General features: G+C 42.7%; 3 protein-coding genes across 6 annotated transcripts; all 3 read left to right on the forward strand.

Annotated features, from left to right (window-relative positions):
- The first annotated feature begins 3,030 nt into the window (after positions 1–3,030).
- LOC118386748 (papilin) lies at positions 3,031–29,257 on the forward strand. 2 transcript variants are annotated; one of them, XM_035774519.2, is made up of 13 exons: positions 3,031–3,165; positions 5,653–5,714; positions 6,102–6,211; positions 6,308–6,368; positions 6,459–6,561; positions 7,670–7,800; positions 13,568–13,876; positions 17,470–17,646; positions 21,414–21,564; positions 22,961–23,032; positions 25,338–25,485; positions 25,744–25,822; positions 28,785–29,257. In XM_035774519.2, the coding sequence occupies exons 2-13, from the start codon at positions 5,658–5,660 to the stop codon at positions 29,061–29,063; spliced, it is 1,677 nt and encodes a 558-aa protein (XP_035630412.1). In that variant the 5' UTR covers positions 3,031–3,165; positions 5,653–5,657; the 3' UTR covers positions 29,064–29,257. The 2 variants fall into 2 exon arrangements, with proteins under 2 accessions (XP_035630412.1, XP_035630413.1); XM_035774520.2 differs by having other exon boundaries at positions 3,099–3,165; positions 5,628–5,714.
- A 678-nt stretch (positions 29,258–29,935) lies between these two features.
- LOC118386749 (enhancer of rudimentary homolog) lies at positions 29,936–36,148 on the forward strand. The gene is made up of 4 exons (XM_035774521.2): positions 29,936–30,094; positions 33,696–33,783; positions 34,310–34,430; positions 35,196–36,148. Exons 1-4 carry the CDS (start codon positions 30,092–30,094, stop codon positions 35,296–35,298), a joined length of 315 nt encoding a protein of 104 aa, XP_035630414.1. The 5' UTR covers positions 29,936–30,091; the 3' UTR covers positions 35,299–36,148.
- Positions 36,149–38,679: 2,531 nt separating this feature from the next.
- On the forward strand, positions 38,680–59,872 carry LOC118386751 (serine/threonine-protein phosphatase 4 regulatory subunit 3-like). 3 transcript variants are annotated; one of them, XM_035774522.2, is made up of 15 exons: positions 38,680–39,705; positions 40,505–40,560; positions 40,763–40,861; positions 41,155–41,775; positions 44,539–44,616; positions 47,771–47,887; positions 48,152–48,268; positions 51,357–51,488; positions 51,902–52,004; positions 52,411–52,569; positions 52,862–53,031; positions 53,251–53,393; positions 54,411–54,625; positions 54,872–55,068; positions 58,752–59,872. In XM_035774522.2, the coding sequence occupies exons 1-15, from the start codon at positions 39,555–39,557 to the stop codon at positions 58,860–58,862; spliced, it is 2,469 nt and encodes an 822-aa protein (XP_035630415.1). In that variant the 5' UTR covers positions 38,680–39,554; the 3' UTR covers positions 58,863–59,872. The 3 variants fall into 3 exon arrangements, with proteins under 3 accessions (XP_035630415.1, XP_035630416.1, XP_035630417.1); XM_035774523.2 differs by having other exon boundaries at positions 53,254–53,393; XM_035774524.2 differs by having other exon boundaries at positions 38,680–39,696.
- Positions 59,873–71,916: the final 12,044 nt, after the last annotated feature.

Genomic DNA, 71,916 nt, shown 5'->3' on the forward strand with positions numbered 1-71,916 from the left:
GAATAATGGGCTGTTATAGTACTGTACATGGTGTCCAGGTCAGGACAACCAGAACATGTATTTATTAAAGACTATCAGAAAGCATAATGGGCTGTTATAATACTGTACACTGTATACTAACCAGCTCAAATAGACAGGAGTGTGCTATATGGCAGATAATCTGAATTTATCTCAGCCAATCATGGCTAACGGGAAGGCTGCTGACGTTTTCTGCGGCTAAACAAACTAGGCTCGTAATTTAAAATATGTATACGTATTTACAGATGGCGTAAAAGTTCGTTATTAAGGCATATGAACGTTCACATGTTCCAGAAGGCATTTCTGCCCCCCAAAAATGCATTTTTGATTTAAAAAAAAAAGATTACGTTCAAATGGTTCTTGTGAGGTAGTTTCCTGAAATGGGTCACAAATGTTCACTCTTATTGACATTTAATAAATGAATGAGTAAAGACTGACATCTTGTGGTTTATTAGCTGTATTACACCTTTGTTTATACTTTTGTAATTGACCATTTGCTCCTCAGACTGTTTAATGCTGTTGCAGAGAATGAGAGGAGTGAGAGGATCATTCACTGCAGTGTATGTTATTTTTCATTTCCAAGAGAATAAAACATTGTTTGAGCTCCCATCAGTCTGTACCTGCTGTGCTGTCTGTTGCCTTTGGAGGGAAGAACAATGGGGTTACTCTCACCTCCCAACCACACCATTGCTGGGTATTTTCTGGTACTTGAAGATAGAAATTAACATGAATCTGATACACAGTTACCAGAAGAAGAAAAATATTCTTCAAACAATTCAACTCAAATAACTATATTCTTCATGTTAGCGGACTTGATCTTGTGTAGAGTGGTTTGAAGAAAAAACTTATAAGCCATGGCAAAAAATATAGAGAATTATAGGAATTTACCGGTAAAACTTTTACATTTTCTCTCAGCCTCATGACAATATGTGGAAATTGGCAGTAAATTAGCTTTAAAAATGCTGAATGATCTCAATCATGTGTAGAATAGCATGAGATTTGCTATAAAACTGCAAATGTTCCTCTCTGCCCAATGGCAATATGTGTAGATCTGCAGGAAGTTAGCTGTTCCCACCTCCAAAATCCTCCCAAAATAATAAACATTTTCCATTTTGATGCTGAAGAAGCTGAGGTCATTATTGAAGTAGACGCTTGCTATATCATGAATGTTTTAGTTTTCTCAATTCCTTTGTTCATGCAGTTACGGCAGCACAGGCCCCCAAAACCCTGTGTAAGAAGTGTTGGATTCGCCAAGTGGCCATCTATTTCTGCTCACTTATTCTCTTCGTGGAATCGTCATGCCGAACAGGCTAGCGGTCGGACCAGACTTTTTTCTGTACTTTTAAAATTATTTTTGCCCAACAAAAATGTCGATAACATTGACATTGATGTCAATGATTATTTTTGATAATGCATAAAGGATGGAGTCTTTAGTTTTTTTTTTGCTAATGATAAGCGAGTAGGTAGAGAGAAAAATGTCCATTGATCTGAAGAACCTCCAATTAGGTTCAAACTCACATAATTGACTTATTGGTATTCTATTTTGCAGTTTGTGATTTTGAGAGATGAATCAATCAATGAGAAATCAGTCATATTTGAGCCTATGCAAGTTTAACAGAGTCTTGTTTGAAACCTAAAGACTTGTGTTAGTTCCCTGACTAACTAATTCCCAGGCTTTAGTTCTGCAGGCTAACAGTCTTGTGACATGCGTGAGACCCTGGCCTGGGATTGAACCGAGTCGGGTCACACAAGCACCTGAAAGGCAGTCACCAATGTTCTTCAGGGCACTTCTACAAAAAGAAATACAGTACCTAGTGTGATTTGGGCTCTCTCGGGTTAACGGAGGACACTTCACGTCATCCAATGGACAATATTCTTCTTAACTGGACCCATGTCATACATTGTGTCTCAGTTGAGAGGTCCCATCCTGTCCATATACAGTATGGCCTGATTTACAGTAGCATCTGTTCCCTGTCATTACCTTTTACTCTCCGTCTTGCCCCAGTCCCTTTCTCTTGTCCTTTCTGTCTACCGGCCCCCTTTCCCTCTGTCCTTCTTTCTCTCTCCCTCCCCATTCTCTCCCCAGAATAGATAGCCTAAATTAAAGTATATGGTCCAGCATTCCGTTTGGCTGTTTGTTCAACAGCAGAGAAGCAGTAATGTCTCCTCTTTCATCTGGTGAAAACGTCTGGTGAAAACGTGGCATGGGAACCGCTACTAATGGTTCTCTTACATATAGAAACAGGATTTCTCTGTGCTCTGTGCTTTCACACTGAAATAACTCATAAGTAACCTCTTAAGACTCGGCGACTCCAACTGCTCTTCTGATGAGATTTATCAGTGTGTGTTTAGTGGGATTGTGGTTGTGGGGTGTGCGAAAGGGACATTCAGTGGTCAGAATGAACCACATACAAACCATTAAAGGACATCACTTGTAAGCTGTTTTCTCTGTACATGTTAAACATGTATTTTTCAAATGTGACACTCTATGCTTTTATTGATGTGTGTGCAGAGTACCAGTCAATTGTTTGGACACGCCTATGCATTAAGAAGGAAAGAAATTCCACAAATTCACTTTTAAGAAGGCACGCCTGTTAATTGAAATGCATTCCAGGTGATTACCTCGTGAAGCTGGTTGAGAGAATGCCAAGAGTGTGCATAGATGTCTTCAGGACAAAGGGTGGCAACATTGTAAGAATCACAAATCGAAAATATATTTTGATTTGTTTAAAACTTTTTGGGTTACTACGTTACTATGTGTTATTTCATAATTTTGATGTCTTCACTATTCTACAATGTAGAAAAAAATTAAAAATTAAAAAAGGAAAACCCTTGAATGAGTAGGTGTTCTAAAGCTTTTGACGGGTAGTGTATACATGCATCGTCATCTCCTGATAAACATAAATATGAAAGGCAAAGTGAGCGAAGGGGAAAATCCAAGTGGAAAGGATCCAGTTAACAGGATATAAAAGGTGTTAATTTCATGCAAGGAGTTAATTGTAACCTGACACCTGTAGCTAACAGCTTTGAGAGGTGGAGTGGACAGATAACTGAGTGTCAGTCGCTGTCCTGTCTTCTGGGTGAGTGCACTTCCTTCTAGGATGCTGGGCAAGAGGCTTGGATTTAAACTACAGAGATATTGATAAGGTACTATTGAATGATGATCATATATTCTATTATCATATTCTCATACTCGTTACATTTTTGGAAACATTTTAGGGAATGTGTCTTTTGTGGTGACAAGTGGTTATTTTGTCTTCTCCGTGTATGTTAAAGCTGTCTCTGTGGCCTGTATGTAAAAGATACGCACCAATAGGATGTAGTCGTTGGAACAATCAAATTTCAGCTTAGAGCGATTTCTTGGTGAATTTTCACTGTCATTTTCAGTTAGACACTTGTTATTATATATTATCATTATATATTATCATTACATTGTAGAATAACAGTGAAGACAGAAAGCTATGAAATAACAGATATGGAGTCATGTAGTAACACGTTTTTTTTTAAATGAAAATATATTTCATATTTGAGATTCTTCAAAGTAGCCACCCTTTTCCTTGATGACAGCTTTGCACACTCTTGCATTCTCTCAACCAGCTTCACCTGGAATGATTTTCCAACAGTCTTGAAGGAGTTCCCACTTATGCTGAGAACTTGTTGGCTGCTTTTTCTTCACTCTGCGGTCCAATTGGGTTGAGGTCGGGGGGATTGTGGAGGCCAGGTCATCTGATGCAGCACTCCTTCACTCTCCTTCTTAGTCAAATAACCCTTACACAGCCTGGAGGTGTGTTTTGGGTCATTGTGCTTCTACACCTTCCTTGCTTGCTGTTTGGGGTTTTAGGCTGGGTTTCTGTACAGCACTTTGTGACATCAGCTGATGTAAGAAGGGCTTTATAAATACATTTGATTGAATTTGATTGATTGTCCTGTTGAAAAACAAAGGATAGTCCCACTAAGCACAAACCAGATGAGATGGTGTATTGCTACAGAATGCTGTGGTAGCCATGCTGGTTAAGTGTGCCTTGAATTCGAAAATAAATCACAGACAGTGTCACCAGCAAAGCACCCACACCATCACACCTCCATGCTTCACTGTGGGATCTACACATGTGGAGATCATCCTTTCACCTACTCTGCGTCTCACAAAGACAAGGCGGATGGAACCAAAAATCACAAATTTGGACTCATCAGACCAAAAGACAGATTTCCACCGGTCTAATGTCCATTGTTCGTGTTTCTTGGCCCAAGCAAGTCTCTTCTTCTTATTGGTGTCCTTTAGTAGTGGTTTCTTTGCAGCAATTCGACCATGAAAGCCTGATTCACGTAGTCTCCTCTGAACAGTTGATGTTGAGATGTGTCTGTTAGTTGAACTCTGTGAAGCATTTATTTGGGCTGCAATTTCTGATGCTAAAGAACTGATTCTCTGCAGCAGAGGTAACTCTGGGTCTTCCTTTCCTGTGGCGGTCCTCATGAGAGCCAGTTTCCTCATAGCCCTTGATGGTTTTTGCGACTGCACTTGAAGAAACTTTGAAAGATTGACTGACCTTAATGTCTTAAAATAATGATGGACTGTCATTCCTCTTTGCTTATTTGAGCTGTTCTTAAATCCATAAATTGATTTATCCTTTATTTAACTAGGCAAATCAATTAAGAACAAATTCTTATTTACAATGACCTAACCCGGACGACACTAGGCCCCCTATGGGACTCCCAATCACAGCCGGATGTGATACAGCTTGGAATCGAACCAGGGTCTGTAGTGACGCCTCTAGCACTGAGATGCAGTGCCTTCGAACGCTGCGCCACTCGGACTTGGTATTTTACCAAATAGGGCTATCTTCTGTATACCAACCCTACCTTGTCACAACACAACTGATTGGCTCAAACACATTAAGAATTAAAGAAATCCCACAAATGTACTTTTAACAAGTTGGTTTAGAGAATACCAAGATTGTGCATAGCTATCATCAAGGAAAAGAGTGGCTACTTTGAAGAATCTCAAACCTAAAGTATATTTTAATTTGTTTAACAATTTTTGGGGTTACTACATGATTCCATGTGTTATTTCATAGTTTTGATTTCCACACTATTATTCTACAATGTAGAAAATAATAATTAAAAAATTAAACCTGGAATGAGTAGGTGTGTCCAAAACGTTTGACTGGTACTGTATGTAATCGTATTAATCCGAAAGTTTATCAGATGTTAAATGAAACGCGTTAAAGAGACATTTCACAAATGTTTTCCTTCATATTCATCATCTCCAGCACCACCCCGACATAAACATTTGTTGACTGTTTCTATGTTTTCCAGTAAAATAGACAGAAGAAGCTAAGTGTTTCTATTGACAACACCGGTGTACACGATGTGATTTTAACCAATTATGAGTAGGAATTGCATACTAATAGCCTACAAACGTTATTCTAATTAGTTGATGCTATCATTGGAAACACATTCTCTTCCTTTATATTTTTTTTTTACTACAAAACATACAAATTGCGTCATGTTCACATGCTGATGATGAACATGAAGTTGAACATTTTAGAAATGTCCCTTTAAAAGGACATTGCTGGTAAGGTCTTTACAATCTGTGGCTTTCTTCAATGCAGTACTATCATAACACTTACTCCCTAGTAAACATGGGCATCCTACTGGTCCTGGTTCTCCTGCAGTTACTGGCTGTACCATCATTCTCTGTAAGTGATACTTATTTGATTGTATTATTCTGTACAAAGTACAAAGTACAAACAGGAAATACAGTACATATGATAATCTAATAATACCACATACACATAAAATAGAAACAAAATAATACAACACAACTCAATAGCATACAATACAGTTCAAGTTTACACTGTGAATGTACACACACACAAATAGTATGATTCTGTTTACAAAAACAGCTGGAATGTGGGGATTTTCTATCTTTACCGTACTGGTGTATAATAAGGGTTTGTGTAATGATATGGAATGGTTTGTGGTGATAGGATGTTTTCCAGTTGCTATTCTGGTGTAGAGTACTGTGTGTACTAGTGCACAGTGGTGTCTCAGTGCTTGATGTGCTGGCTGCTGTTGTGTTCCAGCTAACATCACCCAGCAATGACTACTGGGGGGAGTATGGGGCTTATGGGGCGTGCAGTCGCCCCTGTGGCACTGGAGTAGCCATGAGGATCAGGCAATGTATCACTGCAAGGTAAAAGAAAGAGAGAGAGAGACAGCATGCAAGTGAGAGAGAGAGTGTATATGATTATTGTGTGTCTTTCTGACTCTACTTCTCTTTGACTTGCAGGACAGATGGAGGAAACAACTGCGTGGGATCTTCAAAATCTTACCGCATCTGTAATATGCAGGTGCACACAGGCACACACACACACAATCTCTCTCTCTGTTTCCGATGTAAACACTAACAGACGGACATTGTCTGTAATTGCTCCATGCAGGCATGTCCAGCGGGATCCAGGGATTTCCGTGAAGAGCAGTGTGCCCAGTTTAGTAGGATGGATTTCCAGGGCAAACGTTACACCTGGCTGCCTTACCATGGAGGTACAATACGGATTATATACTGTATTGCCATATATTATTTTTTAGTACTTTGATGCTATTTTCACAAGTATGTGGGGGGATTTTCTACACTCTTAGTACAAAACTCCAAACTGGTAACACTTGTAACGAAGCAAGTCTCATATTCAAAACCTTTTATTTTGCATTTATTTTGTTTGGATACAACTTTAACATAGGGAAAAAGTACCCAACTGTCATACTTGAGTAAAAGTAAAGATACCTTAATAGAAAATGACTCAAGTAAAAGTTTAAGTCACCCAGTAAAATTCTACTTGAGTAAAAGTCTAAAAGTATTAAAAGTTAAAGTATAAATCATTTCAAATTCCTTTTCAATCCAGAAGGCACCATTTTCTTGTTTTTCTTTATTTACGGAAAGCCACGTGCACAGGCCAACATTCAGACATAATTTACAAACAAAGCGTGTGTTTAGTGAGTCTGCCAGATTAGAGGCAGCATGGATGACCAGGGATGTTCGGTTGATAAGTGCGTGATTGGTTAATTTCCTGTCCTGCTAAGCGTTCAAAATGTAATGAGTACTTTTGGATGTCAAGGAAAATGTATGGAGTAAAAAGTACAATATCTTCTTAAGTTAGTATGTAGTGAAGTAAAAGTAGTAAATAATATAAATAGTAAAGTACAGATACCCAGAAAAACGACTTAAGTAGTACTTTAAAGTATTTTTACTTAAGTACTCTGCACCACTGCTTTTACCACGCAACCTTTGATCCAAAATATGTTTACTGTGAAATATGAGCACGTTGATTTAATCACCAAAACACAACGTAATGACATAACGATATATTCTCCATTTTGTTGTTTTAACAACCAGTCAATCCAATAGCAAAATATGCAAGATACAGTACGTGTTTAAAAATTGCCCGTTGAATGGATTATCGTTCTTGGAATTTTGAAACGACTGTGTTGTCAAAATGTACCACATACTTGTGAAAAGCTATTGAATAAAACTGTAATATTGATGCAAATAATAGTTTAACATTTCACTGTGGATTATTACCCATAACCACATTACCCGTACACAAAGAAATACTCATGTACTTTGTTGTTTACCTGTTGTTGTTTACCTGTGAAGCGTCCAACCCATGTGAGCTGAACTGCGTCCCCCGCGGAGAGAACTTCTTCTACAGACACAGGCCTTCCGTGGTGGACGGGACACCCTGCTATGTGGGGCGCAGTGACATCTGTATCAACGGCATCTGCAGGGTTAGTAGTTAGTACTTTCCCACTGGGCACACTTTGGTTGAATCAACGTTGTTTCCATGTCATTTCAATTAAATTACGTTGAACCGGCGTGGAATAGACGTTGAATCGACATCTGTGCCCACCGGGTAGGTACTTTACTTCAACTTGCTTGTTGAATTGGAAAATACATTAGAAATGTCATCTTTCTGATGACGGCAACACACCAAAATGCATGGGGCTGTTTTAGTGGGTAAAGTGCCAGCACCTTAAACACAAATGCAATACATGTCTTTGTATCTGTCTATCCCCTTTCACTGAAATGTATCATTTTAAATGTTTAGGTCTCTTTTACAGATGAGCCATGAATTACAGAAATTACAGAAAATACACACATCAACATAAAAAAACATAAATGCAAGCAGAAAGAAAAACCTGCTTGTCTCTACCCCCTCCAGGTGTCGCTTATTATCCCCGGTGTATTTATCCCTGTGTTTCCTGTCTCTCTGTGCCAGTTCGTCTTGTTTTACCAAGTCAACCAGTGTTTTCCTAGCTCCTGTTTTTCCCAGGCTCTGTTTTTTCCTAGCTCTCCTGCTTTTGACCCTTCCCTGTCCTGACGCCGAACCCGCCTGCCTGACCTCTATGCATGTTCTGACCTCGAGCCTGCCTATCCTCTTGTACTGCTTGGACTCTGATCTGGTTTTTGAACTCCCACCTGTCCCCGACCTGCCTTTTGCCTACCCCTTTTGTTATAATGAATATCGGAGCTCAACCATCTGCCTCCTGTGTCTGCATATGGGTTTCGCCTTGTGTCATGATAGTACGAACTGGCCATGACTGACCCAGCAGACTTGGACCAGCTCCGTCATGTTGTCTCCCAGCAGGGAGCCACCATTGGGAGGCATGAAGAGCTACTGCGGGACCTTTTGGAAGGGCTTCGTTCCCTGACGGAACGCCACGACCAAGGGTTCAAGGCCAATCTGTGAATTAGCTCATAGGCAGCATACTACATCTAAGACCTCCCAACCACCCAGTAATCTTTCTACTACTTGTGGTTTTGTTCAACCTACCCTGGCTCCCCGAAAACCCCACTTACCTCCTCCGGAGCGCTATGTAAGCAATCCTGATAGCTGCTGGGCATTCCATCCCCAATGCTCCCTCATTTTTAACTCCAGCCCTCTTCGTTCCTGTCGGACCGATCGGAGATAGCGGTTTTAATCACGCTAATGTCTGGAAGGGCGCTTTCCTGGGCAATGGCTGTGTGGGAGCAGCAATCCGCTGTGTGCCATAGCTTGGAGGAATTCATGGCAGAAGTGAGGAAGGTTTTTGATTCTCTGGTGCCCGGGTGGGAGGCGGCTCAAACTACTGCTGGTACATCAGAACTCCCGTAGTGTGGCAGACTACGTAGTAGATTTTTGCACATTGGCCGCCAAGAGTTCCTGGAATCGAGTGAGTTGGATACTCCTGAGCCCATGCAACTGGGAAGAGCTAGGTTATCGGTGGGGGAACGCTCACATAGGCTGAATTCTAACTGTCTCTCCGGGTGCTCATTGACTCTGGGGCTGATGTACAGTGGGGCAAAAAAGTATTTAGTCAGCCACCAATTGTGCAAGTTCTCCCACTTAAAAAGATGAGAGGCCAGTAATTTTCATCATAGGTACACTTCAACTATGACAGACAAAATTAGGGGGAAAAAATCCAGAAAAATCACATTGTGGGATTTTTAATGAATTTATTTGCAAATTATGGTGGAAAATAAGTATTTGGTCAATAACAAAAGTTTATCTCAATACTTTGTTATATACCCTTTGTTGGCAATGACAGAGGTGAAACGTTTTCTGTAAGTCTTCACAATGTTTTCACACACTGTTGCTGGTATTTTGGCCCATTCCTCCATGCAGATCACCTCTAGAGCAGTGATGTTTTGGGGCTGTTGCTGGGCAACACAGACTTATGGATGCTAGCATGGTTTCGGAATGAGGTATTCCCACTCATCTTCTCTTTGTCCCCATGGATGCAAGGGCACTGGACGGCCGCTATATTGGAAGAGTCACCCATAGCACAGTGCCCGTTCATATACGGATATCAGGAAACCACAGTGAGACCATACAGTTCCTCGTCATACATTTTTTTTAAATTATTATTACATTTTTGATATTTTTTTCCCTGTGGTTTTGGGATTCTGTTATCGACTGGACCACGAGCTCCATCCTGTGTTGGAGCCCGTTTTGTCATTCTCAGTGCCTTAAAGAGGCACAGCCGTCCTTGAGACGTCACCCTCGGGATGTTAGCAAATGTCTCTGCCGTTCCCACTGAGTACCATGACCTGGAGGTCTTCAGTAAGGCACATGCCTACTTCTCTTCTCCCACACCGTCCTTGTGCCGATTGTGCCATTGATCTCCTCCCTATCCGGCCTGGAGGAGTACATTGAGGCTTCTCTGGCTACTGTAGGCATCCGTCCATCTGCATCTCCTGCCAGTGCCGGTCCTTCTCCACAAAGAGAAGAAGGACAAGACCCTGCATCCGTGCATTGACTACCAGGGTCTGAATGACATAACAATCAAGAATCACTCCTCTCCTCGGCTTTCAAACCTCTCCAGGTGGCCACCATTTTTTCCAAGCTGGACCTTCGGAATGGCTACCACCTAGTTTGGATACGCGAAGGAGATGAGTGGAAGACAGCATTTAGCACAGCCAACGGACATTATGAGTACCAGGTCATGCCGTTTGAACTCACCAAGAATCGCTGTCTTCCAGGCCCTGGTAAACGATGTGCTCCGGGACAGGCTAAACCGTTTTGTTTATCTTGACGACATCCAGTTTTTTTCCTGCCCAAGAACATGTTCTTCATGTCAGCCAAGTCCTTCAGAGCATCCTGGTAAACAAATTGTTCGTGAAAGCCAAGAAGTGAGTTCCACTGCTCTACAATCTCCTTTCTGGGTTATGTCATCGCTGATGGAAATGTCCAAATGGATCCTGAAAAGTGAAAGCAGTGGTAGATTGGCCTCAACCTAAGTCCAGGGTGTAGTTACAACGTTTCCAGGGATTCGCTAACTTCTACTGCCGTTTCATTCGGGGCTACAGCACCCTAGCAGTCCCCCTCTCTGCACTCACATCTCCCAATGTACCGTTCACATGGTCTCCAGCTGTCGACTGAGCCTTCGTGGACCTGAAGCAGCGGTTCACCTCTACCACCGTCAATTTGTGGTAGAGGTAGAAGCTTCTGATGTTGGAGTGGTGGCCATCCTGTCCAAGCGATCTGCCCAGGACCAAAAGCTCCATCCCTGTGCTTTCTGTCCAATCGTCTCAATCCTGAAAAGAGGAACTACGAAGTAGGCAACCTGAGAACTCCTGGCGGTCAAGGCCGAACAGCCTTTTTTTGGTTTGGACCGACGTTAAGAATTTGGAATATCTACTTACAGGCACGAGCCTTAACACCAGGCAGGCCCAGTGGGCCTTATTGTTTACAAGATTCAACTTCACCATTTTCCAGTGTTCAAAAATGTGAAGCCTGATGCCCTCTAGACAGTTCCACTGCCACACCATTGTCTTCTAAACCCTTCTCTGTGCCTTGTCGCTTCAGTGGGTTGAGGTATTGTAGCCTTGGTCCGCAAGGCACAACGTTCCCAGCCTGAACCTGTAGAGGGCCAAGCTAACCGGTTGTTTGTCCCTATCTCACACTGGTCCTGGGTCCTTCAATTGGCTCATTTCTCCAGGCTGACCTGTCATCCAGGTTGCCGTCGTATCCTAGCCTTCCTCCGACAACATTTCTGGTGGCCCACAATGGATCCTGACGTCTCTGCCTTCGTCACCTTGTGCACTGTGTGTGCTCAGAACAGGATCTGCAGAGAATAATGGGAGAAACTCCCTAAATACAGGTGTGCCAAGCTCATAGTGTCATACCCAAGAAGACTTGAGGCTGCAATTGCTGCCAAAGGTGCTTCAACAAAGTACTGAGTAAAGGGTCTGAATACTTATGTAAATGTGACATTTAAGTTTTTTTATTTTTCATGAATTTGCAAAGAAAAATCTAAAAACCGGTTTTTGCTTTGTCATTATGAGGTATTGTATGTAGATTGATGAGGGGGAAAAACAATGTAATACATTTTAGAATAAGGCTGTAATGTAACAAAATGTGGAAAAAGACAACTGGTCTGAATACTTTCTGAATGCACTGCAATTCATGTCAATGGCCTAATAGTACAGTAGAGCTCTTTTGACTTGCACACAATATAGCTGGGTTACCCTGTCTTGTCCCTAAGGGTCCACGGCCCTGCGGCGCCCCAACACACCCCACTCAGCTTTAGGATCTTAGTGAAACATTATTGGTTTCGGGTGTGTTAGGCCAAGGCTAGAATGACAACAGTACAGCAGACCTCCAGGGCCAGGACTGAGCAGCCCAGCAGCTAGGGATTGCCTAAAAACACTCAAAATCATGTAATAAATGCTAGGTTATACAATTTCTTCAGATAAGTCTCCAGTATCAACATTTCCAACCAAACAAAAACAGGTTAAAGGGAGAATCTGTAGACATATTGAGATAAAAGAACAGACTCTTTGCCAGAATTCAGCCAGCCTTCCCAAGACCAAGGCCTAATAATCCCCAGTTTACAATTGGCTCATTCATCCCACTCCTCTCCCCTGTAACTATTCCCCAGGTCGTTGCTGCAAATGAGAACGTGTTCCCAGTCAACTTACCTGGTAAAATAACAGATAAATAAATAAAATAGCATATTGAAACATGTTCCCTTCTGTGTTTAACACCTCCAGCAGAGGAAGTACATTTCAGAGGGCATGATATTCAGTTTCACTGACATATAGTACGTTCTATGGATGGTCTTAAACTGCAGTAATTTATGTCTGAGATATGAACATGACTGGGCATTCTAACATCTCTGCATCTATTCATCATCATTAGCGTCTCTCAGGTCTTCCTCACATTTTTGTTTTACATGTTTTGTGTCACCGAGAAAAGCCTCTATCAACCCTTGATACAGTTTTGAAATCAACTTTAGAGGTTTGTCACACTGCCTTAAATTCATTTCAGTCTTCTTGCTTGTCCAGTGTTTACTGCACAGAGAGAATAAAGTGTTGTATCTGCAAAAGTTCCCTTCTGCGCCGTCAGAGACTGGTCTTCCCTGGTTCTCCGACCCTGCTGTGATCCCTGTCACCATCTGATCCTGTTCAGATGAGGCATGACAAAGAAATACTTGTGTACATTTATACGTTATATTATCCAAGAATAGAATCAATGGTTCAACAATTGAAATGACCATTATTCCCAGATCCCAGATTGTAGCCTACACATTAACCTGATCCTACTAAGACATTATGAGCATAGTGTTGTTTACTGACTTTTCACCATGACAGTGTAGAGCTGTTTATACTATGTCAGTGTGAAAGTAGGGAATTAGCTAGGGAAACTGTCAGATCAATAACATTACTATACTGACTAAAAACAAACATTGCGTTGAGAACTTTTGGCAGCTGGTTTCATCGTTTGATTCAGGTCTAGTGTGATTAAGCAAAAATAATAATAGCTAAAGTTAGTGTGTGAAGTGGCAGCCAAAGCTCCATTCTGGGTGTGTAGAGGAGGACTTGGCGTGGCTCCTGGTGCAGGATTGGGGCTGCCATCGGGGGCAGGACTGTCCCGGGCCTGTCCTGGGGATGGGAGTAGGGAGGATAACCAAAACTAGCATGGGAGGGAGGTTGTGGGGGGGGAATATAACTGTGTCATCTGTTCAGGGATGTTGTTTGACCATGTAATCCTCCTATATTTTCCTTCTCTAGGCTGTGAGAAATGGAGAAATCATTGGCATGGACCGCGATGTGGCGCCTGCCACTCCCGCTCCCGCTGCCAACCTCCGCTACCACGAGCCCCTCACGTATGCCTACACATACAGCGCCTGGTCCGAGTGCTCGGCCCCCTGCAACAGTGGCACCCAGCACCGCAGCGTGCAGTGCATGGTACAGGACTCGATGGCACCCCATGTGGTGGATGACTCTTACTGCGTCTCCCAGCAACTGCCCAGGCCGGAAAGCCAGCAGGCCTGCAACCAGCAGGGATGTGCAGAGTACAGCGTGTCCAGCTTCAGTGTGGTGGGTACCTGGGGGGACCAGTATGGTCGGTATAGTGAGACTGTTACCAGTATTATTACTAGTATGATTATAAGACTAAAGGGTGGCTGTGGAAGTGTGGTGGGTTACCAGTCAGACCTGGGTCAAATACATAATGTATGTCAAATACTTTGAGTTGCAATGGATTTAGTTTAGCCGGTACCAATGGAATAGTCCCAAAAGTACATACTCCAAACTAATTCAAGGACATCTAGTCTCAAATACTTTCATGTATTTGACACAGGTCTGGTCCCAGTTCAATAGAGGGGCCTGAAATGACTTATATGCTTTCTAAATATAGTATAATGAAATTATAAATCCACTAACTATAAGATTTCACCTTCCTTATAACTGAAAAACACATATTTGCATGTTTAATGTTAGAGAAGATGTACATATTTTCTTAAGGTCCCTATTGATCAAAACATCTGATCCCACCACTGTGAACACTACACTGAGGTCTAGTTTGGCTTCCTGAACTCACTAGGAACACATCTTTCATTTCATACTATACGTATCCATCAATGACAAACAGAAATATTTGGGGGGGTTTAAAATATAATCATTTTTTAAAAAATTTATGGCTATAAATCTATCTCTGAATATGCTATAATGATCAAGCCACTCTCTCCTGCTGTGTTAAGATGTAAGGATTTGTCTGTGGCTGTGACATGGGGTTCAATCAGGAGTTGATGGACAGTCTCAAGTAGTTTCAGATTTCACATCCTACATCACACAGACGAACAAAATATATTACTGTGGCTGTTGCAATCAGGACTATTGCTCAATGCAGGCTATTTCCATCTACAGTGTCCACACATCAATTTATACGCCAGAATGTCAGTCGGAACCGGTACCAGAACCACGGAAAATATTGTATGCTACAGATTGGAAAATAAATCAAATGTGACTCTGGATGACAACATAATGATGTTTGCTTCCAACATTAGGGCTGTTTTTACATTTACATTATATTTGTCTCATAACAAAACTGGAAGGGCAAAATCTGTCCTGTGAAGTCAACAAAGCAAATAAACATTGCATGTAACAAACAGTTACATGGCCTACAGCATGGTCAAGCAAGTTAATGTTTCTGCCATTTTACTAAACAACTACTAATTTAGAACCATGGAGTTAAGCAAGTCAGCACAAAGGAAACAGGAGCATTGCCTCCGCTATTCCAGCACCATTTCCTCGTAAACATTGAAACATCATCAAATCAACAAGGTTGTATGCAATGTATGCTTAGTTTAATACAGTGAAAACAAACTTAAATATACCAAAAACTATTTAGTCCAATCAACAAACTATACTGGAAACAATAAAACCAGGGAATGAAAAATCAGGGAAACTTGGCCTGGTATTCAAAGCTGACTTTGAAAAGACTTTTGATAAAGTATGACTGGAATTTATATATAAATGCCTGGAATATTTACATTTTAGAGAATCTCTTATACAATGTGTTAAAGTCATGTAATCTTAGGTGTAAAATAGTAAATAATGGCCACTTCTCCGAAAGTATTAAACTGTCAAGAGGAGTAAAACAAGGCTGTCCCCTATCAGTATATTAATTTATAATGGCCATCGAAATGTTAGCTATAATATCAACAATAATATCAAGCGGCTAGAAATCCAGAGTTTAAAAAAGTGTCATTGTATGCTGAGGATTCATGTTGTTTTCTTTTAAATCCACAATATGGATCCTTTCACAGCCTCATCGAAGATCTTGATATTTTTTCCTAACCTCTCTGGATTACAACTAAATCATGATACGTGTACTATATTATGTTTTGGATCACAAAAAAAGTAACTTTTACATTCCCATGTAGTTTACCAATAAAATGGTCTGACGGTGATGCGGACATACTCTGTATTTATATCCTACATACATTACAATACATTTTTTATAGGAAAAATCACCCTGATTAACTCTTTAGCCATATCCCAGTTTACCTACTGTATCTTTTGCTTTGATGACAGCATTGCACACTCTTGGCATTCTGTCAACCAGTTTCAACTGGAATGCTTTTCCAACAGTCTTGAAGGAGTTCCCACATATGCTGAGCTTTTCCTTCACTCTGCAATCCAACTCATCCCAAACCATCTCAACTGGGTTGAAGTTGGGTGATTTGTTTAGGCCAGGTCATCTGATGCAGCACTCCATCACTCTCCTTTTTGTTTAATTAGCCCTTATACAGCCTGGAGGTGTGTTGGGTCATTGTCCTGTTGAAAAACAAATGATAGTCACACTAAGCGCAAACCAGATGGGATGGTATATCGCTGCAGAATGATGTGGTAGCCATGCTGGTTAAGTGTGCCTTCAATTCTAAATAAATCCCTGACAGTGTTACCAGCAAAGCAACCTCACACCTCCTCCTCCATGCTTCACAGTGGGAACCACACGTGCAGAGATCATCAGTTCACCACGATGCATCTACCAAAGAAAAGTGGTTAAGAAGGAAAGAAATTCCACAAGGCATACCTGTTAATTGAATACATGAAGCTGGTTGAGAGAGTGTCAAGAGTGTGCAAGGCTGTCAAAGGCAAAAGGTGCCTAACTTGAAGAATCTAAAATACACTTTTTTGGTTACTACGTGATCTCATGTGTTATTTCATAGGTTTGATGTCTTCACTATTATTCTACAATGCAGAAAATAGTAAAAGAAAGAAAGAAAAACCTTTTAATGAGTAGATGTCCAAACTTTTTACTGGTATTGTCTCTATGGGGGATTGGAAATGATGCAGACAAATACATTGATATTAAAGCTGATATACCCCTTACAAAAATTGGTCCAATCAATGTGGCTGTCAGCGGTACTGATTTCTGTCTCTCTCTCTGTGTGTGAGAGTGTGCATAGACTAGATGAAAGCCAATGTTCATGGGTCTGTTCATGGGTCTGTCATACAGTATGCTTTTTTGTCATACTTGTTGTCATACTTAAGCTTGCTAGCCTAAGTTCCTCGCATGGGCAACAATGAATCAGCTAAGTTAGCTAGTTAACATGAGCCTACATATTACATTTCAATCGTCTCAGTGGCACAATATGAATTCATGATTAGATTCGCCGTCAAAACCTTTGGCCTGTACAGAGTGTTAAGTCAAAACCACAAGTCCAAATCCCCATCTCCATCAATGACTTAAGAAAAGGCTGATTTTAGTAAGCTAGCTTCTGCAGGACAACAACACAAGCTGATCAGAAACAGAATCAGATACAAGGGCTACACATACTGAAACAGAGGGGCGCTGTTTTCCTTGTTCGGATGATTTCTCCGGTGAGATTGAGACACTTTGAAAACACAGAGATGAAAGATACATTTTCATTGGTGAAATATTTGGGGAAGCCTGGCTTTCCATGGTAACCATGAATACACGCCACTGCTCGTTTGAATCCCTGAGCCGACAAGGTGAAAAATCTGTCACTGTGCCCTTAAGCAAGGCACTTAACTCTAATTTCTCCAATGTACGTTGCTCTAGATAAGAGCATCTGCTAAATTATGAAAATGTCAAATGTAAGATTGAGCCATTGATCTTGTTTTGATGCCAAGTTTCCCTATTATATATTTCCCATTCCCAGTGTTCGGTGACCTGTGGGGACGGCCAGCAGACCAGGGAGGTGGTTTGCGTGGGGGCAGGAGGGGAGCGCTTTGGGGACCAAGCCTGCAGTGGTCTGGTACGCCCACCTGCAGTCCAGGCCTGCCGCAAGCCAGCCTGCCACATCCACATCAGCTGGCACGTCCATGACTTCGGACTGGTAACAGAGAGCTACATTTTGTTGTTTGTTAAATTGTTCCACATTGTTGCTTTGGCAATACATACAAGTCATGTCAACAAAGCATTTTGAATTGGAGAGGGATGTTCGACCTCATACTATACCAGAGGAGGCTGGTGAGAGGAGCTATAGGAGGACGGACTCATTGTAATGGCTGGAATCAATGGAACAGCGTCAAACGTGGTTTCCATATGTTTGATACCATTCCACTTACTCCATTCCGGCCATTACAATGAGCCTGTCCTCCTATAGCTCCTCCCACCAGCCTCATCTGTACTATACCCTTATGTAGCATCTCTATAACAGAGACACAGGAATACAAAACAGGAGTAGTCTAAACATGAAACCATACCACCTAATGGGTGATAAAACAGAGTGCTAGATAAAGTGGAAGTAATCAGGGAGTGATGAAGTCCAGGTGTGCCTCATGATTGGGTGCAGGTGTGCGTAATTGTGGTTGCCAGGCGTGCTTAATGATGGGGTTGCCAGGACCGGTGGTAAGTAGACAGGCGACGTCAAGTACCAAAGCGGGAGTAGACGTGATAGTACACCCCCCCGCACACGTACGGCTCCAGTCGCAGGACGACGCCGGCCATGGGGACTGCTCCGAGGGCAAGGAGTGGGCTGGTCTGGTCAGTGAAGGTGGAAATCTGAGAGGATGTTGGGATCTAGAATGTCGTCCCCTGGAACCCAACACCTCTGGATTGTACCCCTCCCAATCTACCAGGTACTGGAGCCTACCCTCACGATGTCAGGAGTCCAGGAGGGATCTGACAGCATAAGCGGGGCTTCCCTCAATGTCCAGGGGAGGTGGGTAGTGGGTGACGGAATCAGCCAGGGAACCAGGAACCACCGGCCTGAGGAGGGAAACGTGAAAAGAGGGTGAGATCCAATAGTTAGTGGAAAGCTGTAATCTGTGTTACCTCCTTGACCCTCCGGAGCACTTTGAATGGCCCCACAAATCAAGCTTCCGGCAGGGCAGGAAGAGCAGGAGGTTCCTGGTGGAGCCAGATGTGATCACCAGGATGGAACACAGGCGCCTCACTGCGGTGACGATCCACCTGCTCCTTCCAGCGGAGGACGGCGCATTTGAGCCTCACGTAGGTCCTTCTTGCTTGGCGCGGGTTCAGCCGCCTCACTTTCCATATGTACTCCAGGTTCCGATGGTCAGGGAGGATGAGAAATGTGTCCGTGGCACCCTTCAACCAGTATTTCCACTCCTCTAATGCCAACTTCAAGGAGCTCCCGATCACAGACCATGGTTCCTTTCTGCAAGAAACACTTTTTTTAGAGTAGTATGCACATGGATACCGTTTTTGTGGATTAAATTTAAGTTGTGACAGGACAGCCCCCACACCCACTTCTGGGGCATCCACCTCCACCATGAATGGAAGCGTAGGATCTGGGAGGAGAAACGGTGCAGAGGTGAAACGCCCCTTCAGTAGACGGAAGGCCTCATCGGCTGCAGAATTCCACACCAACTTACGGGGACAACCTTTGAGGGGACTCCAAAAACCGTTGTAGTCCCTTTATGGTGGTTGGGACTGGCCATGACCTGACTGCAGCTACCTTCCTCTCCTCCAAAACCACTCTCTGCAGGCTGATCCTATATCCCAAGAAGGAGACGGCAGCTTGAGGAAGCTGACATTTCTCCGTTTTGACATACAGTTGGTTCTCCAGGAGGCGTTTCAGGACTACCCGGACGTGAGCGATATGCTCCTCCAAGGTGACCAAGTAGATCAGGATATCACTAATATACACAACCACCTAACAACCAAGCATTTCTCAAAACACCTCATTCACTAATGCCTGGAACACTGACGGAGCATTGGCTTATCCATAAGGCATCTCTAAGTACTCATAGTGCCCAGATATCATGCTGAAGGCAGTCTTCCATCCCCCTCCTGGATGCAGATCAAATTGTAAGCATTCCGCAGGTCCAGCTTAGTAAAACAAAAAACATTAAAAAAAAAAAAAAACAGGCCCCACGGAGCTGTTTAATGGCGGCCGACACCAACGGGAGGGGGTAGCGGTTCTTGGTGGTGATGGCATTGAGACCTCTGTAGTGAATACATGGACGAAGAGCCCCCTCCTTATTGGCCACGAAGAAGACACCTGCTGAATGAATTTTTTTATGACTCCTCTCTTTTGCTGGAAAATGGCTGTGTGTGTTTTTGTGACTAGGCTCTGACCTAACATAATCAAATGGTGTGCTTTCGCTGTAAAGTCTTTTTGAAATCGGACACGATGGGTAGATTAAAGAAGTTAAGTTTTAATTTGATGCATTGCACTTCTGAATGTATGAAAGTTACATATTTCTAAAAAAATGTTTTTGATTTTAGCGCACTGCCTTTTTAGCTGAATGTTGTCGAGGGGTTCCGCTAGCGGAACCAAGCCATAAGAAGTTTTAACCTCTCTGGGATAGGGGGACGCAAATGTCCCACTTGGCCAATTGCCAGGGAAAATGCAGAGCGCCAGATTCAAATAAAATACTATAATATTCAAACTTTCATTAAATCACACATGCAGGATAGCAAATTAAAGCTACACTCATTGTGAAATCCAGCCAACATGTCCGATTTCAAAAATACTTTTCGGCGAAAGCATAAGAAGCTATTATCTGATGATAGCACAGCAGTAAACAAAGAGAGTAGCATATTTCAACCCTGAAGGTGCTACACAAAATGCAGAAGTAAAATATAAAACATACCTTACCTTTTACGAGGTTCTTTTGTTGGCACTCCAATGTCCCATAAACATCACAAATGGTCCTTTTGTTCGATTAATTCCATCCATATATATCCAACATGTCAATTTATTTGGCGTGTTTGATCCAGAAAAAAACTGCTTCCAATTTGCGCAAAGTTACTACAAAATATCTCAAAAGTTACCTGTAAACTTTGCCAAAACATTTCAAACTACTTTTGTAATACAACTTTAGGTATTTTTAAACGTTAATAATCGATCAAATTGAAGACGGGTCTATCGGTTTTCAATAGAGGACGAGAGGAAACTAACACTACTTTTCAAGTCTTGGTCAACTCTCAACAGCGGTACCCAGTTCCAAGATGGCCGTACTTCTTCATTGCACAAAGGAATAACCTCAACCAAATTCCAAAGACTGGTGACATCCATTGGAAGCGGTAGGAACTGCAAACAAGTCCCTAAGAAATATTGTTTCCCCATGAGAACTCACTGAACAGACAGAGACCTCAAAAAAATACATTCTGAACAGTTAGTCCTCAGGGTTTTGCCTGCTACATAAGTTCTGTTATACTCAGACATGATTCAAACAGTTTTAGAAACGTCAGAGTATTTTCTATCCAAATCCACTAATAATATGCATATCTTATATTATTGGCATGAGTAGCAGGAAGTTGAAATTGGGCACGCTATTTATCCAAAAGCTGAAAATGCTGCCCCCTATCCCAAAGAGGTTTTAATAGGAAAGACCATGGCGTGAATACAAAAACAGCAGTAGCGTCTAAACATGAAAATAAGAAACAATACTACCTAACACAACGGAGTGCTAGATGAAGGGGAAGTAATCAGGGTAGTGATAAAGTCCAGGTGTGCTTCATGATGGGGCACAGGTGTGCGTAATGATTGTTGCCAGATGTTCGTAATGATGGTTTGCCAGGACCAGTGGTTAGTAGACCTGCGATGTCCTACAATTTTCTCTTATGCTTTCTACTTCTGTGTAAATATATCTATCATGCTCTCTCTGTCCTCTCTCTTCCTCCCTATAGTGCTCTAGGAATTGTGGTGGAGGGGTGCGGGAGAGGAGGGTAATGTGTATGGACACAGACCAGAACCCATATGAGGAAGACAGGTGTACCCCCCACCCTAAACCTGCTACCGTGGAGCACTGTAACACCCAGGCCTGCCATGAACCCCAAAGTGAGTCAAATTCCAGTGTGCATCTATATACACTACCATTCAAAAGTTTGGTGTCACTTACAAATGTCTTTTTTAAAGTAAAGCAAAATTAAAATAACATCAAATTACACAGTATTTCAGGTCAGACATTATTAATGTTATAAATGACTATTGTAGCTGGAAACACTTGATTTTTTTAATCAAATATCTACATAGGTGTAGAGACCTGGAACACAGGCCACTCCTGTGTTCCAGTGGCAGGTTGTGTTAGCTAATCAAAGTTGATCATTTTAAAAAGCTAATTGATCAATTATGTTAGTACAGCTGAAAACTGCTGTTCTGTTTAAAGAAGCAATAAAACTGGCCTTCTTTAGACTAGTTGAGTATCTGGAGCATCAGCATTTGTGGGTTCGATTACAGGCTCAAAATGGCCAGAAACAAATAACTTTCTTCTGAAACTCGTCAGTCTATTCATGTTCTGAAAAATGAAGGCTATGCCATGCGAGAAATTACCAAGAAACTGAAGATCTCATACAACGCGATGTACAACTCCCTTCACAGAACAGCGCAAACGGTCTCTAACCAGAATAGAAAGAAGAGTGGGTGCACAACTGAGCAAGAGGACAAGTACATTAGAGTGTCTAGTTTGAGAAACAGACGCCTCAAGTCCTCAACTGGCAGCTTCATTAAATATTACCCGCAAAACACCAGTCTCAACATCAACATTGAAAAGGCGACTCCGGAATGCTGGCCTTCTAGAAAGAGTTGCAAAGAAAAGGCCATATCTCAGACTGGCCAATAAAAAGAAAACTACATGATTTCATATGTGCTATTTCATAGCTTTGATGTCTTCACTATTATTCTACAATGTAGAAAATAGTAAAATCTTTGAATGAGTGGGTGTGTCCAAACTTTTGCCTGGTCCTGTATATACAAACATACTGAAAACAAATAAACACAACTCGTAAAGTGTTTTTAATGAGCTGAAATAAAAGATCACAAATGTTTTATATACACCAAAAGCTTATTTCTCTCAAATTTTGTGCACAAATTTGTTTACATCCCTGTTAGTGAGAATTTATCCTTTGCCAAGAATAGAAAGAAGAGTGGGAGTATTTCTGTATTTAATAAAGCCCTTTTGTGAGGAAAAATTCATTCTGATTGGCTGTGTCTGGCTCCCCAGTGGGTGGGCCTGTGTCCTCCCAGGCCCACCCATGGCTGCGCCCCTGTCCTGTGATGTGAAATCCATAGAATAAGGCCAAATTAATACATTTCAATTGACTGATTTCCTACTTTGAACTGTAACTCAGTAAAACCTTTGAAATTGTTGCACGTTGCTTAGATATTTTTTGGTTCAGTATATGTGCATGTATGTGGGGGGTTCTATTCATGTATCATTGTCTCTCTCTCTGTTTAGGTGTACCAAGTATCCATGACCCAACTGGACATGACAGCACTCTGAGAGGATATGTACCTTATGACTCTTCAGGTACGAGTGTGCGTTAGGGATGTTTTTGTCTCTATGCATGCATGGGCATGTGTATCAATTTGTGTGCGTAATTATAATCATGTGTGTAGATTGACTTGGGATAATTTAAATATTTCTTAGGGCTCGGCGTCCCGCTAGCGGGACAACTTCCTGTGAAGCTGGAGGGAGCGCATTTCAAATAAATAATCATACAAATTACTGTTATTAAACATTTTAGGTAAATATAAGTGTCTTTCGGTTGAAAACTTAAATTCTTCTTAATCTAACTGCATTGTCCGATTTACAGTAGCTATTACAGCGAAATCATGCCATGCGATTGTTTGAGTACGGCGCCTCATGTCAAAATATTTTTCCTCCAGCACAGGTTTCATAAATTCACAAATAGCCATTAAATATTCACTTACTTTTTGAAAATCTTCCCATGATTTGGCATCCAAAGGGTCCCAGCTATAACATGTAGTGTCATTTTGTTGGATAAAATCCTTCTTTATATCCCGAAAAAGTCTGTTTAGTTGGCGCCATCGATTTGAGTAATCCACTCGTTCATCTTGCAGAGAAAGGAATCCGAAAATCTACCCCTAATGTGTCAAAATACATTTCTATTTACTCCTCAGATACCCTAAAATGTAATCAAACTATAATATTTCTAAAACTATAATATTTCTAACGGAAAGAAGTATGTTCAATAGGATACCGATTTTAGCAGTTGTGTCCTGTCTTCATGGCGCATGCAAACACACCTTTCCAAGAATGTGTCCCTGTACTAAAACTGATATTTCTTATTCGTTTTGGAAGTTGCAAGCCTGAAACATTGAACATAGACTGACACCCTGTGGAAGACATAGGAATTGCATCTTGAGTTAATTTTAGTATGCTCTTACACTTGCCATTGTAAGAGGATGGTCTCTCTCAAAACAAATTCTGGTTGGTTTTTCTTTGGATTTTCTCCTCCCATATATAGTGTTATATTCTCAAACATTATTTTAACATTTCTACAAACTTCAAAGTGTTTTCGTTCCAATGGTACCAATTGTTTGCATACTCTGGCTTTAAGTTAAAGACAGATCGCTTAACAGAATTTACTTTTCTATCTCTCCCTACGCTAAAACACCTCTCTTATAGTATGTTCCATTCTCTGTCTAGACAGTGTTGTAATCCATCAAAATATTATAACTACATATCGACAAGACAGGATCCACTAGTCAAAGTGGTATATCAACATCTGAAAATATACTCTCTGGCTAAACATAACTATGGAATTGCTAAATATACGATAGCAAAAATAAACACCTTCAAAACATGTATTATTTACACTTGATTCTATCTACACTACTGTTCAAAAGCTTGGGGTCACTTAGAAATGTCCTTGTTTTTTAAAAGAAAAGCACATTTTTTTGGCAATTAAAATAACATCAAATTGATCAGAAATACAGCGTAGACATTGTTAATGTTGCTACTATTGTAGCTGGAAACAGCTGATTTTTTAAAATGGAAAATCTACATAGCCATACAGAGGCCCATTATCAGCAACCATCACTCCTGTGTTACAATGGCACGTTGTGTTCGCTAATCCAAGTCTGTCATTTTAAAAGGCTAATCGATCATTAGAAAACCCTTTTGCAATTATGTTAGCACAGCTGAAAACTGCTGTCCTGATTAGAAGCAATAAAACTGTCCATATTTAGACTAGTTGAGTATCTGGAACATCAGCATTTGTAGGTTCGATTACAGGCTCAAAATGGCCAGAAACAAAGATTTTCTCCTGAAACTCGTCAATCTATTCTTGTTTTGAGAAATTAAGGCTATTTAATGTGAGAAATCACCAAGAAACTGAAGATCTGGTACAATGCTGTGTACTACTCCTTTCAAAAAACAGCGCAAACTGTCTCCAACCAGAATAGAAAGAGGAGTGGGAAGCCCCAGTGCACAACTGAGCAAGAGGACAAGTAAATGAGTGTCTAGTTTGAGAAACAGACGCCTCACAAGTCCTCAACTGGCAGCTTCATTAAATAGTACCCGCAAAACACCAGCCTCAATGTCAGTGAAGAGGCGACTCCGGGATGCTGGCCTTCTAGGCAGAGTTCCTCTGTTCAGTGTCTGTGTCCTTTTGCCCATCTTAATATTTTATTTTTATTGGCCAGTCTGAGATATGGCTTTTTCTTTGCAACTCTGCTAAGGCAAAAGCCAGCATCCTGAAGTCGCCTCTTCACTGTTGACGTTAAGACTTATCGGTACATTAAGTATATAGGCTATTTATATAGATTATCTAAAGATTTAGCCATATGTCTGCGTTTGCTCTCTCTAGCCACTAACACAGTGTACGACCCCTATTCCACCGCTGTGGTTGGTCCTCACTGCTCCCAGTCATACTACGGCTGCTGCCCCGATGGCCACACTTCCTCCAGTGGGCATAGAGGAGAGGAATGTCCTGCAGATGACTGCGTACGCACCCGGTAAGACCTAGGTGGCATCTGTTCGGTTGGGTGCAACTTTACATAACTTTAAGATAGAGATAACATTGTGTAAAACAGACATGGCATGCAGAGGCAGATTAACTTTGTTACTTTGACAGTCCAACTAGTGACATTCACATTCATGGATGCTGTCTGAGTCCATGTTTCTGTCTCACCTACCTTTGTGCCTTTCCATAACAGCTATCGTTTTTTTTTTGTCTACCCTATACCTTACCTGTGTTTGTCTCCGGTTGTCAGGTACGGCTGCTGTCTGGATGGGGTGACTCCTGCTCAGGGTCATAGAAGGGCAGGATGTCCTGATTCCCACCCACTTGCGGTAAGAGCTGCCCACTACCCATTGTGTCAAGACCACTCTTTTTCTTTCACAATCAAAAGCAGTCTATCCATCCCTTTAGATTGGAAAATCTCTCTCTCGAAGTAGATAATAAATAAACAAAAGTTAAACAAACCACACAAATTAACAGTAAACATTATTTTAGAACTTCTGAGTGTAAATACATTTCAAATGTCATTATGTCTATATACAGTGTTGTAAAGATGTGCAAATAGTTAAAGTACAAAAGGGACAATGAATAAACAAATATGCCTCTCTTTCAACCAGTCTTTTTCCAATTCAATGTAAGGGCTTTATTGGCATGGGAAACGTATGTTTACATTGCCAAAGCAAGTGAAATGGATAATAAACAAACATTTTTTACAGTAAACATTACACTTACAAAAGTTCCAAAAGAATAAAGATATTTCAAATGTCAAACTATTATTTATATATACAGTGTTGTAATGACATGCAAATAGTTAAAGTACGAAAGGGAAAATAAATAAACATAGGTAGTATTAACATTGTTTGTTCTTCACTGGTTGCCCTTTTCTTGTGGCAACAGGCCACATATATTGCTGCTGTGACTGCACACTGTGGTATTTCACCCAATAGATATGAGAGTTTATCAAAATTGGATATGTTTTCAAATTCTTTGTGGGTCTGTGTAACCTGAGGGGAAATTCACTGCTCAAAAAAATAATGGGAACACTTAAACAACACACTGTAACGCCAAGTCAATCACACTTCTGTGAAATCAAACTGTCCACTTAGGAAGCAACACTGATTGACAATAAATTGCACATGCTGTTGTGCAAATGGAATAGACAACAGGTGGAAATTATAGGCAATTAGCAAGACACCCCCAATAAAGGAGTGGTTCTGCAGGTGCTGACCACAGACCACTTCTCAGTTCCTATGCTTCCTGGCTGATGTTTTGGTCAGTTCTAAATGCTGGTGGTTCTTTCACTCTAGTGGTAGCGTGAGACAGTCTACAACCCACACAAGTGGCTCAGGTAGTGCAGCTCATCCAGGATGGCACATCAATGCGGGCCGTGGCAAGAAGGTTTGCTGTGTCTGTCAGCGTAGTGTCCAGAGCATGGAGGCGCTACCAGGAGACAGGCCAGTACATCAGGAGATGTGGAGGAGGCCGTAGGAGGGCAACAACCCAGCAGCAGGACCGCTACCTCCGCCTTTGTGCAAGGAGGAGCAGGAGGAGCTCTGCCAGAGCCCTGCAAAATTACCTCCAGCAGGCCACAAATGTGCATGTGTCTGTTCAAACTGTCAGAAACAGACTCCATGAGGGTGGTATGAGGGCCCGACGTCCAAAGGTGGGGGTTGTGCTTACAGCCCAACACCCTGCAGGACGTTTGGCATTTGCCAGAGAACACCAAGATTGGCAAATTCGCCACTGGCGCCCTGTGCTCTTCACAGATGAAAGCAGGTTCACACTGAGCACGTGACAGAGTCTGGAGACACCGTGGAGAATGTTCTGCTGCCTGCAACATCCTCCAGCATGACTGGTTTGGCGGTGGGTCAGTCATGGTGTGGGGTGGCATCTCTTTGGGGGGGGCCACACAGCCCTCCATGTGCTCGCCAGAGGTAGCCTGACTGCCATTAGGTACCGAGATGAGATCCTCAGATCCCTTGTGAGACCATATGCTGGTGCGGTTGGCCCTGGGTTCTTCCTAATGCAAGACAATGCTAGACCTCATGTGGCTGGAGTGTGTCAGCAGTTCCTGCAAGAGGAAGGCATTGATGCTATGGACTGGCCCGTCTCCATAGGAGACCATCTGCCACCTCATCAGGAGCATGCCCAGGCGTTGTAGGGAGGTCATACAGGCACGTGGAGGCCACACACACTACTGAGCCTCATTTTGACTTGTTTTAAGGACATTACATCAAAGTTGGATCAGCCTGTAGTGTGGTTTGCCACTTTTGTAATTTTGAGTGTGACTCCAAATCCAGACCTCTGTGGGTTGATAAATTTGATTTCCATTGATAATGTGTGATTTTGTTGTCAGCACATTCAACTATGTAAAGAAAAAAGTATTTAATAAGAATATTTCATTCATTCAGATATAGGATGTGTTATTTTACATTTACATTTACATTTAAGTCATTTAGCAGACGCTCTTATCCAGAGCGACTTACAAATTGGTGCATTCACAAATTTTAGTGTTCCCTTTATTTTTTTGAGCAGTGTCTGTCTCTCTAAGATGGTCATACAATTGGCAGGAGGTTAGGAAGTGTAGCTCAGTTTCCACCTCATTTTGTGGGCAGTGTGCACATAGCCTGTCTTCTCTTGAGAGCCAGGTCTGCCTTCGGCGGCCTTTCTCAATAGCAAGGCTATGCTCACTGAGCCTGTACATAGTCAAAGATTTCAGGTATTCAGCCAGTGTGTACTCTCTGTTTAGGGCCAAAGAGCATTCCAGTTTGCTCTGTTTTTGGTCAATTCTTTCCAATGTGTCAAGTAATTATCTTTTTGTTTTCTCATGATTTGGTTGGTTCTAATTGTGTTGCTGTCCTGTGGCTCTGTGGTCTGTTTATGAACAGAGCTCCAGGACCAGCTTGCTTAGGGGGTTCCTCTCCAGGTGTACTTCTCTGTAGGTGATGCATGAATTGCATCTTTTTTGGTGGATGTAGAATTTAATGTCTCTTCTCTGGATTTTGATAATTAGCGGGTATCGGCCTTATTCTGCTCTGCATGCATGATTTGGTTTTACGTTGTACAAAAAATATATTTTTGCAGAATTCTGTATGCAGTCTCAATTTGGTGTTTGTCCCATTTTGGGAATTCTTGGTTGGTTGTGCAATGGGTTCTATAACTGATTTTAGTATTTTAGCCAAATCCTAATTGGTATGTCAAATTTTATGTTCATTTTGACGGCATAGAAGGACCTTCTTGCCTTGTCTCTCAGATCGTTCACAGCTCTCTCACTCTCTTTCTTTCACTTTCTAGGACCACTCTCCTCCTGCTCAGTCTGGTCCTATGTGTTCCCTGTCACATGACGCTGGACCCTGTGCCATTTGGACTTCCCGCTTCTACTACAACTCAGCCACTGGCAGTTGCACCCAGTTCTGGTTTGGCGGATGCCAGGGCAATGCCAACAACTTTGTCTCCAGGGACCATTGCCAAAGGAAGTGTGGCGGTGCTGTCGTGACACCGAGAGTGGCATCCCCACACGCACGGTCCGTGAGGGTGAGCACAAGGGCGAGGGCATACCGTGTCCGGTCTTAAGAGACACAAGAAGAATGTGTTTCAGTGACACACATTATCCTTACAGGGGAAAGGAAAAATATGAAGCAATAGGATTTACCTGTTTAATCTGTGAATGAATGTCTTTCAAAATTTGACCTGCACCATTTCTCTATTCTTTCTGTCATTGTTGATATCAATAAACATCTGTTCAACATCTGAATCATGGCGTATCATATTCTTGTAATGTACATTCTTGTATCATATTTTTTATTTCCTTTTTACAGGGGTGGGAAAAGTACCCAATTTCCATACTTGAGTAAAAGTAAATATACCTTAAAAGAAAATGACTAAAGTAAGTCACCCAGTAAAATACTACTTGAGTAAAAGACAACGTATTTGGTTTTAAAGTCTACTTAAGTATCAAAAGTAAATGTAACTACTAAAACATTAAGTATCAAAATTAAACGTATAAATTAAATTTCCTTTCAGAAAACCAGTTGACGCTATTCTTGTTTTTAAAATGTATTTACAGATAGCCAGGGGCACACTTATCACCCAAACAAAATGTACAAACAAAGCATGTGTTTAGTGAGTCTGCCAGATCAGGGGCAGTAGGGATGACCAGGTATATTCTCTTGATAAGTGTGTGAATTGGACCATTGTCCTGTCCTGCTAAGCATTCAAAATGTAAGGAGTACTTTTGCTTGTCAGGGAAAATGTAGAGTAGAAAGTACATTGTCTTTAGGAATCTAGTGAAGTAAGTTGTCAAAGATAAGTAGTCAAATACAGATATCCCAAAAAACGACTTAAGTAGTACTTTAAAGTATTTTTACACCACTGCTTTTTTACATTGAGAATGGCCTCAGTCTATGTTAAATGAAAACGTACAAAACTTTACAAATTGGTGCTTTTACTTTGAAGTAGACATTGACCTTTTTCTACCGGAAGAGAATCTACCTCTACTTCCTTTCTTTCCTTAACAGCTGCGTTGCACGGGGATAGCAAAGCAGTAGAACAGCAAATTAAACACTGAATCTGCAAGTCTAGCTTGGACACAAAGAACAAACATGGTAAAGTGATTGTTTATGGGGGGGTTTTCGTCATATATTGCATGAGACTTTTATTCAATCATTTGGCTTTTGCTAAGATAGCTTACTGTGGCTAGCACTAGCCCGAGCTCGCGTCTTTACGAGCAACTACTATAGTTGCTAATTTGTCTAAATGTTATGAGCTAAAATGTAGCTACTAATGTTAGCCTGTGCATTATTAGGTAGGTCATGTTAAAGGAAAAGCCACTCAAACGATCTTTTGTTTTTCACGGTTGATAGTCCTAGTCTGACTTAATCAGGCTGTAATGCACAATTAATTGGCTTATACAGCAGGAAACTAATGACTGCAAAATCTTAAATGTTCCTTTCTTAGGAAGAATGTTTAATAAAATGACATTTGAACGTACTTTACCTGCTGTGGTGTTGGTCCTTCAGATGGTCAAAACTTGATACAAAAAAATCCATGCGTGCATGTACTTAAGTATTGTGTACGTGCCTTCGGTCATGAGCAAACCTGTGTGCATGGATACTAACTGAAGTCAGCAGGTATTTATATTATATTGTGCGTTTGCCTGGTGATAGAAATGTCTACTTCAGGACCAGCACTCTAAAAAGTCAAATACATTCATGTTGATATTGTCTCAATTTCAACCATCTTAAGGACCAACACCACAGACAAACCAACAAGGAACATTGGCATGGTTTTGTAGTCATTAGTTTCCGGCTGTATATACCAATTAATTGTGTATTACAGCCTGATTAATCAGGCTAATAGAGGAGAAGATGGGGGAGGAGCAGGCGGCCGAGAACGGAGAATAAACACAAGGCGAAAGATAACTCATCCCAAGGGCTTTGACTTCTCAAACATGACAGAAAGCTTACACAATATGATGCCCCAACACCTTATTAATTCAATAACTTACTTAGATAACTGTTGTGACTATACTTTAATCTGATGACTGCTATCTCTAAATAACAAATGTTTCATTGTTACCCGATGTTTAATTTAATCATGTAACAATTAACTCATTAGGATTTAGGGCACCACGAGAGGTTATTTAAAGAGTTACCATCTCCCAAATTAAACTCTAGAAGGTATATCTATTACATTGATGAACAGTCATCTTATTAATCATTACCTCGTATCATTATCATTCTGAACAAGCGTAACCTTCTTGGATCTGCAAACACCCCAGCCTTGCTCATGATTCGGTTCTAGGCAAATTGGCTTATTTTCTAGCTAATTAAATAACACAGAATAAACATACACCCTTAATACATGAGAAACGGGACCCTAGCGGATTATTTTCATATGACTGCTTGTTACGCAGAAAATTTATAGTGGGGGGAGAGAAAGAGGGACACTTATCGTGGATACATTTTAGAACTTTTCCCACAGTAATCATATACTTTGCACACGAACAGCCACCCGTTTGGAATAAGAAGTCATGAATGAATTTACGTGCGAATACCTTTTGTTTGCCGTCTGTCTGAACCAGGCCGCCTTAGGAAGGATGTGGGTTGGTCTTTCAGCGGCACGCTTGTAAGGCTCTGATTGTCCGAAAGGTTCTACTGTTGTTCACTCAAAGGTAGCCAGCCGTGATGATGGTAGGAGAATACTGTGATTTGAAGAGTAATAGGATGGTGTGAAGTTCGCTTGTCTAGATATTTTTGTATGGCTGAAAGTAAAGTAAAGCCACGACACTATCAATCAAGTCAGTTACAATGACTGTCTAGGAACAGTGGGTTAACTGCCTTGTTCAGGGGCAGAACGACAGCTCTTTAACTTGTCAGCTCGGGGATTCGATCTAGCAACCTTTCAGTTACTGGCCCAATGCACTAGGCTACCTGCCGTGTCATATAGGTTGTACACTCTGCAAACAATATGTCCACTCAGACAATGACAACAGCAAGCCTGGAATAATAATAATAAATGCATTAAAATAAATTACCGTAACCAAAGTAAAACATTGTAGATGATCGGAGTTAACAGTAAATGTCCTACTGGTGATATGCAATGGGGAATTTATATACACTAACAATCAAACGCAAACAATTCACACAATGAATTTATGAAACAATGAATGTGCACAAGTTTGCGGGAGAGTGCATTCTAGAGAAGTGCATCTGGGCACATGGTCAATCTGACATCTGCATTGGCCATGCAGCATTTACGGTGATGTGGCCTCAGCTAAAGTCAGGGCATTCACAATTATTGCATTTCGCAGAGCAGTGCAGCGCTGTTGTCAAGGAAGTGAGTTTGTTTATACAGGATGTACCGCCCCCACCTACCATCAATCAATCATGTCTTCAGTACAGCTTTTGACATAATCGATCAGTCTGCTGCTGGAAAATCGTACGTGTTATGGCTTTACACCCCCTGCTATTATGTGGATAAAGAGTTACCTGTCTAACAGAACACAAAGGGTGTTCTTTAATGGAACCCTCTCAAACATAATCCAGGTAGAAGGAATTTTCCAGGATAGCTGTTTAGGCCCCTCGAAAACGGCTTGTCTCTGTGTGACCCAGAGGCCACAATATGTCCAAAGCGTCATTAAATCACTACTAGTCATGCTTCATTCCGGGCCTGCTATTTGCACGGTCGCTGCGGTCAGACAGAGCTACTGTCAATGTTTACTAACGACATGCCACTGACTTGAGTAAAGGCAGTTGGTCTATGCAGATGACTCAACACTATACAACACTATACACGTCAGCTACTACAGTGACTGAAACTACAAACACTTAGAGCTGCGCTGCCTTAACACTCAACAAGGCAGGTCCAACAGGCCCTGGTTTTGTCGCACCTGGACTACTGTTCAGTTGTGTGGTCAGATGCCACAAAGAGGGACTTGGGAAAATTGCAGTTGGCTCAGAACAGGGTGCGCACGGCTGACCCTTAAAAGTACACAGAGAGCTAATGTGAATGATATGCATGGCTCAAAGTGGAAGAGAGATTGACTTCTTCATTACTTGTTTTTGTAAGAGGTGTTGAAAAGCGGACACCCATTCATACCCCACAAGACATGCCACCAGAGGTCTCTTCACAGTCCAACTCCAGAACAGACTATGGGAGGAACACAGTACTACATAGAGCCATGACTACATGGAACTCTCTGCCATATCAAGTAACTGATGCAAGCAGTAGAATCAGATTTTAAAAGCAGGTAAAAATACACCTTAGGGAACAGCGGGGACTGTGAAGCAACAAACATAGGCACAGACACATGCATACACACACATGATAACATACGCACTATACACACACACATGGATTATGCATTGTAGATGTGTGGTTGTGGAGTATGGGCCTCAGGGCATACAAAGTGTGTTGTGAATTCTGTAACAAATGTATTGTTGTACGATGTGGTACAGAGCTTGATCTGGCCTCTGCATGTCTCTGTAGGCTCTGCAGTTGCGTCACATCCTCCATATGAAGCCTCCAACCACATTTTCGAATCAAGCTAAAATGGGCTTTTAGTCTAGGCCTCCAATGGATTAGTTCACTGAGATGGGCGCAAATGTGTTACTGCTCGAGTCAACAATCTCGGTCGACCAAACTATCGACCAGTTGGAGTCAGCCGTCGTCTGTGATAACTCTTCTTGTTTCTCTGTTTTGCAGTCACACACAATTCTGCTTGTCCAGCCAACAAAGAGACCAGAGGGGAGGACATATGCCGACTACGAGTCAGTAAACGAATGCATGGAGGGTGAGAGTCAATCTACAGACAGAGTGCAACAGTTTTTAAAGTTTTTAAATCAAGAGTTCCAACTGGCTAATACTTCCGGGAATGCCTTGAGAAGCAGACCCCACAGACCAGACCGTGGTTTGGGAAATGGATGGTAGAAGTTACATTTGTCCTTATTTGTAAAACAATAAATAATCTAAAGGCACAACCTAGATTTGAGCCAATTTCTAATGTAGCTGAGCATGTCATTACTCCAACCTCGTGAAAATGACAAACTGACACTTTCATCAAAAACGACATTGTAGCAAAGGAATGCCTTTGATTTGACGACCTGCACGAGCGCGACACAACCGTTAGATCAGATGATGTTTCTGCACATGAGCTTAGCTAGCTAACGTTGCCATTATGCTACAGTGTGCCCTTTTGAACACGGCCCTAGTGTAAAAAATAAAGCTTTTAATGGTTTGTTGGCGAGGTGTTTTGTTTGTAACTTAAGTATTTTCCCGTGTGTAGTTCTATGTCTTACCCTGTGTTCCTCTTGATCCAGGTGTGTGTAAAATGTACGAGGAGCACCTGAAGAGGATGAACCCCAATAGTCCCTCCATCACCTATGACATCAGCCAGCTGTTTGACTTCATTGACGATTTGGCGGACCTCAGCTGTTTAGTGTAAGTAGTACTGTACAATCTCACTGTTAAAGGGATAGTGCAGTACAATTTATGTCTGCCTGCAGTTTGAAGGAAGGTCGTTTCTGGGGCCATTGCTAATTAGCATTAGTGTAATGACGAAGTCTACAGGAACAGCTAGCATGCTACACCTAATGGTTTAGCCTTAACTTCACCTTGCTTACTAGAGTGCTAATACTATACTGCAGGATTGTACTCGTTAGTCCACACTGTAGCAATACGGTTTGCAAAGTAAAATGAATACAGGCCTTTATCAGGTAATCCCTCCCCATTTCATTCCTAGTGAATACGACCTTGTTTTATCCAGTCATTTCACAGCTCTTGAGGAGCTGTCAACAGTTGGCCAAGGTTTAGGGGACTAGAGGTCAACTTTAGATTGGAACTAAGAATTGCCTTCTGTTTTCACCCCAGTAATAATGAGGTCCAGTAGGCTATTTGACAATAAGGCTTCATCTCATGAGAACAAAGTTACGTTAATGACATGTCTCTCCTGGGTCGTATTCAAAATGTTGTGTGATAGAAAACTAGTGTCTCTTATTGGACAATTCAATGGGTTTAATCATTAGTCATAACCCTTTCAAACAGTTACAATTTGCAACGACACCGAGAGTTTCTATTGGACAAATTTAGGTAGGTCCCTGTTATGTTTGGTTCCTAGTGAATACACCCCAGGTATTTCCTCTCAAATGTCTTTTTTTTTCTTGCATTTGTTGTCTAATGAATACGAACCACCACCTCTCCATTCAGATACCGGGCGGACACTCAGACATACCAGCCATACAACAAAGACTGGATCAAGGAGAAGATCTACGTGCTGCTGCGGCGTCAAGCCCAACAAGCTGGGAAGTAAAGACAGGAAGGGAAGGAGCTGAGAGGTTGCCCCCTTTGCACAGCTCTAGGATCAGTTTACTCCACCCTGAAATGAAAAGCCCAAACTGATTTGGGACCAGTACATAGGGGCAACTTCATGCTTGGCTTTTTGGTAGAGGTTGTAAAGAGTGAGGGGGACAGTGGCCCTTTTCGAATACACAACGTGCATTCACCCTCCCTTGAGATAATCACAGATCGAGAAGTGATTGGATAGATGAGAACAAGGTTATCAACCTATTGCTTTCACCAATTCAACTGAATCTGATCATTGATTACGCCAAGGAAGGGAGGAAAGTATTCGAATGGCGACAGTGATCTATGGGCGGGAGACAAGCCTATAATTTGTTTGGGTCTATTCTTTGTGGAAGTGGCTAGTTGATTGAAGGACAAATGTATTGGTACAGATGGGTCTTTTGAACAAAAGAAACTAGACAAGGTTACATTAACTAAAAACAGGACAACTGTTTTTGTTTCATTCATTAAATGTCCATTTCTGTTCAAGGAAGAGGTTTATGAGGAGTGACTTTGCTTTGTTTTTTAATGAAAATTATGGGAGAGTTGAATTGAAACATGCCACTGATGGTGTCCGTTAAGGGTGTAATTTTGTAACATTGACGAATGTGATTTACCTTAAAATGCTGATTATTAATTTAGGGTGAATTATGTCAGCTTTATTTTCCATATTTGCACCTCTTACTACCATTTTTATTTTAGACCTGTGAAATCCTGTTTTTGTAAACTTGATATTTGGAATTTCTGACATCTAATTTCATGTTTTCTCTGGTAATTGTTTTTTCTCTGAATACAGGAAATAAACTTTTCAGATTTTATTTGGTGTGTTTTACTGGAAGCATATCAACACACTACTACATCTGTTTATTTACTGAGAAAATGTGAACAAGTTCTACTACACCGGCTCTGACGTTCGTCGGCTGTGGCAGGGCTTGCAAACTATTAGACTACAAAGGGAAGCACAGCCTAGAGCTGTCCAGTGACATGAGCCTACCAGACCAGCTAAATAACTTTTATTCTCACTTCAAGGCAAGTAACACTGAAACATGCGTGAGAGCATCAGCTGTTCTGATGACTGTGTGATCGCGTGTCTGTCTAACCAGACACCTAGGTATTTGTAGTTGTCCACATATTAAGTCAGAACCGTCCAGAGTTGTGATGCTAGTCGGGCGGGAGGGTTTCGGGCAGCAATCGATTGAAGAGCATGCACTTAGTTTTACTTCCATTTAAAAGAAGTTGGAGGCCTCGGAAGGAGTGTTGTATGGCATTGAAGCTCGTCTGGAGGTTAGTTAGTGTCGAAAGAAGTTCCAGATGTGTACAGAATGGTGTCAACTGCATGGAGGTGGATCAGAGAATCACCAGCAGCCAGAGTGACATCATTGATATATACATAGAAAAGAGTCGGCCCGAGATTTGAATCCTGTGGCACCCCCATAGAGACTGCCAGACGTCCAGACAACAAGCCCTCCAATTTGACACACTGAACTCTGAGAAGTAGTTGGTGAACCAGGCGAGGCAGTCATTTGAGAAGCCGATAAGAATGTAGTGATTCACAGAGTCAAGCCTTGGCCAGGTCAACGAAGACGGCTGCACAGTAATGTCTTATCGATGGCGGTTATATCGTTTAGGACCTTGAGCATGGCTGAGGTGCACCCATGACCAGCTCGGAAACCAGATTGCATAGTGGAGAAGGTATGGTGGGATTCGAAATGGTCGGTGATCTGTTTGTTAACTTGGCTATCGAAATTTTTAGAAAGGCAGGGCAGGATGGATATAGGTCTATAACAGTTTTGGTTTAGAGTGTCTCCCCCTTTGAAGAGGAGGAGGATTGCGGCAACCTTCCAATCTTTGGGGATACGAGAGGTGGAATAGGCTAGTAATAGGGGTTGCAACAATTTCAGAAGATAATTTTAGAAAGAGGATCCAGATTGCCTAGCCCAGCTGATCTGTAGGGTTCCAGATTTTGCAGCTCTTTCAGAACATCAGGTGTCTGGATTTTGGTGGAGAAGCGAGGGGGCTTGGCCAAGTTGCTGCAGGAGGTGCTAAGATGTTGGCCGGAGTAGGGGTAGCCAGGTGGAAAGCATGGCCAGCTGTAGAAAAATGCTAAATGAAATTATCGATTATAGTAGATTTATCGGTGGTGACAGTGTTTCCTATCCTCAGTGCAGTGGTCAGCTGGGGTGCTCTTATTCTCCATGGGCTTTAGTATCCCAAACTTTTTGGACTTAGTGCTACAGGATGAAAATTTCTGTTTAAAAAGCTAGCCTTAGATTTCCGACTGACTGAGTATATTGGTTCCTGACTTCCCTGAAAAGTTGCATTTCACAGGGGTTATTCGATGCTAATGCACAATGCCACAGGATGTTTTTGTGCTGTCAAGGGAAGTCAAGTCTGGGTTGAACCAAGAGCTATATCTGTTCTTAGTTCTACATTTGTTTTAATGGGGCATGCTTATTTAAGACTGAGGAAAGCACTTTTAAAGAGCAACCAGGCATCCTCTACTGACAGGGATGAGGTCAATATCCTTCCAGGATACCCGGGCCAGGTCAATTAGAAAGGCCTGCTCACTGAAGTGTTTTAGGGAGCGTTTGACAGTGATGACGGGTGGTCGTTTGACCACGGAACCATTACGCACGCATGCAATGATCCTGGGTGTAGACAGCAGAGGAGTATTTAGAGGGCAAGTTGGTCAGGATGATATCTAAAAGGGCTCCCATGGTTACGGATTTAGGGTTGTACCTAGTAGGTTCCTTGATAATTTGTGTGAGATTGAGGGCACAAGTGTTGAGTGTTAAGCAAGTCCCAGTTTAGGTCACCTAACAGTACGAACTCTGAAGATGGATGGGGGCAATCAACTCACATATTTTCATAACTGTATGGTTGGTTAAGGGCTTGTAAGTAAGGATTTCACTGAAGTGTCTACACCTGATGTGTTCGGTGCATGTGACAAACACAATTAGATTTGATTTGAAGTGCATTTAAGACATACAAATGAATTAAGAGATGGAGGAACATATTTGAATTGGTAAACTACCAGAGGATGAAAAATGGCATTCTCCAGGGAAGCCTGAATCTGAAAATAGTATCTTCCAAATAATGTTTAATATTTCCCTATTACTTGCAAGGTATATGTAGTAGTTATGAGTCCTTACCATTAGCTGGATATTTCTTCATATTCTGTCTTTTGCACCAAGTGCAGGGCCGCTTACAATTGGCCCAGGGTCGTCATGTTAAAATAAGAATTTGCTCTTAACTGACTCGTCTAGTTAAATAAAACAATGCTCAGGCTCGTCTCATCTTTTGAGAACTGTACTGTTGCTTTAAAATGTGTCAGGCTGCCCTGTTGTTGCTGAGCTGGAAACCCCGTACTTTCTGAAGGGACCCAAGATGGCTGAACGCACACAGGGGGGGTAGTTGGCAATTATCTGTGCAATATGATGGACATTAATGTTTAATAACGTTAGTATGTGAAACGTAACATTGATGGAGTTATACGATTACAGCTGGTTGATCTGCCTAATTTTTGAGTGCAAGAATACCTCGTAAGGAGAGAGACTGGTCTCTGCGGCCCAGAGCCAGAACATGGCGGAACACTTGGGAAAGAAATAGCTAGCAGCTAACGGTATTATCAAGAGACACCTAGCTAGCTGTTCCGAAACGTCGGGGGCTACATTGGACAACACTGGTTGTAAACGGGCAATAATATAATCGGTGCATAGTATTTATCGCTATTTTAACAATTGACTGTTTTCATACGATGTTTAATGTAGCTGACTAGCTAACTTGCTAGCCAGAGATCTAGCCCACTACGGTAGTTACAGAAGCTAGCATACAAAAATCACCTCACTGTAGCTGAAGTCTGAGGATATAGCCAGGTGATCTTACCTGAATGTTTACCGTTGAAACATACTCGTCATACTTATTAGTTAGTCTGTGCTGTTTCTGGAGGATAATGCGAACCTCACTAGCAAGTCGGTTATGTTAAACAGCGCGACTTGATCATGCGTCGTGCATTTCTAGTCTGCGAAAGACATGTTTTGCGGAAGCCAGCTAAGGTTAGTTATCTGTAGGAAGTTACAATTAGCCAACAGCCAAACCCAAGTAATCTAGCTACTGTTTTTGAAAGCGAAAGTGGATCTAGTTATCCTCATACAAGGAAGTCGGTAGAGTTGCGGCGCAAGGTGAATACATCGGCGGGGGAAGCGGCCACGAACACCTGCCAAGATGACGGATACCCGCCGCCGAGTCAAAGTGTATACTCTCAACGAGGACAGACAATGGGATGACCGCGGTACGGGACACGTTTCCTCCGGTTATGTGGAGAGGCTGAAAGGCATGTCTCTGCTGGTGCGAGCGGAGAGCGATGGTGAGTCAGGTATAAGTATTGTTACTACTCTTAATACCCTCAACCATTGGTTTAACTCTTTGTTCTGATCATTTCATGAATCATGTTGTTGATAACACCTAACTTGTTAGCAGTAAACAAACTATATCGTTTGTGTGAACTATTATAGTAGTTTTTGTGTACTCTTATTTAGACTGTCAAAAAATGACCCTTGATATCTAGTGAGTGGGTGGTCCATTAAGCCCTTGACATCATAAACAAGTCACTAACCCTAAATCCCCATATTGTGTACTGAAAGACGAAATAACATAGCTCGACTGGATCATGGAATGTCCCCCATCTCTTTCCTCCAGTTGTATTGAGCCATCACACTGTTGTAAACTTTCTCAGTTCAAGAAGTCTGTCATCGCCTTGGACTTATGCCATGTTCGAAACAACTGAAGTCTAAAAAATAGTGATCTTCGGGGCCGGAAAGTGGGAGCTCTAGAAAAAGGCCAGAGTTCCCGAGTTGGGATTCCAAGTTGGATGACCATTCAAATCAAGTTTTCACAGCGGGAACTACATTTTTTTTCAGAGTTCCCAATTGTTTTGAACGCGCAGAACTCTGAGATTTCCGAGGTCCCAGTTGTTTTGAATGTGGCATTACATAACCACACTGTCCTCACAGCCTCCCAAAGAGGGTTTTGAGATACACAACTCCCAATTTAGCACCTCTACTGTCCTGTTTATAGCAGTAACCTGCCTCCCCTTTCGAAGTCTTTGTGCAAACTGTGAAACTGCACGTTCGTTGTTAGTGTAATAACATACTGTGTTTTTTCTCATCCCTCAGGTTCTCTACTGCTCGAGTCGAAAATCAACCCAAACACAGCCTACCAGAAACAACAGGTCAGTCACTTGCTTGATGAAGACACTTGAATATAAGGATTATGTGGTCTATGACCTGGTCCATGTTCATTAGGCACCAAATGGAAGAAACTGGGAGGAAATTCCTGGAGCTGGTCACATAAGAAACATCTGTGTTTTCAGACACCGCATGCCCTAATGAACACGTTGCTAACTTTTTTTTTTCCTTCTCTTGTCCTTTCAGGACACATTGATAGTGTGGTCGGAGGCTGAGAACTATGACCTGGCCCTCAGCTTCCAGGAGAAGGCCGGCTGCGATGAGATCTGGGAGAAAATCTGTCAGGTTGGTAACCTTCTATTCCTGTGTGTATGTTCAGTGTATGTATAAGTTGAAGGGGAAGCATGCTCAACTCTGTTTTGTGGCCAGATGCCCCAAATCCCCTAATAATGAAGGAAAATGGGTTAGCACTCACTTGACAAAGTGACAGCAGATACTTTGATTTAAAAAATCAAAGTATGGCTTAAAAGTAGGCTCATGCTTGTTCTTGTTTAACAAATGTCTTCATGCATTGTGTTTTGACTTGTCTCTCTGTTCTGTCCCTCATGTTGTGTTGTTATATCTCCGATCTCCAACAGGTCCAGGGCAAGGACCCGTCAGTGGATATCACACAAGAGCTGGTGGACGAGTCGGAGGAGGAGCGCTTTGACGACATGTCCTCCCCGGGCCTCGAACTCCCTCCCTGCGAGCTGGGCCACCTTGAGGAGCTCGCCGAGCTCGTGGCCTCATCCCTCCCCTCCCCCTTACGCCGTGAGAAACTAGCCCTGGCTGTGGAGAACGAGGGCTACATCCGCAAGCTCCTGGAGCTCTTCCGCCAGTGCGAGGACCTGGAAAACGCAGATGGCCTCCACCACCTATACGAGATCGTCAAGGGCATCTTCCTGCTAAACCGCACGGCCCTCTTCGAGGTCATGTTCTCTGAGGAGTGCATCATGGATGTGATTGGCTGCCTGGAGCATGACCCTGCGCTGGATGGGTTGCCGCGGCGCCACCGCGACTTCCTCACCAAGACGGCGCGCTTCAAGGAGGTCATCCCTATCGGTGACCCCGAGCTGCGGGCCAAGATCCACCAGACGTACCGCGTGCAGTACATCCAGGACATGGTGCTGCCCACGCCGTCGGTGTTCGAGGAGAACATGCTCTCTACATTGCACTCTTTCATCTTCTTCAACAAGGTGGAGATTGTGGGTATGCTGCAGGTGAGGTTGGTGCGTAAGGGAGCATAGTAGAATACACATGCAAGTAAGGTTGGGAGGTATCCAGATTTTCATACTGTTCTGTTACCATACTGGGATATACGGGAGTACCGTCAGTGTACACAAGGGGCGCTATTTCTTTCCAAAAGTGTTTGTAGATAGCCATCTCTGTGGAAACGCAAGAGTGTTTGGTAAGATGGCACAAGGAGCCAGATGTTTCACCGGATGTATAAATCTGAAGCATCAGGTTGGCATTTCCACTCGCCACCAAATATGGTAATGAGAGGAAGCCAAGTGGCCGGAAGTGGGAGAAGATTTATTTTGTTCGACATTCTGCTCATTTTCTCAATACAGTTTTGTTTTCCCAAAACTAGAATTTGTTAGTTATTAAGAGTGGACTATGTTTTTTGTAGACTTTTAAAGCTACATTTCTTTTGCATTGTGTAGGAGTGCAAGGGCCAAATTAGTTATTGCACTTGCACACTTCAGAGTAGACGTTCCCTAACGGAAATATACAAATACATGCAAGAATGCACCAATAGGATCTTGGCTCTGCCCACCACCTTGCTTGTTCTTCCCACTGATTAATTTGCTCCCATTGGAAACAACAGACGTGGTCTATCTTGGGTTACTTATTTAAAAAAATCTTTGGTTACGTTGCTTGATGGATACGTAGACAGGTTGGTTGTTTTGCAACAAAACTGATGTGTGTGTGCAACAATGGGTTAAAACAGACCGGGTTGGTTTAGATTGGTTTACATGTCAACAGTGATCCCGGAAATGTTCCATATGCACAAATTGCTTTTCTCTCATTTTCTGTTCAACTTTTGTTTACATCCCTGTTAGTGAGCATTTCTCCTTTGCCTAGATAATACATACACTTGACAGGTGTGGCATATCAACAAGCTGATTAAACAGCATGATCATTACACAGGTGCACCTTGTGCTGGGAAAATAAGGCCACTTTTAATGTGCCGATTTGTCACACAATGCAACAGATGTCTCAAGTTCTGAGGGAGCGTGCATTTGGCATGCTGACTGCAGGAATATCAGCCAGAGCTGTTGCAAGAGAATTGAATGTTAATTTCCCTACCATAAGCCACCCCCAATGTCGTTTCAGAGAATTTGGCAGTATGTCCAACCGGCCTCACAGCCGCAGACCATATGTATGGCATTGTGTGAGTGAGCGGTTTGCTGATGTCAACGTTGTGAACAGAGTGCCCCATGGTGGAGGTGGGGTTATTGTATGGGCAGGCATAAGTTACGGACAATTGCATTTTATCAATGGCAATTTGAATGCACAGAGATACCGTGACGAGATCCTGAGGCCCGTTGTCGCGCCATTCATACACCGCCATCACCACATGTTTCAGCATGATAATGCACGGCCCCATGTCGCAAGGATCTGTACACAATTCCTGGAAGCTGAAAATGTCCCAGTTCTTCCATGGAATGCATAGTCAGACAGGTATTGAGCAGGCTTGGGATGCTCTGGATCAACATGTATTCTAGCTCCTGCCAATGTCAGCAACTTTGCACAGCAATTGAAGAGGAGTGGGACAACATTTCACAGGCCACAACCAACAGCCTGATCAACTCCATGTGAAGGAGATGGTGCTGCATGAGGCAAATGGTGGTCACACCAAATACTGACTTGTTTTGTTTTTTGAAGGTATCTGCAGTGGTGTAAAAATACTGACGTAGGTCAAGTGGGTACTTTATCTACTGCTGGGTATCTGTCACCAACAGATGCATATCTGTATTCCCAGTCATGTGAAATCCATAGATTAGAGCCTAATGAATTCATCTAAATTGACGGATTTTCCATATGAACTGTAAGTAAAAACGTTGAAATTGTTGCATATTGTTTATTACTTTCCATAATGTGTATTTGTCTCAGTTGTTGGTCAGCTAGGTAGCATTTTTTTTGTTGGCACCTCAAAGTAAGAACAAGATAAAACTAGCTGAAATGAGGCACCTACGATTCCCCACATGGCAGCTTCTTGTCTTTTTGGCTATCATAAAAATTCATAACAAAGCACGACTTCCGACACCATGGATGTGCTCACATAATTTTTGTGACGTTGTCAGCCAATCCGTCTGTAGCTCATGCTCATCAGGCACCAAATGAAAGAAAACTGACTGAAGCAGGAAGGCTGCAGCTGGGCATGTCCAATAAAAAAATAAGCACATTTTCATTTTCTGTCACACAACATTAAACAAACAAAAAAAAGTATGTGTGCCCTAAACAACAAGACTCTGGTTAACACGATACAGCTACACACTCTATGTGAAGGTCTGACTGAAATGAAAAATGGTTAAACTATCATAAACACTTCTCAAAGGTCCTTTATCTTGAGGCTTCTGTTTTTTGAATGTCCTCTCATGCCTCTAACCTGGCCAGTCTGTCACCTGCAAGTCAGGGTTGTGTTCAGAAGGCACAAAAAACTACAATGTGTTCGTATTGGACAGGGACGGATAGTACATCCTGTTTTTCAAAATGTTTTGTGCCTACTGAAACAACCCCAGGGAGTCGGGCATGGTGCGACAGCTAAACAGCAGACCAACTGCCAAAATGTCTGAAATTAAACACTATAGTGCAGTGATGCAAGCGACAGCTAGAAGTTGCCTTCATAGGCACAGCTCTAGGATCAGATTACCCGTTTCCAACCATAACCATTTGGGAGTCAAAACAAAGAATTGGCAGTATATCAGTGTACATCTTTCATGTTCTCTTCTTTTTTTCCTTTCCCCTCCCTCGCTCAGGACGACGAGAAGTTCCTGACAGACCTCTTTGCACAGCTCACAGATGAGGCTACTGACGATGACAAGAGACACGAACTGGTACGCCAACTGACAGCAGCGCAGGCACAAATGTTTTATTTTTTATTTTTACACCTGACAAATATCCCCACCTTCCTTACACACTGTAGTCTTTCTCCCCGGCTGATTTTCGGGGCTAACAATGGTAAGAAATAATACAAAATACTGCAAAGTTTCCTAAGGCCTAGAAGTGTTTATTAGACCTATGGTTCTAGGGATGTAACGATTCCCTTGGTCCTCAGTTCCAATGTTTAAGATCCAATACATCGGTCTGCGGGAGCCCAATCACATCCAAATGTGAAGCATGCATCGGTCAAACCCATTCAAACATTAACAATGCGCACACTGCAGAGTGCGCGAGACAGCTGCTCACCCCAACGAGAGGCCTACCCCTGTTCTAGGCTATTTGTACCTCTGCGAGGCACCTTCAGAATGGCTGCTTGTAAAATGGCTTTTGCATTGTCAAATCATGGGTTTTATTATTTGAGTGACAACCAATGTAATTTGCTGAGTCATTGTTACCTTTGCCAAATGCGCTGTAGAAAATAGTTTTTTTTACCAGGGTTGTGTAGCCTACCGGAGTGGATACAACTCACATCCAACTGCTGATTGGGGTTTTCAATAATATAATAATAATAATATATGCCATTTAGCAGACGCTTTTATCCAAAGCGACTTACAGTCATGTGTGCATACATTCTACGTATGGGTGGTCCCGGGGATCGAACCCACTACCCTGGCGTTACAAGCGCCATGCTCTACCAACTGAGCTACAGACAAGATTGTATTTAGATTGTTCAGGTTCGCCATAAGATGTTGATTTGCTTTAAACAGTGTATTTGGTCCTTTTTACCCGAACAGGGTAATTTCATAAAGGACATCAATGATTTTTGTGAGCTGTGCGTGGTCACATTCATTGGTCAGAGTGGGATAAAAGACAGGGTAAAATCCAAAGTTGCATTTGATTAATTAGTTACATTTCTGAAGATAAATATGGACATAGTACTAGCTCTCAAAATGTTTCATCTGTAGAAATGTCAAGTTAATCAGTGGGTGATGATGATTTCAGAAAAAAACTATGGGGGGACAAAAGCCTAAATTGCCCCCACCCCAGGGGTGGTAGATGCTCAGCCTGCCCTATGGCTCTGCTCAGGTGCCTACACACACAGACACTGAGGGCCACGCAGCTTAAGCTGAAAGTACACTTCAGACTTTTGTCCCCGATTTAGCTGTCCCAGACAAGTTTTTGAGATCGGAGACAAATTACCCATGTTGTTGCCAACTTGAGACTCTCGGTCGTCACTGACACTTAATGTGATCGGGTCAGAGACTCAATCTGAGGGCTACCAATCCTGTCTTTGAGCAGTTCCAGACGTCCCGATGTTTTCAAACCTGTTTGTTTTCAAACCGTGCTTCTACACCTGCATTGCTTGCTGTTTGGGGTTTTAGGCTGGGTTTCTGTACAGCACTTTGAGATATCAGCTGATGGAAGAAGGGCTTTATGAATAAATTTGATTTTATCGGCACAATCTGCGATACTCTTGGGTTGCGCATCTCGCACTTCAAATTTTTGGCAATGGTGATCAGCAATAGCCACTTAGAGCTCACCAGAGAAGAAGCCAATGGGGAGATGTTTCGCTTCACCCAGAATGTGTCTACTCAAGCATGACACCAAGTATGCCTTTGTCAGTAATGTAAAGTACTAAAGTAAAAAATACTTTAAAGTACTAAAGTAGATTTTTAGGGTATCTGTACATTACTATTTATATTTTGGACTACTTTTACTTCACTACATTCTTAAAAAAAAATATTTTACTTTTTACTACATACATTTTCCTTGACACCCAAAAGTACTTTTTACATTTTGAATGCTTAGCAGGACAGGAAAATGATCAAATTCACAGTTATCAACTGAACATCCCCGGTCATCACTACTGCCTCTGATCTGGTGGACTCACTAAACACACATGCATTGTTTGTAAATTATGTCTGAATGCTGGAGTGTGCCCCTGGCTATTTGTAAATAAATAAAAAAACAAGACACTTGTGTCTTCTAGTTTTCTTAATATAAGGAATTTTAATTATTTATACTTAATACTTAAGTATATTTTAGCAGTTACACTTAATTTTGATACTTAAGTATATTTTAAACCAAATACTTTTAATCAAGTAGAATTTTACTATGTGACTTTTATTTCAGTCGTTTTCTATTAAGGTATCTTTACTCTTACCCAAGTATGACAATTGCAGTGTTATTCAATTCAAAATGTTGGCTACAAACTTTTGAGGCTGCTTTGAGCCACCACTCGTTAACGTAGCTAAAAATCTACTCGCATGGCATTGTGTTCGTGAGACAGTGTGGAGAATCCCCACGACTAAGTGAAGAATCTTGAACCCCGTCTGCATCTAGATGCGTATCGAATCGTTCATGAAAGGAGAGTTGCATATCCTTATGCTTCCTGGTCCTGGGAATCCAAAGGGGATGCAGCACTTTTTTGTTTTTTCCCCTTCCACGCACACACTTCATTCAAATGATCAGCTCATCATTAAGCCTTTAGTGAAGGGGTGTCAAACGCATTCCATGGAGTGTTTGCAGGTTTTCCCTTGTACTTGATCAATCATTTAAGGTGATTGATTTGTTAGGAACTCCCCGTCACCTGGCTGTCTAGGTCTTAATTGGGCACGAATTGAAAGGAAATAACAAAAACCAGCAGACACTCGGACGTCCATGGAATGTGTTTGAACTTAAGCGGGGGTGTCAATCAGCTGTGTTCGTGCTAGGGCGAAAACAAAACTGGGCTTGGAGACACTGCATTGGACAATTAAAAGAAACGCACATAGCAAATGAGACATGCAAATTAAATAATTGAGGATGATGCCAAAAAGTCTTACTTAGGATAGTCCTATTTTTAATTTTATTTAACCTTTTTTATTTAACTAGGCAAGTCTGTTAAGGAATTCTTATTTACAATGGCCAAACCCGGACGACACTGGGCCAATTGTGCACCGCCCTTTGGGACTCCCAATCACGGCTGGTTGTGATACAGCCTGGATTGGAACCAGGGTGTCTGTAGTGACGTCTCTAGCACTGAGATGCAGTGCCATAGACCGCTGCACCACTCTGGAGCCCAGATAGTTAGCCAATGACTAACACAAAGCATTGTTTTCCCCGCAGGTAAACTTTCTAAAGGAGTTCTGCGCCTTCTCACAAACGTTACAACCTCAAAACAGAGACACCTTCTTCAAGACTCTGTCAAACATGGGAATTCTCCCTGCACTAGAGGTTATACTGGTGAGTGCCCACACACACACAAGCCCTAGCCCACAAGCACAAGCCCTAGCCCCAACCTGTGTAAATTCCACCTAGCCTATTTGAGGGCAAGGTGGACCTTATCGCTTATACCAATTACCTACACAGTTATTTAAGGTCTACATGGATGGAATATTGTACTCAAACTCACTGCTTTGTATTCCTTAGCTGTCTTTTCCGATGTTATTCTCCTCTGTTCTGATTGTTCATATTGGATTCCGTTGTGAATATTGTGTGTGCCGTCAGGGGATGGATGATGTGCAGGTGCGCGGCGCAGCCACCGATATCTTCTCCTATCTGGTGGAGTACAACCCCTCTATGGTACGAGAGTTTATCATGCAGGAGTCCCAGCAGAACGATGATGTGAGTACAGCTCTTACCTGCACACCTCCCTCATGCAGTAGGACAACAGAGATAGTAATCTGAGTTTTAGACTATGGACATATATTAAATGCAACAAAACAAACTGACTTCTGTAGGCTACAGACAGACACATTTTGGCAGGTGCGATGTCTTTTTCACCAGCAACGTTGGTTGATGATCCTGGCTCCACAGTGTGAGCATTTCACAGTCAAGTATGATCACATTTTGTCAAATGAATGCTACAGGAGCTGTTTTAAAAGTATTTTGATGGTGAGTGCAGTTTTTTTTGTTTCATGGCTGGTAAATTCGGCACAAACAAAACTTTTACCATGGAAACCTCGCGCACTTAAAGGGCAAGGTGAACATTTTTGTCTCATCTTTGATATTTTGGTTCAAAGGAACAAAAAAATGTAACTAAATACTATACCACATTTACTTGAAATGCGTGTTATTGTTTTTGATGCATTACAGAGCATGCTCATCAGTTTTATTGGTTTAATTATAGTGAGATATTTTAGCTGGTAAAAAAAAAAATCTGAGTGTGGTAGATTTGTATATCTACCTGCCACAGTGGCTAATGAAACAAAAAGTACATTTTAGGCCCTGAATGTAAATGCTGCTTGTGTGTGCTGAAGCAAAACTGGTACCAGGTCTGAGAACAGTGGGACTCTGAGTGATTGACAGAACAATCACATGACCATCTGAGAAAATAACTTCTTTTTAAATTTTTTATAAACCTGTAAGGACCTGGGCTCAGTCCTAAACTTAACCCCGACCTTGGATAGTTAGTGGTCTTGTTTTGTGGCTTCGTTGTATTCTTTAATCAATGTTTCATTCAGATCTTAGTGCACAATTGTCACATGTGTCAGGAATATTTCTGCCATTGAAATCTTTGGGAGGGCCATCTTGGCATTTCAGTTAATAAGCGTGCCTTGTTAAAAGTACATTTGTGGAATTTCTTTCCTTAATCGTTTGAGCCAATCAGTTGTTGTGACATGGTATACAGAAGACAGCCCTATTTGGTAAAAGACCAAGTCCATATTATGGCAAGAACAGCTCAAATAAGCAAAGCAAAACTTTGCTTTAAGACATGAAGGACAGGGCCTCCTGGGTGGCGCAGTGTTAAGGGCGCTGTACTGTAGCGCCAGCTGTGCCACCAGAGACTCTCGGTTCGCGCCCAGGCTCTGTCATAACCAGCCACGACCGGGAGGTCCGTGGGGCGATGCACAATTGGCCTGGGTTAGGGAGGGTCTGGCCGGTAGGGAAATCCTTGTCTCATCGAGCACCAGCGACTCCCGTGGCGGGCCGGGCGCAGTGCACGCTAACCAAGGTTACCAGGTGCACAGTCTTTCTTCCGACACATTGGTGCGGCTGGCTTCCGGGTTGGATGTGTCAAGAAGCAGTGCGGCTTGGTTGGGTTGTGTGATCAGCCCGAGCCCGTACGGGAGTTGTAGCGATGAGACAAGATAGTAGCTACTAACAATTGGATACCACGAAATTGGGGAGAAAAAGGGGTAAAAACATTTTTTTTAAAGACATGAAGGACAGTCAATCCTGAAAATTTCAAGCACACTCGCAAAAACCATCACGCACTATGATGAAACCATCATGATGCAGGCAGCTCATCATGCCACAACGAAACCAGATGTCATTGTTTTCGTTTTTGAAATATTTTTCATTTATTTTTTTTTGCTAACAAAAAGAATACATAGACAAACGCAAACGACTTAATGTTTACATACGTTCATCTAATTGTTGTGTTTGTCTAGACAATTTTATTTTTATTTTACAAAATATTTAAATGATAAAACATTTGATTCTCTTAAAGTTGGATCAATTGACTTCCTGTATTTATGTAATGACTTATTCAATACAAGTGACAAAAATAATATTGCCCAACCCATTGGGTATCTCACCACACCCCCATATGCCTTGCCTTGGAAGTATGCAGACAGATGGATGAAAAGCACACTTGCATTGTAAAACTTCTGACAGCCAGCTTTCTAACTCGGCCCTTCACTTTTGGACTGGCTCAAATAGGATTCCCTCGACATTGCTCTGATGTCCAAAAGCATTCAGGTCAACATTTTGTGAAACAGTATAAAACTTAAGTTGCATATATTTGAAAAAGTCTACATTGGTCAGTCCAAAATTGCTTTTGAATTCTGTCATGGAAATAATTGTATCGCCTATTACTGGTTCGTTTACGGTTTCTATTCCTTTAGTTTTCCATGTGGGCCAATTTGTCTGTGAATTCTGAAAAGGTATCCAAATATATTTCCAAAGGGGGTGTTTTTAGGGAGTGATATTGGTTCTCGTAGAATCCATTTAATTTTCTAAACTGTAAAGTTGTTCATGTTCTTAGCTCCATCCTTTGAATCATAGACACGTGAAATGATTCTGGGGATGAGCATGCGTATCTTCAATATGTACCCATTGTTCCTCTTTAGTGCATTTAACAATAAAAAATAAAAACTTGCTTGGTGAAAAGATACAATTACAAATCTGGAAGGTTAAAACCACCTTTAAATTTAGGGACATGTAAAACGTTCCTATTTATTCTGAGTTTTATGAATTCTCTTATGGCAGAGTATATTTTTTGAAAGAATGTTTTCGGTGGGGTAATTGGTACTACTGAAAAATAAGTATTAACTTTGGGAGCCATGCCATTCTAGAGGTTTGTTCCGCATGTATGTTTTATGGGGATGATTCCATTTAATTATATCTGATTTCATGTTGGATGTCATTGTTTTTAATGAAACTGATTGCGATTTTGTATTTTTACCTTTTGACGTCTCACACAGATGTTAGGCCTCATGAACAGTCTTCACCTAGAGTCTGCTAAGACGTTTAAAGTACCATATTCATTCAGTTTGAAATTCTGGACATAAGCTAGCATGCTCTTCAAACCAGCCAGCCAGGTAAACTACCAAGCAACATAGGGTAGTCCACAATATTTCATGGCATCCGGGGCGTCTTCCTACGAGTCGCCTATGTGTTTTGAATGCTAGTGGCGAATTTGCTTCTAGACTCTGATCTTCAGCCAGTTTTACATTTCCCCCACCAATGGTCCCTTGGTGTCTCCCAGGACATCCTGCTGATCAACCTGATCATCGAGCACATGATCTGTGACTCTGACCCGGAGCTGGGCGGCGCCGTACAGCTGATGGGTCTGCTACGCACCCTGGTCGATCCTGAAAACATGATGGCCACAGCCAATGTGAGTAGATCGGCTCGCTTCTGAACTTTTTTCCTTACCCCTTTCACCCTGATAACATGCTGGTCATGGCCAATGTAAGTCTTACAATGCCCTTTCACCCCCCACCCCCCGAGAGAGTGGCTTGAATTCGAAACGACCCTTAGCTCCTAGTCCTTGGGCAGGATCTAAATCCCACCAGGCACACTTCCTAGAGGCTCCGCTACCGTTTTGTGACTTCACTTGGCACCACACCTGGGGCTTCGCACAGAGATTTCGCTGCATTCCATAATTTGAAACTAAGGAGATCACTCGGTAGAGTGTAAACCAAACCCAACTTACTCTCTAGGCACTTCCTTCAGGTCATGTGTGTTTTGGTGAAACCCTTTTCACTTGGAGTGTTTGCATCTCATGGTTTGACTCTCCTCCTCCTGCAGAAAACGGAGAAGACAGAGTTCCTGAGCTTCTTCTACAAGCACTGCATGCATGTCCTCTCTGCTCCTCTGCTGGCCAACACCACGGATGACAAACCCAGTAGAGGTGTGTCCCCTGTGTGTGTGCAGAGAAACAATGTTTTACCTGCATCCAAATGAACCAGAAATACACTATAAGATATATGTGTGTGTGAGTGTCCTGTTATTGTCAGGATGACTGGCACACTCACTTAAAGTTGTATATACAGTATCTGATGCGAGCAGGTACAATTTAGCGTTCTGTCACACGTACGCGCATGCATGCACACCCTAGATGAGCCACCATATGTCAGTGCTCTGAGTGAATGAATGACCTCTTACACACACACACACACACACACACACACACACACACACACACACACACACACACACACACACACACACCATATGAGCCACTGTATGTCTGTGTGAGTGCTTCATGTTTGTTATGAACACCCACACCGTTAACCACCTCCCTGTATCCCCTCCAGATGACTTCCAGACGTCTCAGCTGCTGGCGCTGATCCTGGAGCTGCTGACGTTCTGCGTGGAGCACCACACCTACCACATCAAGAATTACATCATCAACAAGGACATCCTCCGTAGGGTCCTGGTGCTCACTGCCTCACAGCACGCCTTCCTGGCCCTCTGTGAGTCCTCTATACACACACACACACAACATAACGTTCAGCTCGCCAATAACCCGTCACTATATCCTCACCAAGCCTGTGTTGTATCTTTCTGCATCACCACCACACTCTAGACCTTTAAAACACCTTCCTCTTTCTATTCCAATATCTCACACACACTTGCTGAGTCTCTCTCTGTACTGACACTCAGGAGAGAACTGTAACATCTGCACACTCTACGAGTTGGTTGGAACATTGTTTCTGTATCAACTTGATCACAGTGAAAAGGTGAATGTGTGTCAAACTCCTCCAGGCGCGCTGCGCTTCATGAGGCGTATCATCGGGCTGAAGGACGAGTTCTACAACCGCTACATCATGAAGAACTTCCTGTTTGAGCCGGTGGTCAAGGCCTTCCTCAACAACGGCGCCCGCTACAATCTCATGAATTCAGCCATCATCGAGATGTTTGAATATGTCCGCGTGGTGAGCATTTCTTCGCTTCCAATGTCTCCTGTGTTTTAACTTTTATTGTAAAAAAAATTATATCACGAAAGAAAGTAGAAATGCTAACCTACTCCTAGCGGCCTTACTTTTGACAATATCACCTCTGCTTAGACAGAACAAAACCTAAGCTGAGCAAGAATGGTATGGTCTTTCTCTCTCTCTTCTCTTTCCTCCTCTATACGCTACCGTTCTCCCCAGGAGGATGTGAAGTCCCTGACGGCCCACATAGTGGAGAACTACTGGAAGTCCCTGGAGGATGTGGACTACGTGCAGACCTTTAAAGGACTGAAGCTGCGCTATGAACAGCAGAAGGAGAGGCAGGACAACCCCAAACTGGACAGGTTCATATATTGTTTTTGTGTTTATTTATTGTCACGTGTCCATTGTTTTTACTATGTGCTGCAAAATGAATTGCACCTCTGGGATAAGAAAGACCACTCTAAGGCTGAGGGGGAAGGGTGATGGGATCAAATCACATTTATTTATATAGCCCTTCGTACATCAGCTGATATCTCAAAGTGCTGTACAGAATCCCGGCCTAAAACCACAACCGGCAAGCAATGCAGTTGTAGAAGCATGGTGCCTAGGAAAAACTCCCTAGAAAGGACTAAACCTAGAGAGGAACCAGGCTATGTGGGTTGGCCAGTCCTTCTGGCTGTGCCGGGTGGAGATTATAACAGAACATGGCCAAGATGTTCGAATGTTCATAAATGACCAGCATGGTCAAATAATAATAATCACAGGCAGAACAGTTGAAACTGGAGCAGCAGCACGGCCAGGTGGACTGGGGACAGCAAGGAGTCATCATGTCAGGGAGTCCTGAGGCATGGTCCTAGGGCTCAGGTCCTCCGAGAGAGAGAAAGAGAGAATTAGAGAGAGCATACTTAAATTCACACAGGACACTGGATAAGACAGGAGAAGTACTCCAGATATAACAAACTGACCCTAGCCCCCCGACACAAACTACTGCAGCATAAATACTGGAGGCTGAGACAGGAGGGGTCAGGAGACACTGTGGCCCCATCCGAGGACACCCCCGGACAGGAGATGGATAGATGAAATACATATTCTGCTAGTGATGTTTGGGGTTGGTAGTGGGCATTCTAACTGTAGTTTTGAAATGGCTGCCATTAGCTACAGAATGAGTGGGTTATTGTCTTTGGCTTTAAACGATTACAATTGGCTAGTGATACGGTCTTCTTTTGGCTCGACTCAAGCTGATTGGCTTTATGAATGATTGTCCATTTTTTTACCTTTGGAATCCACGTGTCTCTATCAATTTGCTATCCCTCATTTGTCTGTAACTCAACTCTGCAGTCATGCTCAAGTTGAACTGTTTGCCAACTCTCCTTACACAGCATGCGGTCGATCCTGAGGAACCACCGGTTCCGGCGTGATGCGCGAACCCTGGACGACGATGAGGAGATGTGGTTCAACGCGGACGAGGAAGAGCTTGAGGACTGCGAGGCGGTGGTGCCCCCCTCGGACAACAAGATCACCAAAGCGAGCGGTGGCGCCGGCGAGAATGAAGACCTCATGGACCCCATCAGCAAGTTCATGGAAAGGAAGAAACGTAGGTCGCAGGGAAATAATGCATGAATTATATGTGAAGTGCTGTTTTTTAAGGGGAGTTTAGATGCACTTGTTTTGGTTTGGAATTTGTACTTTTTTCTCGGTGCTCTGGGGAAATGAAATGAAGTGCATTTGAAGGTTGCTAATATACTCTGTACTGAGAAGAAAATAAGTTGTCTTGCGTCTTTAGAAAAAAGTAAAACTGACAGTCCACAACTGTCTGGATCTTTGTCTTTCTGTCGAACAGTGAAAGACTCCGATGACAAGGAAGTCCTGGGCAAGTCCAGTAGTCTGTCAGGCCGCCAGAGCCCCAGCTTCAAACTCTCCTTCTCCGGCTCCACCACCAAGACCAGCCTGTCCAGCCCGCCCGCATCGCTGCGCCCCGGCTCACCTGGGTCAGGGGCCAAGGGCTCGCCCCCGACAGTAGCCACAGTCACCACAAAGGTGGGTAGAATCTCCAGACTCATCTCCACGGGGACCTGGGTTGTGTTCATTAGGGCACAACAGAAAACATTTCAAATGTAAAATAGTTATTGGACAGTTCAAGTTTGTCTGTTTTCTTCATTCTGTGCCTAAGAATGGAATGATTGTTTGGGAGTCGGAGTTTAGTTCTTACAAAAACACAGGGATCGTTTACCCAAAGTATAAAATTGACACATTTTGTTTCCTTACCTTGAAATCAGTCCGGAGAAGGACAGACTGCAATCCACACTTCGGGTTTGTTTGCCGAACCACTGCTAACAACCATTCACTTTTAACATTTGCAAATGAAAAACCATTAGAAGTCAATTTACCCCAATCGCACGCTCCCTCTGAACTTGAGACATCTGTGGCATTGTGTTATGTAACAATTCTACTGCCAATGTTTGTCTATGGAGATTGCATGGATGTGTGCTCGATTTTATACATCTGCCAGCAACAGTTGTGGCTAATTTGAAGGGATGTCCACATGTATGTGGACAGTGCATTCGGAACGTATTCAGACCCCTTGACTTTTAAACATTTTGTTACGTTACAGCCTTATTCTAAAATGGATTAAAACAAATGTATCATCAATTTACACACTACCCCATAATGACAAAGCAAAAACAGTTTTGCTTTAAAAAAAATGTATTTACATAATTACTCAGACCCTTAAAATTCAGACTTAAAATTGAGCTCAGGTGAATCCTGTTTCCATTGATCATCCTTGAGATGATCAATTGATTGGACATGATTTGGAAAGGGGCACACCTGTCTATATAAGGTCCCCCTGTTGACAGTCCATGTCAAAGCACTGCAGCACTCCACCAATCAGGCCTTTATGGTAGAGTGGCCAGACTGAAGCCACTCCGTAAAAGGCACATGACAGCCCGCTTGGAGTTTGCCAAAAGGCAACTAAAGACTCTCAGACAATGAGAAATTAGATTCTCTGGTCTGATGAAACCAAGATTGAACTCTTTGGTCTGAATGCCAAGCGTCACGACTGGAGGAAACCTGGCACCATCTCTACGGTGAAGCCTGGTGGTGGCAGGATCATGCGGTGGGGATGTTTTTCAGCGGCAGGGACTGGGAGAGTAGTTAGGATCGAGGGATAGATGAACGGAGAAAAATACAGAGTGAAGAATAGAGATCCTTGATGGAAACCTGCTCCAGAGCACTCAGGACCTCTGACTGGGGCGAAGATTCACCTTCCAACAGGACAACAACCCAAAGCACACAGCCAAGATAACTCAGGACTGGCTTCGGGGTAAGTCTCTGAACGCTCTTGAATGGCCCGGACTTGAACCTGATCGAACATCCAACCCGACAGAGCTTGAGAGGATCTGCAGCGAAGAATGGAAGAAACTCCCCAAATACAAATGTGCCAATCCTTTAGCGTTGTACTCAAGAATACCTTTTTGCCTGCTTTCCAACAGACACTGGAAGACAAATTCACCTTTCAGCAAGACAATAACTTAAAACACAAGGCCAAATATACACGAGTTGCTTACCAAGATGACATCAAATATTCCTAGTGGCCTAGTTACAGTTTTGACTTAGCATAGATTTTCAAGCCGATTTAAGACTTAAACATTTTCAATTCAGGCTGTAACACAAAAACATTTGGAATAAGTAACTGGGTATGAATACTTTCTGAAGGCCCTGTGTGTCTATACTGTGTGTGTGTTTATATTTCAACTCAGCAAAAATAGAAACGTCCCCTTTTCAGGACCCTGTCAATCAAAGATAATTTGTAAAAAATTGCTAATAACTTTACAGATCTTCATTGTAAGGAGTTTAAACACTGTTTTCCATGCTTGTTCAATGAACAATAAACAGGGTTTGAACATGCACCTGTGGAATGGTTGTTAAGATACTAACAGCTTACAGACGGTAGGCAATTAAGGTCACATTTATTAACACTAAAGAGGCCTTTCTACTGACTGAAAAACACCAAAAGAAGATGCCCAGGGTCCCTGCTAATCTGCGTGAACGTGCCTTAGGCATGCTGCAAGGAGGCATGAGGACTGCAGATGTGGCCAGGGCAATACATTGTAATGTCTGTACTGAGACGCCTAAGACAGTGCTACAGGGAGACAGGATGGACAGCTGATCGCCCTCGCAGTGGCAGACCACGTGTAACAACACCTGCAAAGGATCGATACATCCGAACATCACACCTGCGGGACAAGTACAGGATGGCAACAACAACTGCCCGAGTTTCACCAGGAACGCACAATCCCTCCATCAGTGCTCAAACTGCCCACAATAGGCTGAGAGAGGCTGGACTGAGGGCTTGTAGACTTGTTGTAAGGCAGGTCCTCACCAGACATCACCGGCAACAACGTTGCCTATGGGCACAAACCCACCATCGCTGGACCAGACAGGACTGGCAAAAGGTGGTCTTCACTGACGAGTTGCGGTTTTGTCTCACCAGGGGTGATGGTGGGATTTGCGTTTATCGTCGAAGGAATGAGCGTTACACCCAGGCCTGTACTCTGGAGCGGGATCGATTTTGGAGGTGAAGGGTCTGTCATGGTCTGGGGTGGTGTGTCACAGCATCATCGGACTAAGCTTGTTGTCATTTCAGGCAATCTCAACGCTGTGTGTTACAGGGAAGAAAACCTCCTCCCTCATGTCGTACCCTTCCTGTAGGCTCATCCTGACATGACCCTCTAGCACGACAATGCCACCAGCCATACTGCTCGTTCTGTGCGTCATTTTCTGCAATGGAATGTCAGTGTTCTGCCATGGCCAGCGAAGAGCCCGGATCTCAATCCCATTGAGCACGTCTGGAACCTGTTGGATCGGAGGGTGTGAGCTAGGGCCATTCCCACCCCAGAAATGTCCGGGAACTTGCAGGTGCCTTGGTGGAAGAGTGGGGTAACATCTCACAGCAAGAACTGGCATATCTTATGCAGTCCATGAGGAGGAGATTCACTGCAGTACTTAATGCAGCTGGTGGCCACACCAGATACTGACCCCCCCCATTTGTTCAGGGACACATTATTCCATTTCTGTTAGTCACATGTCTGTGGAACGTATTCAGTTTGTCTGTTTTTGAATCATGTTATGTTCATACAAATATTTACACATGGTAAGTTTGCTGAAAATAAATGCAGTTGACAGTGAGAGGACATTTCTTCTTTTGCTGAGTTATATGTATGTATGTAGGTGGGTGGGTGTGTGATTACACACACACTACCGTACAAAGTTTCGGGTCACTTAGAAATGTCCTTGTTTTTGAAAGAAAAGCACAAAAAAATGTCCATAAAAACAACATTGATCATAAATACAGTGTAGACATTGTTTATGTTATAAATTACTATTCTGATCAATTTGACATTATTTTAATGGACAAAAAAATAGCTTTACATTAACAAACAAGGACATTTCTAAGTGAACCCAAACTTCTGGACTTGTGTTTTTAAGTTTTCACTCAAGGATTTCAATGGCTGAAAAGTCCTTGAAGTCCTCTTAAGGGGCTGATTCTGATGGGAATCAGACATCAGTTTGGGGGCTCTAAGATAGTAGCTTCCAGGCCTTAAGTTTTAGACCTCTGTTATGGTAAAGAGTTAAGTAGTTATTTTCTGTAAGAAATATAATCAAGATCAGATCTGAATACATGAATGACCCCGCCACCACTTTCTCTTGTTCTTTCTTAGGTGGGGCTGGTGGACTACCCCGATGACGACGAAGAAGACGAAGAGGAGGTGGGTGGCGAGAGTAAAGAAGAGACTCCGCCCTTGTCCAAGAAGTCCAAGCTTAGCTCCTAATAAAAATACATTGTTCATGACTGCTTTCCACCGATCCCACGATAGACCCAACACAGGATGGAACAAACTCTGCTCAAACTGTTAAAACAAATACACAACCCCCCCCCTTGGTTTTCAATGGGTGATTCTGTTAAGGAGCGGACTATGGATGGAAACGCGTCTCCTCCAACTAATCCCAATATACAAGTGCCAATCGGGAGGCCGCAGAGCTAGGAACGAACGAGCGGAGATGGAAGACTATTACCGATAACGGCGTCAGATAAAAGGGGCAGGCTGACGATTTGTAATCTAACAGCTAAAATACAGCAGGAAATGACCACATAAACACACACATTCATCCACACACAGACTTAAACCCCAAAGAGCTTGTGTGCTCGGACCATGACCCCCAACCCCCCACTCAGGGAAGGACATCACAGCGACCCCCCCTCCCCCAATGGGGCCGACCAATCAAGATGCAGAACCACTCACCCCCTACGCTGACTTCTCCACCCATTTCTGTTAATTTCTCTCTTCTCCCTCCACTACTCCTCCCCCCCTTCCCATTTTTTTAAAAAGATGTTAGTTTCTAGGACCAGATGGGGGACTGCAGACCAACGGTGAAATCGCTGCCGTTGGTTTTAATTTTGATGATGTCATTAGTGCTGTCGTCGTTGCTCAGCTGAAGTTCTTCCTCTCAATAGAGAAAAGCCAGCTGTTAATTTTTTTCCCCTTTTAAATCACTCTCTGTTTTTGTAAATGACAACAAAGAGACCTGCCGTTTACATGTTCAGGAACTTCTGTCTCACTTGAACAGGTTTTTAAAGACCGTGGTAGGTTGAGCTAGTTTTACCCTTTTTTTGCCCTTTGAAACTGCAGATTTTTTGGACAAAATCATTTGTAATCCTGTCTTGATTAAAGATTGAGTGGAATTAGATGTGATCAATTTTATCATATCTTCACTTTCTTTTTTAGTTTTGTTTTCCATTGTTCAGAAATATTTGGGACCATTAAAAATGATCTTTGCTGTATGATGTCCAACTACCTTTTGTGAGACTGAGATTGTGTTCTCTGCACTGCTATGTTGCAGTAGCCTAGTCCCAGATCTGTTTGTGCTGTCTTGTCAACTCCTATGGTGGCGTGACCATGACCATCAGAATCGGCAAGACTTTTCACTTTACACTTTTAATTTTTTGGGATGTTGAAAGGTGTAGTAGCATATTTTATTGTGAATGTGACGTTTTTATAATTCATAAACTAATTTTTAGCAATTTTGTAATGGTTTGACTTGATAATGAGGTCAGTTATCTTTTTACAAGGGTGAACCTCAGTTGTTGTATGTCTGCACTGTCTCCACCAGGTGGTGCTCTCGTATCACACAATACATGGAAAAGAGAAGAAATGTGGCTGTATAGTCCTGTAAGGTCTTGAGGTGCACCGTTTGTCCGTTCCGTTCCTTTCTGCACCGGTTTTCTTTCTTTATAATTTATCTTAAGGTTCAGAATTCTACCAAAGTTTGTCATCACTAAAGTTCTACCAAAGCTCAACATTTTTTATATTTTCAATTTTGCAGGGAGTCTATGGGTGAGTTTAATGCTATAAATCCTATTCATCCCTAAGGTGAAATTATTGATTGTATCTACGCTTTTTAAAAATGTTTTTATTTAAATGGTAAAACCAAGGATGGACGTGTGACTGATTAGTCATGTCTCCTTCCCCATTTCTATCTGTGCCTCGGCAGGTGCTGGAAGAATTCCCAAAAGCAAACAGCGACATGGTCACCTTAGCGCAGGTCGTATTGTCCCACCTCATCACTTCAATAGCAGTCGGCTATCAAACCTCTGCTATTAATTAAAACCATCTGATTTAAACCCATCTGATCCCCAGAGGCTCAGCGTGCCCCTATTCACGCTGCCTATTTAAAACTCCATTCACTACAAAGCCTTTTACAGACTTTGGAGTGAATGGACTTTTCAAAATTACCCCCAACCACCAATGCTATGTCTATTCCCCAGCATGATGGTGTCAGTGTTTGTGAGTGACTGTGTGTTCTCCTTCGACTCCCTACCGGATTGGAGCGAGTGGGGCAGTCTGGTAGTAGCCAGGAGTTGCCAGGTCTACTCGTCCGAAAGGCATGCCATCCCAACGCAAGGTTTTTGCCAAGACTCTTGCCCCCTTGCGTTGCCCGCCTGTGTGTCTGCCAGCCTGAAGGCATCCCCACTGGCGGAACTGCCAGCGTGCCGTGGATTTCCTGGCGTGGCACTGAATACCCTGTGACAGCTCTTTTGATTAGCACGACACCCATCTTCTCCTGCCTTGCTGCCTCCAGTTTCGCAGACTGGGATAGTCTGACTGATCAGGAGCTGTTCGATAGTTTTTCGTGTCAAGGATGAACAGGAATGCATGTAACCCACAACACAACATACCTGGTTCACTTGTACACTGTCTCCTAGGCCCTTTAGACCAGTGCTTTTCCTCAAATTTCCAGGTGGGCCCCCAAAGCAACAGCCAGGCCCTCGTCTGGCATCACAATGATCAATTGGAGCCAACGTCTTTCAGGCAGGGGAAAACCGGTGTACACTTATTGTCAGATCATCATCCTGTATCCAAACTACCCGAGCAGTAGTCCACAAACTTTTGGTAATGTAGCGTATCCTCATAATTCCCTTGCCAATAGGTTTGAAAAAGTGGTCTCATGGGTTCCTGCTGAGGGAAATGTAAGCAAATGTTACTGTCATTTGGTTGAGGTGAAACTAGGTGAACACAACATTTTATGACAGTGGTAATTTGTTTTTGTAAGGTGTTCACATGGGGGGGATTCTGTGGTTTAAAATCAGTCTGCACAGCGCGATATCAGCCCAGAGCATATCGGACTGCTTTTTCTCTACCACATCTCCGAATTCCTACCGCAAGCTCTGAACCTTTACACTGGATCATTGCAGCTAGCTAGCTGCAATCCGAGTGGCTACTCCTGACTAACGTCTCTGTCCCAAAGCAAGCACCAGCTAGCCGAAGAGGTCCACCAGCTAATTCTTGGGCTACAATACTTCTTTTGCCTATTGGACTGGACCCTTTACTGCCGATCCATCATGACTGGTTTGTTGACGTAATCGTCCGAGGGGGTTTAAACAGGCTCTTCCGTTGTGACGTCGCTGAAGGCACATCTGCTAGCCCCGGCCCGCTAGCTGTCTGAATCGCCGTGTCTCCAGCTCGCCTAGCGTAGTAGCGACTACTGAACGGCTCCCTGACTAACCTATTGCTATTCATTGAACCCTATGGTCACTCGGCTACACATGCCTCTCCCTAATGTCAATATGCCTTGTATATCTTTGTTTTGCTTAGTTATTATTGTCTTATTTCACTGTAGAGCCTCCAGCCCTGCCCAATATGCCTTAGCCCTTTTGTCCCACCCTCCACACATGCGGTGACCTCAGCTGGCTTAAATGGTGCCTCTAAAGACAAAACCTCTCATCACTCAATGCCTAGGGTTATCTCCATTGTACATTATGCCTTGCATCTTCTAACGCCCAGAAATCTGCTCCTTTTACTCTCTGTTCTGAACGCACTAGACGACCAGGTCTTACAGCCTTGAGCTGTACCCTTATCCTACTCCTCCTCTGTTCGTTTGGTGATGTAGGGTTAACCCAGGCCCTGCAGCCCCCAGCACCACTCCCTTTCCCCAGGAACTACTATTTGTTGACTTCTGTAACTGTAAAAGCCTTGGTTTCATGCATGTTAACATCAGAAGCCTCCTCCCTAAGTTAGTTGTTTCACTGCTTTAGCACACTCCACCAACCCTGGTGTCCTAGCCATGTCTGAATCCTGGCTTACCGAACTACAACATTTTCCGACAAGATGGAACTGCCAAAGGGGGCGGACTGGCATTCTACTACAGCGAGAGCCTGCAGAGTTCTGTCATGCAATCGTGGTCTGTGCCCAAATAATTTGAGCTTCTTTTTTTAAATCCACCTTTCCAGAAACAAGTCTCACCGTTGCCACTTGTTATAGACCCCCCCAGCCCCCAGTTGTGCCCTGGACATCATATGTGAATTGATTAACCTCCCCATCTATCTTCAAGATTCTTACTGTTAGGTGACCTAAACTGAGATATGCTGAACACCCCGGCCTTCCTTCAATCTAAACTAGATGCCCTCAATCTCACACAAATTATCAAGGAACCTACCAGGTACAACCCTAAATCTGTAACTACCCTCTTAGATATAATCCTGACCCCCTTGCCCTCTAAATACACCTCTGCTGTCTTCAACCAGGATCTCAGCGATCGTTGCCTTCGTGCGTAATGGGTCCGCAGTTAAACGACCACCCCTCACCACAGTCAAACGCTCCCTAAAACACTTCAGCGAGCAGGCCTTTCTAATCGACCTGGCCCGGGTATCCTGGAACGATATCGACCTCATTCTGTCAGTAGAGGATGCATGGTTGCTCTTTAAAAGTGCTTTCCTCACCATCTTAAATAAGCATGCCCCATTCAAAAAAATGTAGAACTAAGAACCGATATAGCCCTTGGTTCTCTTCAGACCTGACTGCCCTTGACCAGCACAAAAACGTCCTGTGTCGTTGTGCGTTAGCATCGAATAGCCCCCGCGATATGCAACTTTTCATGGAAGTCAGGAACCAATATACACAGTCAGTTAGGAAAGCTAAGACTAGCTTTTTCAAATGGACATTTGCATCCTGGAGCACTAATTCCAAAAGTTTTGTGACACTGCAAAGTCCATGGAGAATAAGAGCAGCACCTCCCGGCTGCCCACTGCACTGAGGCTAGCAAACTGTCACCACCGATAAATCTACGATAATCGATAATTTCAATAAGCATTTTTCTACGACTGGCCATGCTTTCCACCTGGCTACCCCCACCCCGGCCAACCGCTCTGCACCCACTGCAGCAACTTGCCCAAGCCCCCCCTGCTTCTCCTTCACCCAAATCCAGATAGCTGATGTTCTGAAAGAGCTGCAAAATCTGGATCCCTACAAATCAGCTGTGCTTGACAATCTGGACCCTCTCTTTCTAAAATGATCCACCAAAATTGTTGCAACCCCAACTACTAGACTGTTTAACCTCTTTCATATAGTCTGAGATCCCCAAAGATTGGAATGCTGCCACGGTCATTCCCCCCACTTCAAAGGGGGCGACACTAGACCCAAACCATTACAGACCTATATCCATCCTGCACTGCTTTTCTAAAGTCATCAATAGCCAAGTTAATAAACAGATCACTGACCATTTTGAATCCCACCGTACCTTCTCCGCTATGCAATCTGGTTTCCGAGTTGGTTATGGGTGCACCTCAGCCACGCTCGAGGTCCTAAACGATATCAATACCGCCATCGATAAAAGACAGTAATGTGCGCCGTCTTCATCGACCTGGCCAAGGCTTTTAACTGAATTCTTATCGGCAGACTCGATAGCCTTGGTTTCTCAAATTACTGCCTCGCATGGTTCACTTCTCGGATAGAGTTCAGTGTGTCAAATCGGAGGGCCTGTTGTCTGGACCTCTGGCAGTCTCTATGGGGGTGCCACAGGGTTCAATTCTCAGGCCGACTCTTTTCTCTCTATATATCAATGATGTCACTCTTGCTGCTGGTGATTCTCTGATCCACCTCCATGCAGTTGACACCATTCTGTATACATCTGGCCCTTTGGACTGTTAACAAACCTCCAAATGAGCTTCAATGCCATACAACACTCCTTCTGTGGCCTCCAACTGCTTTTAAATGCTAGTAAAACTAAATGCATGCTCTTCAACTCTTGCTGCCCACACCCTCCCACCGGACTAGTATCACTACTCTTAGCGGTTCTGACCTAGAATATGTGGACAACGACAACGTTGTTGTCCACATCGCCAGGTCGCAGTTGCAAATGAGAACTTGTTCTCAACTAGCCTACCTGGTTAAATAAAGGTGAAATAAAAAAATACCTAGGTGTCTGGTAGCACACGCTCCAGCAGGTATATCTCACTGGTCACCCCCAAAGCCAATTCCTCCTTTGGCTGTCTTTCCTTCCAGTTTCCTTCCACTTCTCTGCTGCCAATGACTGGAACAAACTGCAAAAATCTCCCTCACTAGCTTTTAAGCACCAGCTGTCAGAGCAGCTCACAGATCACTGCACCTGTACATAGCCCATCTATCTACCTACCTCATCCCCATACAGTATTTATCTATTTATCTTACTCCTTTGCACACCAGTATCTATACTTGCACACCATCTGCACATCTATCACGACAGTTTTAATTCTAAATTGTAATTATTTCGCCACTATGGCCTATTTATTGCCTTTACCTCCCTGCTCTTCTACATTTTCACACACTGTACATAGATTTTCTATTGTGTTATTGACAGTAAGTTTGTTTGTTTGTAACTCTTGTTTTTGTCTCACTGCTTTGCTTTATCTTGGCCAGGTCGCAGTTGTAAATGAGAACTTGTTCTCAACTGGCCTACCTCGTTAAATAAAGGGTGAAATAAATAACATGCATACAGTTGAAGTTTACATACACCTTAGCCAAATACATTTAAACTCAGTTTTTCACAATTCCTGACATTTAATCCTAGTAAAAATGCCCTGTTTTAGGTCAGTTAGGATTACCACTTTATTTTTAGAATGTGAAATGTCAGAATAACAGTAGTGATTTATTTCAGCTTTTATTTCTTTCATCACATTCCCAGTGGGTCAGCAGTTTTCAGACATTCAATTAGTATTTGGTAGCATTGCCTTTTTACATTTTTTAACTTGGGTCAAATTTTTCGGGTAGCCTTCCACAAGCTTCCCACAATAAGTTGGGTGAATTTTGGCGCCTTCCTCCTGACAGAGCTGGTGTAACTGAGTCAGGTTTGTAGGCCTCCTTGTTCACACACGCTTTTTCAGTTCAGCCCACAAATTTCCTATGGGATTGAGGTCAGAGCTTTGTGATGGCCACACCAATACCTTGACTTTGTTGTCCTTAAGCCATTTTGCCACAACTTTGTAAGTATTCTTGGGGTCATTGTCCATTTGGAAGACCCATTTGCGAATAATCTTTAACTTCCTGACTGATGTCTTGAGATGTAGCTTCAATATATCCACATAATTTTCCTTTCTCGTGATGTCATCTATTTTCTGAAGTGCACCAGTCCCTCCTGCAGCAAAGCACCCCCACAACATGATGCTGCCACCCCCGTGCTTCACTGTTGGGATGGTGTTCTTTGGCTTGCAAGCCTCCCCCTTTTCCTCCAAACATAACGATGGTCATTATGGCCAAACGGTTCTATTTTTGTTTCATCAGACCAGAGGACATTTCTCCAAAAAGTACGATCTTTGTCCCCATCTGCAGTTGCAAACCGTAGTCTGGGTTTTTTTATGGCAGTTTTGGAGCAGTGGCTTCTTCCTTGCTGAGCGGCCATTCAGGTCATGTCGATATAGGACTCATTCTACTGTGGATATAGATACTTTTGTACCTGTTTCCTCCAGCATCTTCACAAGGTCCTTTGCTGTTGTTCTGGGATTGATTTGCACCACTTCTCACACAGAAGTACGTTAATCTCTTGGAGACAGACAGCCTCTCCTCCTGAGCGGTATGACTGCTGCGTGGTCCCATGGTGTTAATACTTGCGTATTATTGTTTGTACAAATGAACGTGGTACCTTCTTGTGTTTGGAAATTTCTCCAAAGGATGAACCAGACTTGTGGAGGTCTACTATTTTATTTTGTTGATCTTGGCTGATTTCTATTGATTTTCCAATGATGTCAAGTACAAAGGTACTGAGTTTGAAGGTAGGCCTTTAAATACATAATATAATAATAATAATATATGCCATTTAGCTGACGCTTTTATCCAAAGCGACTTACAGTCATGTGTGCATACATTCTAGTAGAAGTACACCCCAATTGACTCAAATTATGTAATTTAGCCTATCAGAAGCTTCTAAAGCCATGACATAATTTTCTGGAATTTTCCAAGCTGTTTAAAGGCACGGTCAACTGGAATTGTGATACAGTAAATTGTGAAGTGAAATAATCTGTCTGTAAACAATTTTTGGATGTCCTAACCGACTTGCCAAAGCTATAGTTTGTTAACAAGACATTTGTGGAGTGGTTGAAAAATGATTTTAAAAGACTCCAACCTAAGAGTATGTAAACTTCTGACTTCAACTGTGTGTGCATGTATGTACATTTATTTATTATGAACACTGAGATGACCTCTGGTAGGTTATGAACTCAAACCCTGTGGTCCCCTCTAATGTGGTGTTGGAAGCAGAGACACGAAGAAAGTAGCCATGATTTTGGAAAGAGACATTTTTTTCGAATCAGAAATATTTCATGTGAGACTTTTATGGCATTGCCATTGAGACTTTGTTTGGAACTTTTATTTTGGCAATACGTGTTCACCTGTGCATGAGGATATTTACGTGAGAGATGTGTGTGACAGAGTGATTTAGAGTTGTAAACATGTTGTGCCACTAAAGTTTGCTGCTGCTACTTGGATTAAACCTAAAGAAAGGAACTTCATTGTAACCCAACTTTTATCATCAAACCCATGAGCCCGTTCAGAGAAGGTGATGGATAATTAAGTCAGGAAGTTAGGTTTACAGTATCAATGTGCAAAACAACTATTACGCACCAATTATTGCTGTGGAGGCCACAACAAATGCCATGTCTGCTGCTCAGGTAATTGAGCTGTTAATCTTAATCTCTTTTAGCATAAACCTATAGGCCTAGTCTTCTTTATAATCATGTATGTCTGCAGAGGGCGTGTGCCCTATGCCCCCCCTTCACTTAATCTAAAGACTGAATAACCAGACATTCAAATATTAGTCACATGCTTTGTAAACAACCGGTGTAGACTAACAGTGAAATCTTACTTACGGACCCTTCCCAACAATGCAGAGAGAAAGAAAATTGAGATAATAGGAAAGTGATAATATGTACACAGAGTAATTGACTATATACACAGGGTACCAGTACTGAGTCAATGTGCAGAGGCAATTGAGGTGGATACAGTATGCACATACTGTATAACTAGGAATGAAGTGACATAATACACAGTAGCAGCAGCATATGTGATGAGTAAAAAATAGTTTGCATAAAGGGTCGATGCAGGTAGTCCTGACAGCTATTTGGTTAACTATTTCACTAAATATTTAGCTGTCATGGCTTTGGGGTAAAAGCTGTTCAGGGTCCTGTTGGTTCCTGACTTGGTGCATCGGTAGAAAAGAGAACAGTCTATGACTTGGGTGCCTGGTGTCTTTGTAAATGTTTACATTCAGTGACTTTAGAAAGTATTGACACATTTTGTTGTTGCAAAGTGGGATTTAAATGGATTTAATTGTCTTTTTTTTGTGTCAATGATCTACGTAAAATACGCTAATGTAAAAGTGGAAGAGACGTTCTAACATTTGTAAAGCAATTATGGAACATAAAACGCTTTCTTGTCTAGATAAGTATTCAACCCGAGTCAATACATAATACCTTTGGCAGCCATTTACTGAGTCTTTCTGGGTACGTTTCTACAAGGTCTGTCAATGTGGTTGTTGATCATTGCTAGACAGCCATTTTCAAGCAGATTTAAGTAAAAGCTGTTGGTCCACTCAGGAACATTCAAAATTGTCTTGGTAAGCAACTCCAGTGTATATTTGGTCTTGTGTTTTAGGTTATTGTCCTGAATTAATCTCCCAGTGTCTGTTGGAAAGCAGACTGAACCAGGTTTTCCTCTAGGATTTAGCCTGTGCTTAGCTCTATTCTGTTTATTTTTATCATAAAAAAACTCCCTAGTACTTGGTCATAACAAGGTAAGACGAGGGGCGGGGGTGTGTGTCTATTCGTCAATAACAGTTGGTGCGCGATGCCTAATATTAAGGAAGTTTCTAGGTATTGCTCGCCTGAGGTAGAGTACCTCATGACAAGCTGTAGACCACACTACCAGGAGAGTTTATACTTTTCGTAGCTGGCAATTTACCAAACCGATGCTGGCAGTGACTGCACTCAACGAGCTGTATAAGGCCATAAGCAGGAAAGAAAATGCTCATCCAGAAGCGGCACTCCTAGTGGCCGGGGACTTTGATGCAGGCAAACTTAAATCCGTATTACCTCATTTCTTCCAGCATGTCACATGGGGGGAAAAAAACTCTGGACCACCTTTACAAAGCTCTCCCTCGCCCTCCATTTGGCAAATCTGACCATAATTTTATCCTCCTGATTCCTGCTTACAAGCAAAAAGTCCAGCAGGAAGCAAGTCCACCAGTGACTTGCTCAATACAGATATGTTCTGGGATTCATCCAATGTCGTTGAGTATACCACATCAGTCCCCGCCTTCATTAATAAGTTCATTGACGATGTTATCCCCACAGTGACTGTACGTACATATCCCAACCAGAAGCCATGGCTTATACAGGAAACATCCGCTAAAGGCTAGAGAAGTAGAACACTAATCCCGAAATTTATCTGATGCTCATCAGAGCCAGAAGTTGTCCCGTGACTCGAGCCTACCAGACAGGCTAAATGCTTCTTATGCTTGCTCCGAAGCAAGCAACAATAATGCATGCATGATAGCCCCAGATGTTATGGGCGGGCAGTTGCCAAACAAGGCAGTGATGCAACCGGTCAGGATGTACTCGATGGTGCAGCAGTAGAACGTTTTGAGGAGCTGGAGACCCATGCCAAATCTATTCAGTCTCTTGAGGGGGGAAAAGGCGTTGTCCTGTTCATGGCTGTCCTGGTGTGTTTGGACCATTGTAGTTTGTTAGTGATGTGGACACTGTCGACCCACTCTACTACAGCCCTGTCGATGTGAATGGGAGCGTGTTTGGCCTTTTTTTTCCCCCTGTAGTCCACGACCAGCTCCTTTGTCTTGCTCACTTTGAGGGAGAGGTTGTTATCCTGGCACCACACTGCCAGGACTCTGAGAACGACCTCTCTATAGGTTGGGAACGACCTATAGAGAGGTGGTCTCATCGTTCTCAGTGATCAGGCCCACTACCTTTGTTGTCTTCAAAGTTATTGATGGTGTTGGAGTTGTGCTTGGACACGCAGTCATGGGCAGACTGAGTACAGGAGGGGACTAAGAATGCACACGTGAGGGGCCCCCGTCTTGAGGATCAGCGTAGCAGATATGTTTTTGGCTACCCTTACCACCTGGAGGTAGCCCGTCAGGAAGTCCAGGATCCAGTTGCAGAGGGAAGTGTTTAATCCCAGGGTCCTTAGCTTAGTGATGAGCTTTGTAGGCACTATGGTGTTGAATGCTGTAGTCAATGAACAGCATTCTCATATAGATGTTCCTTTTGTCCAGGTGGGAAAGGACAGTGGAGTGCGGTTGAGATTGCGTCATCTGTGGATCTGTTGGGGCGGTATGTGAATTGGAGTGGGTCTAGGGTTTCCGGGATGATAGTGTTGTGACCCATGATCAGCCTTTCAAAGCACTTCATGGCTATCGAGTCATTTTGGCTGGTTACCTTTGCTTTATTGGGCACAGAGACTATGATGGTCTGCTTGAAACATGTAGGTATTACATGTATTGAAGACAATTGCCAGTTGGTCCACGCATGCTCGGAGTACATGGCCTGGTAATTCGCCTTGCCCCGCGGCCTTCTGAATCTTGACCTATTTTAAAGGTCTTACTCATATTGGCTTCGGGGAGAGTGATCACATAGTAGTCCGGAACAGTTAGTGCTCTCATGTATGGTTCAGTATTTCACTCAAAGCGATTATAGAAGGCATTTAGCTAGTCTGGTAGGCTCGCTTCACTGGACAGCTTGCGACTGGGTTTCACTTTATAATCTGTCTTCGTTTGCAAGTCCTGCCACATCCGACAAGCATCAGCCGGTGTGGTAGGATTGGATCTTAGTCCTGTGTTGAAGCTTTGCCTGTTTGATGGTTCGTTGGAGAGCGTATTGGAATTACTTATAAGCACTTGGATTAGTGTCCCTCACCTTGAAAACGGCAGCTCTAGCCTTTAGATCAGTGCGGATGTTGCCTATAATCCATGGCTTTTGGTTGGGATACAACAGGATAACATTGATAGCCACACAAATACAATAAATAAAATGTGCATATTTTTAACACATTGTCTGATGTGGTTCTGTTATGGTCACGATGTCGTCAAAGCTCTTATTGATGAATCCCAGAACATATTCAAGTCCATGCTGGCAAAACATCATCAGACCACTTCAGTATTGAGCGAGTCACTGTTACTTCCTGCTTTACTTTTTGCTTGTAAGCAGGAATCAGGGGGATAAAGTTATGGTCAGATTTGCCAAATGGAGTGTGAGGGAGAGCTTTGTATGCGTTTCTGTGTGTGGAGTAAATGTGATCTAGAGTTTATTTTTTTTGTGCTTTTTTTCTTCCCCGCCTCTAGTTGCACAGGTGACATGCTTGTAAGACAGATTTCAGTTTTCCTGCATTAAAATCACTGGCCACTAGGAGTGCACCTTCTGGATGACCATTTTCTCGTTTATGGCCTTATTCAGCTGGTTGAGTGATCTTAGTGCCAGCAATGGTTTGTGGTGGTAAATGGACAGCTATGAAAAATATAATCTCTTGATAACTAGTATGGTCTACAACTGATCATGAAGTATTTTAACTCAGTCGAGCAAAACCTTGAGACTTCTTTAATATTAGAGATTGTGCACCAGTTGACAAAAATACACTCCCCCGTTGAGCTTACCCAAATAGGCCATTCTGTCCTGCTGATGCATAGAAAAACCAGCTTGTTGAATATTGTCCTTGTTCAGCCACGACTCCAAGAAACATAATATATTACAGTCCTTCATGTGCCATTGATAGGATAGTATTGAATGGAGCTTGTCCAGTTTGTTCTCAAGTGATTGTACGTTTGTTGTTCACCTGTGAGAGAGAGGGAAACATATTAGAGTTTGGTCGAATGCCGGTAATTGGTTTGGTTGTGCGTCTCCAGCTAATATAACTATCTATGCATGCATTGTGATCACAAGTTTTCATGTATAATGTGAGCATGTTTAGCAAGCAGCAATGAACGGGGTTCACGGGATGACTGAAAGGACACGAGCAGTTGGCTAACAAAGCAAGCACTCTGTCATGTAGGAACTATCTTCCTTTATGTGTAAAT

The sequence above is a fragment of the Oncorhynchus keta genome, chromosome 8, assembly GCF_023373465.1.
Source record: "Oncorhynchus keta strain PuntledgeMale-10-30-2019 chromosome 8, Oket_V2, whole genome shotgun sequence".
Classification (NCBI taxonomy): Eukaryota; Metazoa; Chordata; class Actinopteri; order Salmoniformes; family Salmonidae; genus Oncorhynchus; species Oncorhynchus keta.

Coding starts and splice junctions, on each gene's coding strand:
- LOC118386748 (XM_035774519.2), top strand. CDS start 5,658: ATGGGCATCCTACTGGTCCTGGTTCTCCTGCAGTTACTGGCTGTACCA. Junction 7,801..13,567: donor GTATCAACGGCATCTGCAGG/GTTAGTAGTTAG, acceptor TTCCTTCTCTAG/GCTGTGAGAAATGGAGAAAT. Junction 25,486..25,743: donor GATGACTGCGTACGCACCCG/GTAAGACCTAGG, acceptor TCCGGTTGTCAG/GTACGGCTGCTGTCTGGATG.
- LOC118386749 (XM_035774521.2), top strand. Junction 33,784..34,309: donor AGTAAACGAATGCATGGAGG/GTGAGAGTCAAT, acceptor CTCTTGATCCAG/GTGTGTGTAAAATGTACGAG. Junction 34,431..35,195: donor GCGGACCTCAGCTGTTTAGT/GTAAGTAGTACT, acceptor CTCTCCATTCAG/ATACCGGGCGGACACTCAGA.
- LOC118386751 (XM_035774522.2), top strand. CDS start 39,555: ATGACGGATACCCGCCGCCGAGTCAAAGTGTATACTCTCAACGAGGAC. Junction 44,617..47,770: donor ATGACAAGAGACACGAACTG/GTACGCCAACTG, acceptor TTTTCCCCGCAG/GTAAACTTTCTAAAGGAGTT. Junction 55,069..58,751: donor TAGCCACAGTCACCACAAAG/GTGGGTAGAATC, acceptor GTTCTTTCTTAG/GTGGGGCTGGTGGACTACCC.